This window comes from Toxorhynchites rutilus, chromosome 3 (assembly GCF_029784135.1).
Source record: "Toxorhynchites rutilus septentrionalis strain SRP chromosome 3, ASM2978413v1, whole genome shotgun sequence".
Lineage (NCBI taxonomy): Eukaryota > Metazoa > Arthropoda > Insecta > Diptera > Culicidae > Toxorhynchites > Toxorhynchites rutilus.
This window is the reverse complement of record NC_073746.1, coordinates 31,442,301-31,514,389: the sequence shown is the minus strand read 5'-3', so window position 1 is coordinate 31,514,389 and position 72,089 is coordinate 31,442,301. Positions and strand designations below refer to the sequence as shown.

Here is a 72,089-nt window from a genome sequence, read left to right as displayed (position 1 = left end):
TGTTGAGGATATCAGTCGCTTGATGAAACTGAATGAAATGAAAGGGCTTAGCCCTAACAAAACTGCTGAACTTTACTTCGACTCTGCAAAGCGCATGCAATAAATAAAGCCTAGAAAAGGGTAGTTTTACATTTTCCGATATAAATATACAATATTTGAGCAAAATCGGAGCAATTATTTAAATTCCTGTAAAACTAACTTTAATTGGAATAGTTTTAGGATATGAATTCACATATCATTTGGTAAGGCTTCCTTTCTAAATTCGAAATCTCATGTGTATTTCAGACTTAATTTTCTCTCCATAGTCTATTTTATTCTCAACAATTTAGTCGAAGACCACATTACGTGCTGACAATTAGTTTTAATTTATGATACTTTAAAAGTATGAACGTATTCTATATTCTACCTTACAGTGATGGATGCAAAAAAAATCCACCTTCATTTGAAATCAAAGTGTTCCAATTTTGAAGGTTTTTCCAAACTTAAGTAAATAGTAGACAATTTACCATTTCCGTATTGTTGATTTATTTTCTAGAAAAAACAAAAAATAACTTTTGTTCCTATATCGGTACTTCTATAATAATAAAAACAGATAATTAGTAGTCAATATGAACTCCTTTGGCCTTTGCTTGTTCGTAACGTCAGTTTAGTCTAAAATTGCATATAAATTCTCAATGAGATTCAAGTCGTGACTTTGGAGTGGTTACACCATTGGTTTGATCCGAGCCGATCGAAAAAATGCTGCTATTTTCTTCGCAGTATGCTTCGGGTTCTCATGTTGCTGGAAGTCCTGTTTTTAGCATGGTTTCTTCCAGGCTCTCGCACAAAATGTCGATTTGATCATTGGCAGTCAAAATACCGTTGATCTACGCTAAGTTTCCCTCTCGAGCCCACGAGAAACAGCTCCACGCCATGATGCTTCCACCACCGTGCTTCATAGTCGGATGTAAATGCTGGTCCTTGAGGCCCTCATCGCTCTTCCGTCACACTCGAAGTCGAAGAAGTTTCTTATTAACCCTTTCTCTAAGGCAGTGTGCTCCGTCAGAGTGCTACCGCTGAACGGAGCATTGCGACGAAAAGTATACACATCGCACTGGTGTGATCGATGTGCAGTATCACTCTCATGTCGTCTAAAGACGACACTCGTAGCGAAAAGGTTAAACAGATCGAACTCAGACTCGTCCAAATCACGCGCTTTTTGAAGTCCAGTGGCTTGTTGACATGGTCCCTCGCAAACTGAAATCGTTTTTCTTTTTTGACGTAGGACTACGTCTTTCATGAAGGGTGCCAAATCAGGAAACATGTCACGTTTTTATGAAATAAAGTCAACGTTAATAACTATTTTTGCTGCGAACGGATTTTTACGATTTGCATACCAACCGAATCAGATTTTCTCTAAGATTTGTTTGATATGCTATACATTACAATCCCATAGTCTGGAAATGGTTTAATTTGATGAAAATTGGAAGCATTCCCATTTTCTCATTCATTTGCTCTGTCCATTTGTGTGCTTCTCTAACCGTGCTGTCTATAACGAGCAACTTATGCAGCCGCGAGAATAGAAACAACGAAGGGGATAAACGAAAAGAGAATATTTGCTACGTAAACTCCACTTTTGCACAGTAAGTACGATGTCTCTAGCGTTTAAATATTGCATATCATCTGAGGAAAATTTTCACTTCCCGCTTGGTGATCAACAAAGCAACATCGTTACCGGCGAGCATCGACCGAGAATGAATTGTCTTTCTTCCGCGATTCACGGAAGATGGCTATATGTGCGATACCACTACATGAAGCTCAACACTTGATACTTGCAAATATTGCTATTTTTGTTTGTTTCATGGGTTTCCAAAGATATATTGAGGTGGTTAAGGAATGTGTGCAATGTGCAATGAATACTCAGTGCAATGCGTGCATGAAGAAAGAATTTGCGACATATGACCACTTGGTGTATTGTTTTCGCAAAGGCAAGAGAGAATCGCTACTTCTAGAACTGCTTTTACAAAGCCAAGGGTTAATGATTTACACTTTTCAGGCACACCGTAACTAATCTAAGAAAGAGTGATTTACGAAATTCCTTTGCATTTATGAATAACTAGCTGACCCAGCAAACTTCGTCCCGCCCAAAATTTATTTTTCGTTATCACATCCACGTTTTCTTACTAAGCGCTGTTCATGGGTCCAATAGCAGAATTGTTCATTGATTGAAAAAAACTTACCTTTTACTATAAAATTCCTAGTACTTCTACCAAAACTCGTCATTATAATATCAGGTTATTTTCAGACACAATTCTCGTTCAAGATTTTTCAACCACTTGCAAATAACATGTTTCTCCGTTACATGGAATAAATGTTTGATACAAAAAATATGATAGAACAAAGACAGCCCTAAATCGGACAATTCCTCTCTCAAGTTTTGCTCTTATCAACATATTCGGCGATCCATTTTTATTTATATAGATAGAAGACGATACAGGAGTGCGTTTTATCACATCAAATTCCGTTTCCATTTTCGAAAGAAGATCAATTTCGTTTGCCCAAACATTAAAGTAATTGTAGAACATATGCGAATAGAATTTTCCCATTTTCCTTCAGAGTTTTCAGAAAATTTTCAATTGTCATGTTTGGTTGGAATATGTTTGGTTTTAAGGGACCCTTTTCCATTCCAGTGGAGGGAAGGGTGTCATACCATCGTAGAAAAATTTCTCGTACATGAAATTCGATTCTCGAGTAATGCACCCACATAATTACCTTACCCCATCCTTCTCAGCAACGTTTCGTTGAGACTCCTTACGCGGGAAGTCACTGACAATAAAATTTCAAACCTGTGTTGAGATTTGGTTGCCACCCAATTTCCTGAAGTTTCCTCAGCGTAAAAAACACATCACTACACACGAAAAGTTGACTAATCAGCTACGAAAATGATGTATCTGTCAGATGTAAACAACCAGCAAAACCGAGAGGTGCATTGATGAAGAAAATACGGTAAAACAAATTTACGCACTGATTTTTTTCATGTCTTACCCTAAAATTACCCATTTAGGAACACAAGTAATTTTTTTTGTTTTTCTAAAATATAAATCAACGATAATGAATTGGCAAAATGGTCTACTAATTACCTACCTTTAAGTAGTATTGATTGGAAAAGTTTGAAAAAACTCTTAATATTGGAAAACTTTGATTTCAAATGGGGGTGGATTTTTTGTGCGCATCACTGTATGAAAAATAATGTCAAAAATTGTTATAGAATGGACTTTTAAGTAGTCACAACCATACATAACATCTATGAGGAATAGAATTACATAAGCACAAACTAAAGTAAACAAACACCGAATACACTGGATTCTTGCGCCATTTTTTTCCGTGATTATTTGCGCGATGCTTTCGAAATTACGCGATTTTCTTAAAATTACTCGATCTGCCTCGTTAGGAAGAGAAATTCTGTAAGTGGGGTAATCTTTGTCGTGCGATTCTCTCGCAATTACGCGATTTCCTCGAATTATTCGGTTGTTTCTTGCATGCGCATCAATCGCGTAAAAAAGAATTCTTCATTTTTCATAAATCATTGCTCAGTTTTCTGTCATATTTTTTTTTAACATCAATCGTACACAACCCTATTCTCTGTGCCGTTTCCGACAAACTTGCGTTCAACATTTTCATAAAACGACTTGTATGCAAGAACATTCATTTTATGTTCTACATTTCAGTACCTGCGCACTGTATAGTACTAAAAGTATTTTTAGATCTGAAGCTGTTTCATTCTGAAATCACACTCCATACCGACTTATCGACTCGCTTTTATCGATAATAGATTATACAAGCACTGACACTGAACACCAACCATAGATTATAGAAATGATGCTTTATGAAGTGCACCCGCCTTATAACCTATTCTCTAGATTCCCAATTTAACTACATTTTTCCCTTTCCAGGCGAGATCGATTTTCTCCACAAATTTCCATCAAGGATGTTGCGGCGATGTTCGAATCGCGCTCCCAAAATCAATCGTAATCGAGCTATGATCGGAACACACACAGAAAGAGAGAGAGGAAAAGCAACGCACGTTCCCGATAAACGAAGTTGAATGCTTAAAAGGACCTGCAGCAAAAAAATCAAAACATAAATACATAAAGAAATGGGCAACTCCTCGTTCTTCCCCACAACTTTTTGCTGCTTGCGAATAAATATCGTATCCCTTGTGCTAAGTGTTGTAATAGAAGTAGCTTCTCTATATGAACTCGACCAATAACACTTGTTGAAAACTCGACAAGAACCGCGGAGTAACAAATTATTGATATTACCCTATGACCTTTCACACACACACACACATGTAAACGTAATAAACTATGTTCAAGAATCTCGTAAAACTCCTTAGATCGAAACATAATACAAAATACGACAAAAATTAACTACTCTTTAGGAAAGACACAACATAACCAAGCAAATGCAGAAAGGATATTTATTTATAGTGATGATAGTAGGATTGTCTAACACGAGTCTCGTATCTTTCCCTGAGTCATAAAGCCAAGCGCATGAAGTCCTTCGAAAAAAAAATTATGAATATGACCAACAGCAGCAATCTCAACTTTGCGTTCAAAGAGGAGCCTGAATGAGTCCTACGCTAATATATATGCATTTATATCTAATAGCGACTACTCAAGCAGAAAAAGAGAGTTATCGATCGATTTACTTTTTAAAACTGTGCGAAAATTAGTATAACAGTTGATAGTAATACATGTACATGTAAGCCGCATTTTCTTTAGTATGTTGTAATATTGGACGCGGAGCAACTAAGGAGAGTGCCGATAGTGAAGGAGAGTCTGTTACTTTTGTTTTTTAGATTGTGTTGTTCAGTTAAACTACTTTTTAATGTGTAGCTTAGCTTAGATTGTACCGAACGAAAGAACCAGGGATTGATCTATTTCTCTTGGTTTTTCTTTTTTGCTAAAACGATTTTCAGAATTAAGACGAATGTAATGAAAAAAAATTTACATTGTAAGCATCACCACACGAATGTGCATCACATTAGATAAAATTGTGTATAAGGGCTCTTGTCAAAAATATTCTTATGTATATTGCTTTAGAAAATACCGTTTTGCCGATTTGGTGTTCATTTTCTAATTTACGTGGATTATTCGTATATAGACATGATGAAATGCAGGAACAGGAAAAAGATTTGACACGAAATTAATATTTTGTTCGTTTTTAAAACGAAATTCATTATTATTATTATTATAGAATTTGGAATTTCTCATTAACGAAGGAAATTAAGCGATCATAATTTACAGTGCTTTTGATTTGGGGACTGCATTTTAGTCTCTTGTTAAGGTTGTTTTTTTTTAATGGTTCGAAGTCATTATAGCTTCTTGCTCCGATAATAATAATCATTATTATTATTATTTCTTGTTTATTCTATTATTTGTTCATTATTATTCGATTTGATTAGTTAAAAAATAATTCTAATATTTGTTGAACTGTTTTCCACGTTGATATCCACGAAAAATTTCCAATAAAAAAAACAGATTCAAATATTTTACAAACGAAGCGGTTACGTATGTGTAGGAGGTTGATTCGACACCAGAAAGTGACAATAATTTTCCATAGCATCGGCATCATTTAAAATGCATTACCCCGAAATCATAGACTAATGTTACATTTTGTAAGCCAGAATATACACCCCAAGAAGGATCTTCCGTATTTATACATATATTGAAAAGAACACATGTGTTCAGTGCTAGGATACAGAAAATGATTCCGATAAAAGAAAACTAACTCAAATCTTGAAACCAATTTCCATTCACTTTCTAAAATCTTCAATTTCTTCCAGCCGTTCGTTGCTTCGCTTCGGTTTGTTGTTCGCACGTAACGATTTCAGATAGGATATTAATAACTTTGTATATACATATTGACCACACAGCACCCACATTCACAACCTCTTTCGAAAAATGATAGAAAGGAACACGTAAGCTATATATGTCGCGCGGCGTGAGAGCAGTTTTTGTGTCTGTAAATAATATTTCTACGAGATATAATAATAGGGAATCCCAAATCCGATATTGAGCACATAAAATATATCAATCCCGAAATGATTTGTATTTAGAACAATTAACACAAGTTGACAAAAGGCAAACAAATCTAAAGTTTATATGATGTCGGTAAGAAAGTACATAAACACAAGGTAACACACTCAACTCATTGATACTTGAAACTACTTGAAACATTGATGATATTACTTGCTGAGCATGGATTTAGAGAAATACAAACATTGCTGACCTATTGAAAGAATCTTATGGAGCAAAGCTAAGAAAATAAATCTTTCTTGGAAAAATTTATTCGAGCGGATGAGTATCTACTTTACCGACAACAGTCCGAACTTCCTAGTGCTATTTTTAGCTATTGAATTTGTTGATATAAATATATTGCATAGGGTGTGAATGCACATATGCGCTGTTCGTTTTAGTACAATGTGCTAAAGATATAGGCTAATTATGGCCATGATTTTAACGAAATCGATAATACAGTTTCGTTTCAGATAATACTATAGCATTGAACTTGTTCATTCTTCAATTCTAACTTCAATATCAGTTTTGAGTATTCGAGGATTTATATTTTTCCAACCACCTTTGTTTAATATTAAAATTATATGGGAAAAGCCATATCGAACACATATTAAATACTACCTTGTGTCATTTGTACACTTAAGGATAAGTCAATAATTATTACGACACTTTAGATTCATCGGTATATCGGGTATAGTTATTGAGATAAAACCAATTTCTATTCCAATAGAAATACTGGTATTTAAAAGCTGTTTCTTTCCAATTTTTGTATTATTCTTTGGTATTTTATCGAGATCTAAATGAGATTTCGTGCTGCATGAGTGATTTACAAATTTGATAATAGATAATTAATACTTAACCTACTTAACCTAATGCAATCAATAACGCGATATTTTCAATTTTGCGACTTTGTCTCCTCTGACACTGACTATATTGACCCGATGATCATCTGAACTTTAGAATTATTTGGAGGATCTATAACATTTGATGATTATATAAACTCAACGCCAGCATAGCACACGGGCTCTTTGAACCTTTATGGGTAGAATTTCTTGCTATGTACATTGCCAGTTGTGGTTGAAATGGTAGTTCAATTGGTTTGATCTTCAGAATGTTTCGTGGGACCCAGAATATATGATATTCATATAAACTCAGAGTAGCACGCACTGAATCCGGAAGCGTAAACAAGAGGAAAACACTAAGCTGAGTGTGTAAGAAACGAATGATCGAGCGAACGATAAATTTCAAAAAAATAAATAGATCAAGAGATAGGAAGGGTGAGTGGGGGTCAGAGAAGCCAGACATGTCTTCATTTTGAAGACATTTGACTTACTGGGCCTGATTCTCTTGCGCGAATGGAATGTGATAGCAATGAACTCCTCAAAGTCACGTGACCCAAGTCACCGTATCGCCGAAGGCGATTGCCCTGACGTGAGAGGTTCATTTTGGAGTAAAATACCCAATGAATGACAAATGGTGCAGTGTTCATTGAAATATATGTCCAAGCTTGTGTTTTTGCAAAGGCTCTATGCATTCAATGTGTTTCATAAATATATATTTTTTCTTCTTCTTCTTTTTGGCTTTAAGAGGGTTTAAACTTTTCAGTTCATTCGCCTCTAGATTTATATATATATATTTTTTCGATTTTGAAAATTTTCATTCCTTGTTACAAACATGTACAGGAAATAATTTCGTTCATCTTTATAAATGTTTTCCTTTTATTATAATTGATGAAAAATAATATCACTGGGATAAGAAGATAAAAAAATATATATTTTCAAATCTGTTATTGCCGTTTTTGCATAGTCCCTTCGCATTAATATGAGTGTATGTTATTTCAATTGTATTGATTTCGTATCCGTGTTTTGTTTCCGCATTCGTGTGTTGACTTAGTGTCCGGTGCTGATTCCGTAATAATTACGCTAAAATGTTGGTGGAAGGTTGACTATTCTTCATAACATTGCAGTGAACATTAATTTTATAGTCGCCTTACATAAAAGCAAGATATATTTATTATCGCATTTAAATAAATTTAAAAGCTGAATTTTATCCATAGACAATGAGCCGATAAAATGATAAACCTGTCAAGGATCTTGTAATTCTACTGTACGAAACTGCACTGTTATTGTCTGGATTCTCACTGGATGAGTCAGGTGTGCACGCATCTCGCATCTATCTTATGGTCAAGCTGGGTCTTAGAATCGATAAGGACGAAGCTATGAGCACAGATGATACTCCAGCCGCAACTACTGGTGAAGATGCTCCTCCACTAGACGATGACACCGAGGATGCCTCACACATGGAAGAAGTTGATTAAACATATACGATTTTTAACTACTTAAGTAGCTTTTTGTAATTTTTGAAAGTCTGATTTGTGTTTTTGGAGTAAGGAAACGGTATGCTGAATTGAGTTTCTCGTATCAGTTAGGGTCAACTATTGTAAATTTACATTTTAATTTTGTATCGCGTTATAGCGGCTGCAGAAGATGTATATTCTTGTCATTCGTAATAGCATACCAAGTACTTGAACCGACTACTTGTTAATAATAAATATAAATTATTTAAAAAAGCACAGTTTAACTGGATTGCATTCGAAATTGCCTGTTTTTGTCCGAAAATTTTCACAATGTAGATGATGACTACATCTTTGAATCTGGAGCAGCAATTGCCCGTTTGGAACTACGAATGATTAGAGATCGTTCAAATCCTTTGGAAACGCCTAATCCTATTTTTGGCTACCAGTGCTGGTACTAGTCGATAACAAATGAGGATACGACTTCAAAAGTCACAAAATGGCATGTTTTTCCACTGCAATCGCCCACGAGAATTGAGTGAGTGTTCATGTCACTTCGCATTCGCGCATCAGAATCAGCCCCAATAAATTTGTTTTCAAGAGGCTGAATTAAATAACTATCTGAATGAAGTTCGAGAAAATATATTTTATGGAGGTTTGTTATTAATTTAATTTTTTTAAAGTAAATATCAATAGCGCCTAAAAATACACAATAGACGAATACCATGCCAACTCACCTGCCGTTGGCAGCACTATCTCATATAGCAGTGAAACGTTGTGGGTGTAAACAGATGAGTCTTTTCAGCAACTTTGCATACTTGAAATATTCAACAAAGAATTAGACTTCTTTTTGAAAAGGACCAAAGAAATGTTCTTGTTTTTTTTTACAAAAAATCATGACTCAAAAACTATAAAACGCTGAATTCTTTTTTTATACGACAGATGCGTGCGTGTAAATAAATCGCGTAAAAAAAGATCAGCCCATCATCGGCGCGCGCCTTCTCAACCACACTCGCACACGCTCTCGCAGAATTTCTTTTCTTCTCTTTCTCTTCCCAACGAAGCGACGGTAGGCAGTGCCATATCACGTAATTTCAAGAAAATCACGTTAAAAAATCGTGTAATTTCGAGTAAATCGCGTAATTTCAAGAGAATCACGTAAAAAAAATCGCGTAAAAAAGATTTCAGTGTAGCTACAAAATTCTGATCAAAGGATGAAATGTAAGAAAATATTAAAATTTTTATAAAAAATACCAAAATCAAAAACAAAACATTTTGCTGGGAAAAAATTATTTTTAAAATTATAATTATTTTTTCCTGAAAATGTATTTTTTTAATTCTCAAAAAATATATGAATAGCCCTTACAATTTCCAACAAGTCGTCGATACATCAGAAGATGGGCACTTTTACAGGGAAAAAGTTTTTCTAAAAACAACTTTTTCATGCTTTCTTTGAAAAAACTGCGACTAATCCCAATTTTGTTTAAAGTGAAGGTAGCGATATAGTGTATTCGACAATTGTTTAGATCTTATTGGCATATGAACTTACATCGAAAACGTCAACTTTCTATCATTTATAGTTTCTGGAAAATAAGGAATTTTTTGTTTTACTCGTAATTCGTAACATACATAATTTCCTACATTTCATCCTTTGACAAACAACTTTTTGAGCTTGAGCTTGAGCTTGGGTAGACTGTACAATTCGTAGTTGCTCTCCGTGATTGACCTGAACCAACCAAATTGCACAAAGAACACACAGAATGACGCTTGGGACTAGCAAATCATTCTCGTTGTGCAATTCTCGGTGATTCGAGCTTTGAATGGTCAATAACGACGCCGGCCACGTCCTTACAGTCACCAGGGGAAGGGAAGGAATGTTAGTATGATATTCGCCGCCCGAAGGCCAGAAGGGTCGCCTCTATAGCGTGGTTCCCTAGCGTTTATCATGGAAAGGATAGTTGTTAGTAGGGAGAGGTAAAAATCAGGATTCACTGTGGTAAGTGATGTGATAGTGTAAACGCGAACTATCGACAAGGTAATCTTTAGGTAATCTGAGGAGGAAAACCTATAAAACTAATTGTATGTATTCTATTTCTATCGCAAGTTCTTTAGATCTAAATCCAATTGTTAAGGCGAAGAGTTATATTTAGGAAACCTGATAAGGTCGCCGAGAGAACTATTGTACGCTTTATAGAATTCCAATCGCGGCGGGGGAGTTTTTTTTCAGGAAACCTGATAAGGTAACCAAGAAAACTCCTGAAAAACCAATAAGATGAGAAACTTACATCGCCATTCATCGCACACACACCTTATCAAACTTCAAATGCGACGTTGAAAACCTATATTTGGGAAACCTAAGAAGGTCACCGAGAGAACTCCTCTGAAACTAATCGGACCGGCAATACACCTCGTTGATCATTGAGCAGACCCTTTATCGACCTTCAATCACGGCAGGCAGGCAGGAATGGAAGAATTAAAGAATGAAAAAAAATAAAGAACGCAATAGTTGATGAACATTAAAGAATTCAACAATTAAAGAACTGCAGACTTAAAGAACTGGAGCATTAACGGAACCAAGAATAAAGGAACCAAAGTATCAAAGAATTAAAGATCTAAAGAGCCTCCGTTCTGTTGAGCAAGCACGAAAACTACTCAAAACTTCCTGTACCCTGGCCACGCGCCGGCGAGCTACAGTATCCACCAAACGGAGCACGAGACTCTTCCCCTTCTTTTCTTATTTAAACACCCCTTGGTTCACCACTCCACTTCCATCCCCGGAACATACACACAAACACACACAACTGTCTTGATCAATCATAGGACACGGACAAACCGTAGGCGTGATTGTTGTCATATGCCAAGGAGACTAAGAAAAATTAATTTGGTCTCATGACGACCACTAAAGCAATCAAAACTGACACCCTTGCACTGCACACCCATACAACCAGAGGGCATTCACCGGGTATCTGCATGTACAGCATGACAGAACGTACGATCAATAAAATATACACACCCACACACCAGAGCAGGCCCACCACGTAATAAATAAACAAATCTACATGTCAAGTCGACTCATTAACAAAATCATAACAGCGTGACATAATGCAACCCACAATACAAATGAAACAAATCCATATGACAACAATCACGCGATCAACAAATGAAAACAGAGAACATAACATACACCCACATCATCCTCAACGTTTGAACGGAAATGACGAGTCCCGCTCGTCAAAAACTTTCCTGCACAAACGAACAATGACCGGTCGGACTCGCCGGAAACTATTGAGGTTTGATGCTTTTAATGAGAGTAACATCTGTAAGTCATATCGAGTCTATTGCTTTGATATCCTTTGACAAACAAATTTTTGGAAAAAAAAAAGTCACGGGAGGGTTATGTCCGAGACACGACCGCATAGTTGACGTAGGATTCCGTGAGGCTATCTGTTACATGCTGATTTTGGATATGTTTGAAGAATTACATTGCTAAATTCTTCGAGAGCGATCTGGTGGCACTGATAAGGGCCGTTTTGTCTGGTTGTTAGATATTGTTCGTTCACTTTACCAATGTCCATAACCGAGTGATAATGATAGAAAGATGGTGATTAGTCATTTGATGGTGCGTATCACGATAGAATATGCCTAAGTAGAATGAGATATGATAAAGGCAGGCCTCTGTGGGCCTGGACGAGCTGGCTCCTGTGTTATGTTGTTGTTGAATGGCGTTAACGATCCCTGTGGAACTTTTGCCGTCTCAACGTATGCATTAATTTATTAATACTTAGTTTAGATTTCTTAAGCCAAATAACACGCCTTGAATTTATTCCGAGGGGCAAGTTCTAGAATACGCGTGACCACAGTGCAAGTAGAAGGAAATTTCTCTGACAAAAAATTCCCCGACCAGAACGTGAATCGAACCCGCACACCCGGCATGATGATGTGAGACGCTAACCACTCGGTCACGGGTGCACGGCTCCTGTGTTATGTATGGATGAAGTAAAGAAAAAAAACTCATCAATGTAAAATAAGATAATTAGCATCATCGAACACAATTATCAAGTTTTGTCACCAGAAAAAAAAAATTTTAGAGAAAATATATTTGAAAACGTAATTATATTTATTATTTTTACTTTCTGAGCATTTACTCAACCCATTTCCATTTTCGCTTTAAACTCAACGCAACATGCCTCAATGCGAATATCAATTGAACATGCAGTTATGCACCGTAAAATGCGTGGATTGGAAAGCTCTTAAAGTCATTCGAAGACAGTTTTGATGTAGGATTTTACATTTAAAAGTTAGAGCAAAAAAACCTTTTTTTTCATGGTAACCCTAACTCAACCTAGAGAAAAAGCGTTATATCGGTTATTTGAAGAGATAGAAAGAAATATTGTTCCACGAAGTTACTTAAAATAATCAGAGCTACAATATTGCCGAACTATGTTTACCTCTATCTATAAAGATAAGAAAGTTAGATTTTTTGTTTCATCGTAAATTTTGGTCACCCTATTTTTGATAACATAAAAATGAGCGCTCTATTATATGTAACAACTTTGCCGAAGACAGTTTTTGTCTAGAGAATCACTGTCAAGCTCTAGATGCTAATTTCCACTTAAATGCACCTCCTGGACCATAGTGCATTGATATGAAATTTCACGACATAAAAGTTCCATATTTGAATTTTATTTATATTCTATCAAACATAAGTTCTATTCATTTCATTGAAATATCATTCTTCAATTAATCCATCGAAAGATTCTTATTGGAACGAAAATAAAAAAAAAACGGGTGGGTAATGTCGGGGACATAACCGGAGTGAAGTAGGACTATACAAAGGGGACAGCTTTTGTTAAATATATATTTTAAATATATTGTTTTATTTTCTTCTCCTACTTGAATACCTACCTATCTACCTGAAAAATGGATTAGTTTACTGGTTACTCTTTATGAATATGTTGATGGTTCTGAAAAGAACCTTTGGTGTTGTGTTTTAGTTATCACTCGATATTCCCATCTTGTTCGGTTAAACCTTCCTGTTTAGCTATTGCGTTTGCCACTCGCCACAGCTTTCACAGTTGGAAAATTTCTTCCCATCCAGCTTGTGACATGTTGTTCAGTAAATTACATTTAATGCGACGTGCCGGAGAAACACTTTGCCACTCACTGGAACTAATTGTTGCCTTGATGAGCGCCGAACCGAAGCTGCTCTGTTCTTGATACGGGTTTTCTGATTGTCGTGAGCAGCTTTGCAAGCCAACTCGAGCACTCCGACGACCGAAACTCTATAATCACTGTTAGGTATACTGGTGCTCCGGCACCAATCCGTTCGGCCTAGTTACCCTTGCGGAGCAATCAGTGAATGCGACCAACAGGGAACTGGAGACCTGCACGGTTCGAGTGAGACTTTGCATTTCCCTTAACTTGTCCTCCTTTGTTACGTCCACGACGCCGATGCCGTACAACCACACGGGTTTACGGTTTGAAAGAAAATAAGATATAAGATAAAAAATAAGATATAAATAAGACACTCACAGGATAGAGACAAATCGGCAGACTCAGCCAGAGGGGCGAGTCCAACGAGACGAACGAATGAGCGTTAAAAGGGAGCGATGGCAAAAAAATACATTCATTACGATTTGTTCGCTCGTTGGATTCACATGCAGGCTAAAAAGGGTCCTTTTCAGGATCACAAAATTATCTTCAATCTAAAGAGTTTATTGTTTTGTTATCACTCGATATCCCCATCTTGTTCGGCTAAACCTTTCTGTTTAGCGATTGCATTTGCCACTCGCCACAGCTTTCACAGTTGGAAAATTTCTTCCCATCCAGCTTGTGACATATTTTACAGTAAATTACATTCAATGGCACGTCGCATTATCACCACTCAGTATCGGATTGGAGGTAATTTTAACCTGTAATTGAACATTTGCGATGACAGTGGTACAGTGTCGACTTTCAATGTGGTGTCATAATTTGGACCCCGAACTCTATGGTTACAAAAATGTCCAACTAAATGTCGAGATAAGTGTAAATTACTGTACTTTCAATCTAGAAGCAATTTAAGAATTGGTGAAAATCAATAAGCTCAGAACAACTGCCAAATTCACATACTCATCATATCCTGGCAAACAAATTATGAAAAAATCAATTTGTGTTTTATTATTATTTTGGATATTGTTTTAGAAAGTATTGAACTGTATTTCCTAAACTCTTTGTTGGAAGGTTTAATGGCCCTGAAAAGCGCCTTGTTTTATGGAATGGTTCCAATTTAGAATACTTAGTACTCGTGGTTTTGAAAAAAACCATTTCGAACGCCCTCGATGCCGCCTTGTTCTGGATTTGCCACCAAAGCAGTGTGTATAAAGAACAAACTTTTTTCTTCTGCTACCTGATGCCGTTTTGCGATTGCGTTTGCCACTCGCTGCAACTGCCTGTTGTCTTGATGTCCACCGAACCGAATGTGTTCTGTTCCGAATGCGGGTTTTCTTATCGTCGCGAGCAGCTTTGCCAGCTAACTCGATCACTTCGGCGGCCGAAACTATATAACGCCGGCTAGGTGGACTGGTGCACTGGTACTAACGCGCTCGGCCTAGCTACCCTTGCGGGGAACTCCAGATCAACACGGTTCGAGCGGGATTTTGCCTTTCCCTTCATTTTTCCTCCTTTACCATGTCCAGACATGGCTGCTTGGGTTGGTTTGTTGATGTGTTGTGATGCGAACCGATGTGGTGTACGGTTTGAATGAGAATAATCGTTACGGCAGTGGAGCGGGGATTTTTAAGCTGACTGGCTGGCTCGAGAATTACGTATGTGTGAGACTGCGACCAATGTTTCGTTCATTTTTTTCTTTTTCCTTTCCAATCGTGCTTCATTCTATTTCGCTGCTGCTCTGGTTGCCCGTTTTGGTCGGTACGATTTGAGGAGCACAAAATGGACCAATCAAAAATGGGCACATAGTGCATTTTGACAATGCCTGATATTTCACAATTATTCAATTATTTATATCAAGAAAAATGAAATGTTATTCGTTATGATAGATGCGTAGATATATTTCCTATCAATTGATGCAAAAACCTTTGCGATCTATTGAGAAATGCTCGAGTTATAAGCGTTCCAAATCTTGCATTTTTTCCTACTTGTTCAGTGCCTAGATTTCCATTTCACCCCCTATATCTTCCGGTTAGACGTAGTCCTACGTCAAAAAGAACACTCATTCATCACTCCCTACTTATTCGCCAACACGTATGCAATCAGCAATGCTCACGCTAGTTACAATGAGCACTATCCATTTGTGCGTCGTTAGTTAAACTATCGACCACGAGGGTATTTACATGCTGATTTCCCCCAGACACCTTGAATTTGAAATCTATGTTAGGGAACACATGTCGGTGACAACAAAAGCTCCCCCTACTTTCGTCTATTCGCAATGCCGATTTCCCCCAGGCAGCTTGGTTTTGATGTCTCTGTTAGAGAATACACTTCGGTGGGAACAAAAGTTCCCTCTACTTTGATGTGCCGATTTCTCCGTATCTTCAATTTCGACCAATCAGAACGAGGTATTTCCGTTTGGAGATTTTTTTATTGTTTGCAAGTTAGTTTCATACGATACGTTATTCTTTCAATTGTGATGATAATAACATAACAATGGAGTGCTCAGATCGATTGAAGCAAATATCTCGTAAATAAATAAGGAAATAACTGACCAATAATTGTAAGTACATGAGCCACCGCATGTGTCGTCAATTTCGACCAATCAGATGTGGGTATTTCCGTTAGGATAGGGGATGAGGTTTTTCCAATTATTCGATAGTTAGTGTCATGACATATATTATTTTATTCAATGTAAAATATTGTTATAGAGTGCCGAAATTGATTGACGCAAAAATCTCATCAATCCATCATGGAATAACTGAGCAATAAGCGTTTGAAATTGGACAATTTTCACAATGTGCACGATTTTCAATTTCCAATTTGTACCCCAATATGTTCCCGAAAGACGTAATCCTACGTCAAAAAAAGTTTCATTTCTAAAAAGTTGAATAACTGAATAAAAATATTTTGAAAGTTAAAATTCATTTTTCTTGAAAACATGTGTTTTTCAAATTCTAAAAAAATAACTATAACAATTTCCAAAAAGTCACCCATATATCGGAAGATGGACACCTTTACAGGAAAAAAGTTTTTCTGACAACAACTTTTTCTTGTTTTTCTTTGAAAAATCACTATTAATGTATAAATCATTATATTTTTATGTATAAACTAGCTGACCCGGCAAACTTTGTCCCGCCCAAAATTTGTTTTTGTTATCAATGCCTTCAAACATTCACGTTTTCTTACTATGAGCAAGTGCATGGGTCCAATCGCAGAATCGCACTAGCAAATAACATGTTTCTCCGTTGCATGGAATAAATGTTTTATACAGAAAATATGATAGACCAAAGACAGCCCTAAATCGGACAATTCCTTTCTCGAGTTCTGCTCTTATCAACACATTCGGCGATACTTTTTTATTGGTATAGGTTAAACTGACCAGACGTCCCGCGTTACGCGGGACAGTCCCGCATTTCAACCAAATGTCCCGCGTTAGATTCCGTCCCGCGAAACGTCCCGCATTTGGCAAAAGAAACGAAAATGTCCCGCGATATCAATATATTTCAATATCACAATTTGATCATGTTGATTTTCTTAAATGGATGAATTAAAAAAAAACTTCTTCTTCGCTTCTAATGCATCCAAAATTAATACGTTGAGCTGGTTTCATCGCACCGACATTAGGCTTTTTGTTTAGAGAGTGTCAACTGGAAGCGACAGCAACAAAATTGGAAAATGATTTTTATAAAAGTACCCTATTGATCCGCTGGAACCAACGTGAATCAGACGAAAAGTTCATCTTTGGTCCTCTAGCTCGGTCAGGGCTTAACGTTTTTAATAAGCCGGAGGTAGTAGTGTATACTCGACAGGAAGAGACAAAGTTGTTCGATGAAGTATCATAAATGAAGCACTGGGCGGTCTTACGGAAGTTGGCCGGAACCTGAACCATGGCCGATGAAAAGATTTATATCGGGGTGTTATTTTACCTTTTCGTGGTTTTGGGGTCGTCTGTCTCTCTATTTTGACCATTCGCCCAAAAGTTTTCTATCAGGCGCAGCTGGGGAATGATGAGAAGGTTGGTGGTCTTCGCGACAATGTTTATCTCCAGCCGAATTGGAATGTTCGAGCATTCCATTCGGTAATTTGAAGAAAATTGTAGAATTTAAGTCGTGCTTGCCAGGCGTAAATTCTCTGATTGAGCGAGTGATTTTCGAGCGTAAACAAAATCTGAACCATCGAAAAATCACAACTGAGTGCCGATACTCAGAATGAAATAATACTGATCAGTTTAGACTCGCTAAACTATGGTTTATGTTCACATAACGTATATACATAACGTTTTGTTTTTTGTGTCCAGCGTTAGACCTCTGACCATCTGGTCACTTTAGTATAGGTAGAAGAAGATATAGGAGTGCGTTTCATCACATTAAAATTCATTCCCAGTTTCGAACAAAGATCAATTTCGCTAACGCAAACATCAAATGGACTAACAGCACTTGTCATTATGTAATTGAAGAACATATGGGAATTCAATTTTCCGAATTTTCCCTTTTTCCTTCAGAGTTTTCCGAAAATTTTCAATTGTCATGTTTTTTTGAACACACTGATAGATATTTTTCATTATCTTCTCCTACACTTTAAGTATATTCGCTGAACTAAATGTTAGTTTTTCTCATATTTATTCTTTCTATTTTGGTCTACTGCTTCGTTTTTTCTTCTTTTGTTTTTCTGGTATGGACACTGACAGATTTTAGGTAATTTGATTTCTTCATAACTACATTGTGTCAGCCAGACCACTGTCGACCGAATCGTGTCTGCACTCACCTGCGGGAGCTGTTGGGGGAGGACCGATAAGCAACAGTCGGTCATCTGCTTCACGGCAGGAATCTCGAGTTCTAGAGTTATGCAGAAATTTGTGTTTCATTTGTATGGCAGAGGGGGTGGAGGGGGTGTTGAACCACCTTAGAAATGTTTCTTGCCCCCTAAAATCTCCACATGCCAAATTTGGTTCAGTTTGCTTGAATAGTTCTTGAATTATGCAATAATGTATGCTTCATTTGTATAGCAGTAATCCCCATCGAACACCCTATGATGTGAAAAATAGTTACATCCAAGACAGGTCTATGATACTAGGTGAGGCCGTTTCGTCACTAAGTTGGTAGGGGAGCGGTATATGAAAACCGTACGGAAGAAAGCAGAAGGGGAACTATTTGCCTGAAGCGTGAAAGAGACAGACTGATCACAAGCGTTTACAAACAAAACACAGTAGACTTCCAAGATGGCTGAAGAGTGGTTTTATCAAGTTGGCCCACCTTAAGCCGAGTAAGCATACGAGTCGGTCTAGTCAGTTACTGCAGTGCAGCTACTCACACCATGTGAACACATCATGTCAGTTAGTGTCATGTGTGATCCGGCGTGCGAGCTACTTCAAAGTTTATTGAATTTACTCGCACCCGCATCCCTCAAGACGTCAAAAACATAATTTAGCGTTCGAATCAGGGATGCCAAATGTAAAGAAATGTCTCTATTTTCAAGATATTTGAAAATAAGCGAAGATATTTATAGGCTTCAAAATTATTGGAAAAACAAATAAAACCCTCATAGTTCCTAAACGAAATTGTTGTTAGTTTGTTTTGCACACTGGCGGGGCACGCTTTCTTTTTGAGATAGTTTTCTTGAGAATCTCTAATATAGTATCATTATCAGGCACAATTTTCATTCAAAATTCACTCACAACTTTAAAAAAAAAAGTATTGTTCCAAGAAACAGAATACATATTCGATTGAAAAAGGTACATTTTCATTCATTATTTTGATTTTTGGCACGTATTTATTCCACCTGTAAATCTACTATCATTTTCATTTCACAAATTGTTACACGAAGCTGCTGGCAAGGCGAAATAAATAAAATTTAAAAAAATCTTTTACACTGCCATTCATAGCATCACATATCCGGAATTATCTTAACTATAGATGCTTTGGAGATTCTCAAAGATATCGCCAACAATCGGAACGATATTCCAGAAGAAAGCCACATCAATGTCGTTGTTCAATTTCACTCTTGCAAGTATAGCATCTCTCATGAGTGTATCTTGGCGTTGTATTTTGGAGCAACGAATTCCAACAGTGTTTATCCTTATTTAGGTGTTTTTTTTCCAACACTGCTCTGTACTCTAGGGAACCATCATTGTAGAGTTCCTTCAATATTATATTTGTTACTCCTTTTTTTGCATCCAAATTCCTGGCCAAAATCCTTTTGCTTTTCTGCTTTTTTCGGGATGTACCTTCAGTTCGAAGAAATTCAGCACGAAATATTTTTATACACGGTCAGCGTGTATTTCGTGATAAAATTGTGTAATGATAGATGCAACTGAAAACCTGAGACGAAAACTACCAATAGAGAAATCGATTTCTGATCAAACATCTGTCAAATTCGGACCTGATTACCGTTTCTGACAATTTGATGGACATTTGAAAAAAACATCTGGCATCCCTAGCAAGCTAATGCTGTAGTATCTAGTTTCTCGTCAGCAGCTCGCACTGTGTGAACCGACAAGACGAGTCAATCAATTGTCAAGCGAGTTCACCGGCCCAGTAGCTGCTCACTGTCGAGTCAGCTACTAGCAACGTATAAATGGGCCTTTAGGATATACTTCTAGGCGCCTTGGTTACATCAGCGCATGCAATGTCGCTCATAACTCCACTAACTTCATTAGGGGAAGTGGGGGCATAGTGGTCACCCTAAGGAATATACCCATTTCCAGCGCCCACATACCGCTTCAATTAGCGTTTCTCGAAGAATATTATAGTTCAACTCATTGTTCTTCAAGATAGCAAACGGATTTTACTATAAAAATTCAAAATAGCACACTTTTCATCATTAGAAAAAAAGGTGAAAAATCGAACATTATTTTGGTTGGAGGTAAAGTAGTCACCTAGTGGGGGCAAAGTGGTCACTCGCACATATTAAGCTAAATGGGATAGATTTATGCGTTTTTTTTTCGTCCAAATTTGTTCAAATCATATTTGATATAGTAGGTACATGTATCAAATCAGCGTGGCCTATTTACCTAGAGTCTAAATTAAAATTTTCTCAGGCATACAAAAACGTAGTAAGAATCACATAACATTCCGCATAATGAGGCTTGGTTTAGTTGGAGTGGCATATTTATCCAGAGTCAAAGTCACAAAAGGATCTTCTTCAAGAGCAGAATGTGATGAGGTATATCAGCTTTTGTAAACAGAACATTGTAAGTTGTTACTCACCTATGACCACTTTGCCCCCAAACATCAAAATAATTTCTATGCTAATTAATCGCTGAGATTGAACAAAATATCTGTTCACCTCTCCTAGAATATGTGAACAGTCGTCCAAACTGATGATTTGTCCAACATATCAGATTGAATAAACTAAATTTCATGAGAAATTCCTTAGATACCATGCGCACAAAACTTTGGCCGAATTGCTATCGAGAGAGAAATTTCTGTTTTTGTTTGTATTTTGATGCGACAGCTCTACTGAAGTACAGGGTGGCTCAAAAGTCATTAAATTCTTCAAACATAAGGTGGTTATCAATACGGCATCTGTTTTCAATAGTTATACTATCAAACAAGCAGGTGACCACTTTGCCCTCCATGACCAATTTGCCCCCACTACCTCTACCTTTATTCCCAGGACCAATGAGATACACATAGAGGTGGAGCAGTAGGCGAAGTATATCTGTATTGGCAAGCAAAATTTCGTGTCGTAATTATTTGCATTCAATATGGAATGTATATGGAAGAAACAAAACAATGTTGAAAGTTCTCACGGTTGCATTATAATTTGAGCCAAATTCTCATGAAATCATTCAACTGTTTGTTGACGTAGAGCTACGTCTTTCAGGAAGCGTGCCAAATCAGAAAACAGGTCACGTTTTTATGAAATAAAGTTAACGTTAATAACCATTTTCACTGTTAACGAATTCTCATGATTTTCATACCAATCGAATTGGAAATTCTCTAAGATTTGTTCGATATGCTATACATTACAATTCGCTAATCCCTAAACGGTTTAAATTCATTAAAACTGGAAGAACTTCCTTTTTTCCCATATATTTGTTCTGCCGATTTAGCCTACCCGTATTCCGAATGCTTATAACTCAAACATTTCCAGACAGATCGGAAAGATGTTTGCATCAATTGATAGGACATATTTCTACGCGTCTATCCCAATTAATAAAATGTTAGTTTTCATGATATGAACAATTGAATAACTGTAAAATGTCAAGCCTTATCTAAACGCCCTAACTGCCAAGTTTTGATTGGCCCGATTTACGTTTTCCCAACACAGACTTCAAGATCGATGTACCTGTGCAAATCCGCTCTGCAAATATACATGCAAGTCGGGAGTATTTTTGTTCCCACCGAGCTGTGGTTCCCTAACACGGACTTCAAAATCAATGTGCCTGGGGGAATCCGCTTTGCAAATACATGCAAGTCGGGGGTATTTTTGGTGTTGAGTACTTGTGTACTCGTTTGTCGTTGTGGAGACCGGAATATGTTTCCCTAAAACGTACTTTTAAACTTAGAAGACTGGGAAAATCGTCATTTCAGATACTAGAGGTGAATGAACTTCCGCGGTTCGAGAACTATGTAAACATGAGATATGCAATAATTTCTGAGGTAAATGTAAAATACAATGATCGTTTGACAATTCATCCGTTCACATATTTTGGTAGACCTAAGCATCATATCAAACGTAAAAGGACGTTCATCAAATTCATTTGTAACGAAGAACATAATCTATTACAAAAATTTGGATGCATTCTAAAATAATATTCGAAGTAGTAAACAATTGAATGGCATAATATAATTGCGTAGTTCTACGTCAAAATATGCGGTCGTGTCCTAGATACAACCCCTTACTTTTTTTTTAACAGATGACAATTGTATCGTGGCTTATTACGATTATTTATGTGGTAAAAAAATCCACAGAGCAATCGTATGCTTAATTCTTGAAATCAGTAACATTTTCGGTGAAATTTCTATTAATTGGCGATTATTCCCTCACAACATACACACCGACACTGAGAGCCTTCGAAAAATACACTTCATAACGTTCAAATAATGAAACTGCTTTTGTTTCTATGAGCGTGGAGGAGTGAAAATGGCACATGGAAATATCACTTTTATCCGTCTTTTTCGATGTGATTTCACAAATATTCACTGCACACTATCACATTAGTCTCATATTCAGCGGGAACTCTGAAAAAAATTTACGTTTTTAAATGATAAGTTACTTCCTGAAAATAGCATTTTCACATAGATGAGGTGGGCAATCAAAGATAAACACAACGACTGACGTCACTATTTGAAAAATAGTTATGGCAGCGCATGCTATGTCGCTCGAAGCTCTACCATCTTCATTACCTTTTTTCCAGTACATGTACAAAGCAAAAAAAAAAGAAGATGGTCGCATCAAAATCGATTTTCGACTGATTTGGCGTGGAATCGCTCATCTTCTATCTCCGTCCACGTTGGAAACTCGGTAACGGAAAACTCCTTCGAACGCTTCCAACTAGAAACGTAGCAAACGCCAAAAGTGTGGATGTCATATCTCGGAATTATTTTAAATTTCCAGTAGCGGCTTGAAATCATATTCAGGTATAACTAGAGTGACTCCAGCATATTAATCGTTTGCCCATCCTCGCATTGCTATTTTGACGGAAATTCAATAATCCGCATAATTGCTTCCCGAAGCCATCAGAACCAGCATCCGCTTCGTTGGTCGGCTCGTGTAGCTTCTTTAGTTGAAATTTGACACTATCCCAAAGATTTTTTTTTATTCATCTCAGTTTCCATTTTTTACGGATGCTTCGATCGTCTCACATACGTTTCCCGCACACAAGGGGTAACGCAATTGCTGCCGACACGCCTCCTCACGCTGCCATCGTTCAGCCTAATTTCCCAGCAGGGTTCGGTGTGGTTCCGTTGGTTGGGCCCCTCGCTGCGAACAAACCCATTCGTTGCATGTAAACAAACTAATTGCTGTAAATTAGTTACACGTGTGCGAGTCCCAGCCAGCGCCAGCCGGGTCGAGGAGTTGCTCCGAGAATCGGTCCTTGGTCACGTGGCGCAGCTTGAGTGTGGCGTGACGCGTGGCTGCCGCGTTCGGATTTGGGTTACGCAGCATCAATCAACGGGAAGTACAACTGTAATAATAATAACCTGTCCGGCGTCGCTGAAGTGCTTTCGTCTCCGTAGCGAGCACTGTTGAATTAAAGTCACTTTTTGCCAACAAACCTGGTGATTAGTACCGATAATTGATTTAATCTTGCTTTCCTTCCGCTTGCCAGCCGAGATTCTCTCATAGAGTTATTTGAATTATCCTGCCTGATGCAGGACAAGGGGAAAAGAGCGCACTACCGGATAACGTGATTATCCCCCTATTAAAATAGAACGTGGGCCGAGGAAATAAAATGGTTCCAAAGTGAAAGAGTAAATTGATTTACCTATTATTGATGGGCGAAAAAAAAGCGTAGACTTCAAACAAACACAGGGTGGTCCGCGTGCAATTTAGATTGTTTCAAATTGTGCAGTAGCCGAACAAAAGATTTAACCTTTCCATTTTAATAAACGGTGATAAGAATCACAGTTTGAGCATGTTGAACACATGCTCTTGATATAATAAGCAGTTTCTGTCCATTATTCCCGGTTACACCGGAACTGTATTGGAAACATTCGTCGGAGTGAAAATGCTTTTTAGATCGTGATGATAAGCGTGGATTGGTGCCTTTCAATTACAACCTCACATAACACAGAATTTAGCATCGTTGTAACATGCACAAGAAAAAACGGATTCCCCGGCAGATGCTTCCTCGGTTGGCCTTTTTTTAATTAAATCATCCAGTGGGAATCACCTTCGCGATAGCAACCGATGGATAAACCGGGCGCACATATAGAAAGACTTCGGACATTCTGCTGCTGGTGATGCCGGGGGTTTTGTCGTTTGAGGATCCGTAATAAAATCGGTATTATCCTTTTATTAGTTTAGCGCCCGCTGTGCGATGCCCTTTTGTTGTTCGTTGTTCGTTCGTTTCGCGCCCGTTTTGTTAGCAAAACGGCGTGCCAAAGATCAAACATAACCCATTGTCGGAGTATCAGCGGGTGTTTATCGTGTTCTCAGCAGAAAATTCGACAAAGGTTTCCTATGAAGATGCTCCTCTCTCGCGTTCGTTGCATATAATTTGATTCGATTGAACGTTTTGGTTCAATTTTCACGTTTTTTTTTTAATTTATCTGGAGTGAATGTTCTTGGGTAGAAAAATGAGTAATTTTAAGATTTTTCCCCAGATCCTAGGTGCAATACAGTAAAACCTGTTTTTGTGCGGTTTTGACTTAGAACTACATCTTTCATTAAGTTTTTATGAAATAAAGTTAACGATAATAACTCTTTTTGCCGCGAACGGATTCTGGCGATTTACATACCAAACGAATCGGAAATTCCCTAAGATTTGTTTGATACGCTCTACATCACAATCCCATAGTCTGTATATGGTTTAAATTGATGAAAATTGGAAGCATTCCCATTTCCTCATACATTTGTTCTGTCCATTTGTATGCTTCCCCGAACAGAGCTGTCAATACAAGCAACTAATCGACGAGCAACGAAGGGGAAATTCTAGAGGCGAATGAACTGAAAAGTTTAAACCCTCTTAAAGCCAAAAAGAAGAAGAAGAAGAAGGGGAAATCGTAAGATGTAAAGTCTCCGTGAACAAAGGAAAAGAAGAAGAACGAAGGGGAATATTTGCCTAGAGTATAAACAGTGGATCTTGCTGAGGTAAACTTCAATCTTCCTGAGGAAACCCACTGGACAACATCGTTGTTGGGCGAGATGAACGGCGAGGAATCGAATGGTTTTCTCAAGGCAATGGGGGTGGAGGAGTAATATGAGGAAAAAGTAGAGTTTTCCAATGGCCTTTTTGAAAGCCACAGAGGAGTGAACTGAAGAAGTTTAATTCAACAAGGACAGGAATGAAAGGAAAACTTTCGGTATCGTTCTAGATTCGAAGTAGTGACCATCGCTTGGTCTTGTTTTGCGCCATCACATGTCTTCGTTTCGGACTGAGCTATGGACGCGACCAAATTACTCACTCGCTGATGTCTCTGGCATGGCAATCATTGCATCAAACTAACGCCATTGTATTAATGTTTTGAGCTACACAATTGTGTGGTGAATCATCTACTAGGCTATCGCCGGCTCACCAAGAAAATAATTGTACTGGAATTCTACCTGTGATTTGGTTCGCATGACGGTAGGAAAACTCTCTTCACAAAGGACGACAGCTAAGCTAATCTAGACTGGCAATATTAACAGAAAGGGCTTCTGTTGAGAAGAGCACAAAACAGAGATAAATGTGTGTATGTTTAGATGCTTCAAGCCATCGATATACGGATATTTGTGTGCGTACCTGCGTGCTTTATAACCCGTACGTAAAAATAGTGCATCTTCGCTACGCTGAAACCCCATTTGTAATGATAAATATAAACAAGGAGGGGAGATAGCGGAAGGGAATTTACGCTAGGATATTAGTAATGAATCTCTGCTGAGGCACAGCCTTTTTCCAAACAGTTAACATTGTTTGTGTTCTGTCATCATAAAGGCTTCGTTGGTACTTTTGACATTGCATCAATGCATTGAACTGACGCTATGGTGAAGTAGGTGTTAAGGTTGTGCACCAAAAAATTATTTGGGGAATACCAAGTTATTCAATAAGTTATAATAAGTCATTAATTTATTTGGGTTCGCTTGCAGATAGAGTTTATTTCGCTTATTGAGTCACCAAGAAAGTAAATGTCATTCTGGAATTTTGTATGTGATTTGGTTTCGCTTGCCAGTAGCAAAACTTTCTCTACTAAGGATGACAGCTGCGCTTATCTCGAGCATGTATTGTTATGCGAGCACAAGAATGAATCATCAAACAATTATCGTCAAATGATTCTACAATAAAAAAAAAACATTTCAGGGCGACCAAACTGGTAGAATGGTTCTTTAAAAATTTTCGTAGCATTATAAAATAATATTCGCAGTTATAGAAAAGCAACTTGAATTAAAGTACAGCGTAGTTCTACGCCAACAATGCGATCGTGTCTTGAACACAACCTCCTATAATTTTTTTTGAGCGAATTTTTTTTAATGCGATTTTTTTTTGTGCGACTTTCTGTTCTTGTGCGATTTTTTTTGTGTAGTGTATGAAAAGAAGCATATTTGACGAAGTTATCGTCCATTTAGTTTTTTTTCGATGGTTTATATGCATTTCAGTGCGAAATAAGCATATTTGCGTCACAATTATCCACTTTTGAAATCATTCCCCTCCTCTCATCAAATGATCTAAGTTTTCCTAAGTTTTTGCATGACATGATTTCTAACAGCAACACGTTTCGACATGCAACTAAACGCACAAAACAGCTACGCGTAACCGAAAAGGCAAAGTGTCCCATCGCATAGCAGGGAATCAAAAGGAAATTGAACGGTGAATGGCGTGGATTTGAGTTATTTTCTTGGGGGAAACTTTTTTTATGCGGTCCCTATATACCGCACAAAAAAAGTTTTTTTCAAAATGTGTACCGAACACGATTTTTTATAGCTGCTGGTGAAGTTTTGCACGATTTTTTTCATGCGACTTTTCTGTGCGGTCCCTATCCCTATAACAAGAGATAGTGCGGATGTACACTCTTGGGTCAAACATAAATCATTTTGTACATTCGATGGATGCTTCCCAAAAAGTACAATATACAATGTTTACTATCATATCAAATCAATTTCTATTACAACTATTTTTTGTCGTAGGACTACATCTCTTATTTCTGTACTCAGCCATTCCATACCAAACTGATATATTGGTTCTCAAATTTTCGAGAAAATTGATAGTTTTGTTCTTTATCGCAAACTATTAGGTCCTTTTATCTTTTTTCCATTAGGGTGCCCATTTCCATTTTGGAGTAGTCCGAAAAATCTATTTTTCCTCTTTTTTCCAAACATAATTTTTTTTTCAAAAAACTATGACTTTTGAACTATCAAACCGATTCAGATGATCGACATATCAAATTGAAGTCAAGCTTCTTTGAAAAACTATGGATGGGTTATACCTATGATATAACCGCAAAGTTGACATAGGACTGCCGTTGGCTTAGTAATCATTTGTGTTTTTTCAATTAGCAATAATCGCACTTCGAATGCTCCTCTTGGGGTACGATATCGCCGCTGCGCAGAGTTTTTGATTAAACTAGTGAATGAATGGAAGAATTTACGAATTCAATTGCAAACAAATCCCAATTTAGGTCAATTCATGCATTATGGTAGTGGTTATCGCAACAAATAGTTATCAACCTTTTGCCTAATTTTCAAACGGTATGCGTAGAAGTTCAGTGAGCTGGCGACATGAAAGGGCAAAGCGTTGCATTTGTACCCGCTTTTGTAGACCGTGTTAGCAAAACGCATTCCGGAGTGTAAAAAAGCATGGGGGTATAAAAAGTACTGCCGAGATCTGAAATGCCGATTTTCCCAATTTATTGGTTTCGGAATCTGTGTTGGAAAAACACATTCCGGTTTGCAAAAACTCAAGCGAGTACAAAAGTATCCGCTGCTTGCATCTACTTTGCAATGCCAGTTTCCCCTGGCTCCATGGTTTTGAAGTCTGTGTTAGGGAAACATTCCGATTTGCAGAAACGAAAACCAGTACAAAAGTACCCGCTGTTTGTATCTATTTTACAATGCCGATTTCCCCTGGCTCCATGGTTTTGAAGTCTGTGTTAGGGAAACATCCATTCATTCCTGCGATGGTACCTTAATCGCTGTTCAATTATAACTGAGTAGATTTCCGAGCGGCGTTCGCTTATATACCGATTGGTGATTTCAATAGCCTGTTTTGAAAGCAATTTTAAGGCTATTGAAAAAAGTTTTTGGGTCAAAAAGTAACAAGTATATAACGCGTAGACATTTTATCTTTCGAATGAAGTGTTTATAATACCCTTTCGTTTTCGAAACTTTGATTTTACACCCCGGTATAGAAATGAAAGACGTAGTCCTACGTCAAAAATATTGCACTTGCAAAAGATTAGGATTTTGTTTCCGCCATTACTGATTGTATTTTCTTTCAGTTTAACGTAGGGACTTAAATTTCAATTTCGATGATTGCATTATGTATCTTCATACCAACAGATGAATAATGTTGGTGTTCGTTTGAATCACACGTAAGACGCCATTTGGGCGAAATTGGGAGGGTTGAGTTATTTTTCAATATAACCGACACCATTGTAACGGTACCACTGAATCACCTCTCGACTGTAGTGACAGCTTGCCAAATGTGACAAAACTTCACCGGACCTTTGTGAGCCTTAGTAAACGGAAGGAGACGTTTCTTCTCGAAGAGTCCATATACTTTTTCAAGTCCATTGTCTTCTTTGTGACGAGAACCTTAGTTTCATGCCTAAATTCCTTGCCAAATCAAGAACTTCCTGGAGATATATCAGCAACAAACTCAAATTTGCTGGGAACATCTCCTCTGACCGTGGCCCGTGGCCTGGGATCTGTCCAAAAACCATCTTCACGTACGTTTGGTCATCCATCAGCATGCATCCTTCGTACTTCGTCAAAACTTTATTGTAGGGGGATGTGGCGGCAAATTGGCCATGGGGGGCAAAGTGGTCACCTGTTTGTTTGGTAGTATTACTATTGCCTATTGACACCATATTGATAGGCACCTTATGTTTGAAGAATTTAATGAATTTTGAGACAGCCTGTACTTCAGTAGGGCTGTCACATGTCGAAATGTAAATAAAAACAGAAATTGCTCTCTGGATAGCCATTCGGCCGTAGTTCTGTGCGCATGGTATCTAAGGAATTTCTCGTGAAATTTAGTTTATTCAATCTGATATGTTGGACAAATCATCAGTTTGGACGACTGTTCACATATTCTAGGAGAGGTGAACATATATTTTGTTCAATCTTTGGAGACAAAGTTTCCGCGAAGACAGCATTGAGTGGTTCAACAGGAGGAATTAGCACGACTGAGTAGTAAATTTAATTATGAGATAAATTGTTAGTTTGCATTCAGAACAGGATACGTTAAATACTCGCGCGTTGCAGTAATTTAAAATGATTTTTCCTTACACTGTAGCCTTTATATAAATAAATAAATAAATAAATAAATAAAGTGGTCATAGGTGCATAACGACTAACAATGTTCTGTTTACTAATGCTAATATACCTCATCACATTCTGCTCTTGAAGAGGTTCCTTTTGTGGCTTTGACCCTGGAAAAATATGCCGCTCCAACTGAATCAAGCCTCATTATGCGTAACGTTATGTGTTTCTTTCAACGTTTTTTTTTATGCATGAAAAAAATTGAATTGAGACTCTAGGTGAATAGATCAAGCTTACTTCATACATGTACCTACTATATCGAATATAATTTGAACAAATTTGGACGAAAAAAACGCTTTAATCTATCCCATTTAGCTTGATATGTACGAGAGACCACGTTACCTCCAAGCAAAAAAAAGCTCTATTTTTCACCTTTTTTACTAATGATGAAAAATATACTATTTTGAATTTTTATTGTAAAAGCCGTATGCTATCTGGAACAACAATGAGTTGAACTATAATATTCTTAGAAAAACGGGAATTGTAGCGGTCTGTGGGAGCTGGAAATGGACATATTCCTTAGGGTGACCACTATGCCCCCACTTCCCCTACAATATTCGAGTGCGTCTTTTGACCACCACCAGATTTTGTTTCAGCATCTTGTTTGTTCGTTTTTTTTTTGTATAGGAAACAGGAACAAATTACAGGTTGCAAACAAAAAAGAAGTTTTCATGAAAAATATTTGAATTTAAATTATGAAAGAAAAAATATAATTACAGCTTTGATCCGTCCGAAAAATTAGCTTATTTTTGATAGAGTTAGTTCAAGAAATTCGAATCGGCAGGTAAGCACAAAAATGTACAGAACAAATGTATGAGAAAATAAAAATGCTTTTCGTCAGTTTAAATCATTCATGAACAAGATAATATATCTATATATATAAAAATGGATTTCTGTCTGTCTGTCTGTCTGATTCTTATGGACTCGAAAACTACTGAGCCGATCGACATGAAAATTGGTATGTAGGAGTTTTACGGGCCGGGGAAGGTTTTCGTGATAGTTTGAGACCCCTCCCCCCTTTCTGAGGGGGGCTGCCATACAAATGAAACACAAATTTCTGCATTGTTCGAGAATTAATCAAGAAAATGAAACCAAATTAGGCATATGGAGTTTTTAGGGTGCAATAAACGTTTCTATGGTGGTTAGACACTCCTCCCTCCTCTCTAAGGGGGAGGGCTGCCATACAAATGAAACAAATTTCTGCATAACTCGAGAATTAAGCAAGAAAATGGAGCCATATTTGGCATTTGAAGGTTTTAGGGGGCACGAAACATTTCTATGATGGATACACTCCTCCCCCTCTCTAAGGGAGGCTGCCATACCAATGAAATTCAAACTTCTGCATAACTCGAGAACTAATCAAGCACATGTAATGTTTCTAAAGGGTGTGTCACATCAAATTGCATCACGGAAAAAACGCTGTAGAAATTTAATTTTTAGGAATTATATCTTCAGCTTTCGCTTAAGATAAGAGTGTATAGATCACGTTGGCCATGCTTCACTGTCAATTTTTCGTAAATTTGGAAAAATGTCGTCGAACGAAAAAGAGCGTCGTGAATTAATCCTGCGCACTCATTTCGAGAATCCGGAGTTGTCACATCGGGACAACGGTAAGATGCTGGGAATCGTCCAATCCACGGTCAGCAGAGTACTAAAACGATACTTCGAGAACCTAACCATCCACCGGAAGGTGAAGAACGGCAAAAATGGATGCTCCGTCAGTGAAAAAGATCACAAGCGCGTAGTTAAGCAGTTTAGGCGTGATCCGAGAAGTTCGGTCCGGGATGTCACCAATAAGCTGAATTTGTCAAGCTTCATTCGTCCAGCGAACCAAGCAGCGGGAGGGCCTGCGTACATACAAGGTTCAGAAGGCTCCTAACCGCGACGAAAGGTAAAACATGGTGGGGAAGACGCGAGCCCGGAAGCTGTACACCGAAATGCTGACGAAGCCGCATTGCCTGGTAATGGACGACGAAACCTACGTCAAAACGGACTTTCGTCAGTTCCCGGCCTGTTGTTCTTCTCCGCAGAGGACAAATTCAGCGTTCCGGAGGAGATTCGCAAGCAGAAACTATCCAAGTTTGCCAAAAAGTACATGGTGTGGCAAGCGATCTGCTCTTGCGGAAAACGGAGCGCCCCCTTCGTGATGACCGGCACGGTAAACGGGTAGGTTTACCTTAAGGAGTGCCTACAGAAGCGCTTAGTACCACTATTGAAGCAGCACGAGGGCCCGACCATCTTCTGGCCGGATCTCGCTTCGTGCCACTATTCAAAGGACGTGTTGGAGTGGTACGAAGCCAACGGGGTCACCTTCGTGTCAAAGGAAATGAACCCGCCCAACGCGCCAGAGCTTCACCCAATAGAGAAATATTGGGCGATTATGAAGCAGGCCCTCCGGAAGAACCCAAAAGTTGTCAAATCGGAGGCGGACTTCAAGAGAAAATGGATTTCTGTTCAAAAAAAACTACAACCTGACGTTTTACAGAAACTTATGGACGGGGTAAAGAGGAAGGTGCGAGCATACGGGCTTGGGCTCGAAGTATGAATAAAAAGAAAATGCCAAAAGTTGTTTAATAGTTTTTATTTTACTGTCTAAAATTTTCAAAAGGATCGGTCTACTGGGCGAATTTCTACAGCGTTTTTTTCCGTGATGCAATTTGATGTGACACACCCTTTATGATGGTATGACAGCCCTCCGTCCTCTGGAATGGAGAGGGGGTTCCATAAAAATGTTACACATATTTCAACCAAAAATATTCTAATCAAACATGACAATTGAAAATTTTCGGAAAAGTCTGAAGGAAAAAAGAAAAATTCGGAAAATTGAATTCCCATATGTTCTATAATTACATAGTGACAATCGTTGTTAGTCCATTTGATGTTTTTTTCGCTAAATGATTGTCGAATCGTAATTATTGCTAAAAATAGGAGCAGAGCGGCAATTCATACCCCGCGTTCGATGCAACGATACACGTGCGAAATCGACTCTCAATGTTGTCGAAATTGTCACGCTGTCTTGAGTGAATTTAAATATCGAATCTTTCAGAGTGGATAATGTATACCTCTCTTTCTTTCTTTCTCTCTTTCTCTCTCTATCTCTTTCTTTCTTTCTTTCTTTCTCTATCTCTTTTTCTTTCTTTCTCGTTCTTTCTCTTTCTCTGACTGTATCTTTCTTTCTCTTTCTCTATTATGGGAAATGCGAAACCAAAAGAAGTGAAATCGGAAAAAATGATCTATTTAATTCGTTACACTCCTTGCTCGTTTTATATATCCACTAGATATTAGGCAGAAATTATCGAGATATGGGGTAAGCTGGGGATATTTCCTACCAATTTGTGTTTTGGAATCATTATCAATCCATTAATTTAAGAGATATGAACGTTCAAATTCTATACATGTTTTCAACGGTTACGAGAGAGTTGCAACTAGTGATCCCCGATTTTTGAAATTAATCGTTCATCAACTAATCGAATACTTTTCAGCAGTTTGCTATTCGATACGATTAATCGCCCCAAATAATCGAACAATCAATTAATCGTCACACTGAGAGAAATAATTAGTTAGACTAATATTTCTCATTTGCTAGAAAGCCATCTGGAATCAAAGAAGTGTTCATTCCGCCTGAAAATTAATTATCATCTTTTACGCTCCCCTAATCTCGTGAACGAAGCCTAAAGTGCGATCCACATACAACATCCACGTCACGTTCACGTTCCGTCAAGTCCCGTTGCGTCAATTATTATCCCATGCAATTCTTATGGAAACATTCACATACACCAGCAACGGGAAGTCGAAGTTGGCGTTGCCGGCGAATGTGAATGTTTTCATAAGAATTGCATTTCGCATTGACTACATTGAGCTTCGTTTACGAGTTTAGGGGAACGTCAGAGATAATGATTGAATTTCAGGATAAAACTGTACGTACGCAGCCGTACGTTTTTTTTTTCTCTGGGTTTGGATCGATTAATTGACGTTAACTATTCGTTTTTACTAACCATAGATGTAAGAAAATTGTTTATATATATAGTTTTAAAATTATATTTAAGAATTCGGCTCCTTTAAACTTAAGTAACTGAGCCTGTAAAAATAAACGAATTAAAAAAAAAACTATTCGTTTGCTTCGATTATTGGTTGCACAATATTCGTTCGATTAAAAATCGATTTTTTAGGAAGTATTCGATTAATCGATTAATCGAACGATTATCGGAGATCACTAGTTGCAACTAAACGCATACTATTGGCCCCTTTCTATTTTTTTTTTTTTTTCCTAAGATAATATATACGACATGATAAACAAACGAATCGAATAAAAAAAACGCAATTGATGCCTTTTAGGGCCACCAAAAATTACTATTAAAGAGTCGTATTTATTTCGTATTTTGTTACAGAACAATCAGTATCAATTAAAAAATATATATTTTTAGAAAAAGTTCAATTTAGGCAATCCCCTTTATTCCGCGCGGCGAATGAGGTGAGATGGCTCAAGTCACTGCATTCCTGCAGGCGAATGGTGTGACTATAGTTTGTCACTAGGTGAGATTTGAAGTCGTGTCCTCATATGTACTCGACTCGGGTATCAAAAAGAAGTTGAAAAGTAATGTAGCTTCCACAATGAAGCGAGGAACTTCGCTATCTCACGTCACTCGCCGCGTAGAATAAGGGGGAATATGAAATTTTGGGTTTGTTAGCAACATCGATACCTCCAAACTTTCCGTGCCATATTCGCATTTCACCGTAAAATATTGCCATCGATGAGATACTTAAATTCAATAATAACATAACAATAGGCCTCCTAATTCGCCCTGATGGCGAATAGACTACACAAAAAATCACAAAGTAACAAAGAATATGTTTTAGAATAACCATATCCTCCCCCCCCTCGCCGGAAAGGAACGACAGAAAAGCGGAAAACCACTTCAAAAACATGAAAGGTTGTATCACGTTAATACGAGGGGAAAATCGAAGCATATGCCCACTGACATATGATTCGATTTAGACGCCAATAGGGGGGCAAAATCGAACTTGAATGGCCAGACAGGCAAGTATAAAACTGTATACAACAAAATTTCGTCAAAAGTGTCCAAGTGTAAATTATCTGAATAAGTTGAATTAAAACTATTCTTAGATCCGATACAATGACACCAGAATCAAAGCTAGGTTGGCTTCGAAGCATTTAACTTTTCTCATGAATATAAACATACCAATTAATACCAGTTTACGTGTCGCGACACAGCTTCATAGTAATCTCGAATCTCTGATTTTCCGATCAATGAACACATTAATGCCCCCTCTCTCTTTCCATCGGATGAAACTACAGACATAATCACGCCTTTATTGATCGCATCTAAATTTAATAACAATATTTATACGTGCTTTTTCCTCTCTACCACCGTTTAACAATGGGCACCGGCAGACGGTGGCACTAATAAATCAAATCAATTTCACAATTCAACGGCATTTGATGTACTGACGCTCACACATTCACTCACTTACCCTACCAATTTTTTTTCTCGTCTGTTGTAGCCAATATGCGCTTTATCAGCTGCACAAATCTGCTCAGCCACCGCCTCTTCCATCCTGCCAAATTGAATGATAATAACACAACCGAGAGTGCAGGATGGAGGTGGATGAGGTCGAAGACCATCAACCGTCACGTACTTAATTTAGTTACGATTTCTGCCGCTGATTCACCCCCCGAAGGCCCAAGAGCACTTTCCCACCATCGCTTGCGCTCGGCGTAACTCGGCGAGGACACGACACTTGACAACCACCGACAGCCGACAGCCGACAATGGCGCAGCATAATAGCGACAATCAAAGCAACCCTCGTGCCACCGGTTGGGCTATCGTCATGTGAAAACTCGGAAACTCGGTATGTGTCTCTATATCGCTTGTAATTATTCGCTGTCGTTTAATAAAGATAACAATAATAATCAACTTCACCCCTTTCAACTTTTGGTGCTTGTGAGGATGACAGATATCAAACACCCGCTCGGAAGCGGGTGCATTCACATAATTGCACCGGAAGATACTCGCTAATGCGCAAGAAATGATGGTGAGTAACACTGCATTTATTTTAATTTCCAACGCGGAATCTGGGGTTCATGCCTTTGAAGTAACTTTTATATCGATTTTATATTATACATATTACTATTATATACAAAGATGAATATAAATTTCCCACTGTCCCAACGGAGCAATTAATCTAAGACGGCCCATATTTCCATCCCAAAGCAGGAAACAATTACAGAAGAATAGCCTTCCGCACTTGATGAGGACACTTTCCTCCAGTCCCTATTCATAACAACTTGTGTGTGTGCTTGTGCGCGCCTCAGTTGCTTTGTTTCTTTTATGCGCGGAAACTCCAGGACTTCGGTCCTTGGCTTTTCATTTCACGTTGCCCTCATTTTTTGCCATCGCACAGTAGCAAAAGCCGTTGAAGGAGGCCTTTTGCCGAGAGCTGACTCCAGGATGCAGCGATTATCGGCGGAAATCAAGGAGGAAGTGTTGGAAAAACAATCTCTCCGCTTTGTTGCTCGCCCCCTCACTATCATGTGCTGTCATGTGACCTGTCTGTTAATGGGAGCCACACACTTGAAGGTATCGCGTATCGTTGGTTGTTTGTTCCACGGTGATGTGACGTGAGTGGTTCACGTTTAAGGTAGCGCAGAGGGCTCAGATAGTGCTGGGAAGTGTCTCATTAGAAGATGCCTGTGAGATTACGCGAAGTTGCAAAAGTTTCACACAACCCATTTTTCCATGTTCCTTGAGAGTGAAATGTTAAAAAAGTGCTTACACAAATTTGTTCTAATGCTTATGATTTCGATCAATGATCTCTGTCTAATGACCTTTAGTTACCTTCCGGTAATGATCCGCATTCTAGAACTCCTTCATTCACATAAAGCTCAACTGAAGCTCGATTCACCTTCGAATCTGGACCCTGTGGTTGTGGGTTTTTTTAGAGGTTTAGAACAACACTTTTTGATATGTGCGTCATTTCGATAGCTGTCACGTGGTTTTTGCTTCGATGGATTTGTTTTGACGTAGGATTACGTCTTTCGGGAACATATTGGGGTACAAATTGAAAATAGAAAATCGAGTACATATTGAAAATTGTCCAATTTCAAACGCTTATTGCTCAGTCATTTCATGATGGATTGATGATATTTTTGCGTCAATCGATTTCGGCACTCCATAACAACTTTTTATATTGAAGAAAATAATATATGTCATGAAACTAACTATCGAACAATTGAAAAATCTCAACCCCTATCCTAACGGAAATACCCACTTCTGATTGGTCGAAATTGACGACACATGCGGCGGGTCCCTAACAGAGACATCAAAACCAAGCTGCCTGGGAGAAATCGGCATTGAAAATACATATAAAGAAGGAGAACTTTTGTTCCTGCCGAAATGTGAGACATCAAAACCAAGGTGCCTGGGGAAATCAGCATTGCAAATATATGCAAGTCGGGGGTATTTTTGTATTGCAAGTAAGGTGAATGATACGATAAATTCTAGCAAATAAAATTTAAATTTGGAACTTTAATGTTAGTTGCTTCGTGGAATTTCATATCAATGACCGATCGTGTATTGTGAAAAATTTAGCACAAGTGTAAGTGTAAAATTGTATATGATAGCAGTTGTGTTAAAAATGACTTGATATATGAAACGATTTATTTCAATCTTTATAAATAAAAACAAAGGTGTGTTACCGCTCAAGAACGTGTCATTTGGTTTAAACTGTCTGTTTTGTTGTGTACATTTCACCCAAGGAAAATTTATACGGCGAGAAAAATTGGAAAAGCGAAGAAATATTAGAAAAAAATGATTTTCCATATGATCTACATATAGTATTGGGTTTTGTTAGTCCAATTAAAATTCGTATTGGGTTGAATAAACACTCAGAAAGTAAAAGTTATAAAAGTTAAACTCACCAATGTAATATAAAATAATTACCAATATCGAACAAAGTTATTAATTTTTCTCATCAGTAAAAACATGTTACTTTAATATAGAGAAAACAGATTTGAAACGGAAAGGGTAAAATTACCTTCACAGAGAGCGGTTTTCATCATATTTAGTTCCACTTCGGTATCTTTTATCTGATACGTTCCATCCAACGACTGTTTACCATCCTTCTGTCATCATCACTCGGTAAACACTGGTGAAGTGAACAAACGATACCCAACAACCAAACAAAACGGCCAGGGCCACCAAATCATTATCAAAGAGTTTAACGATGTAATTCTTCAAAAATATCCAAAATTAACAGATAGCCAAACGGAATCCTACGTCAACTATGCGGTCGTGTCTCGGGCACAACCTGTGACTTTTTTCATCATGAATCAAACTGCGAAAATTGAAAATCCATGATATTCCAGATTATCTTCTATCGGGGATCGTTCCTACAATCTTCAATGCAAAGTATGGGCGTATCAATTGTGATAATATGTACTTTACTGATGGGTCCACCATAAACGAGTCCACAGGATTTGGAGTGTTCAACGAACTTTTTAGCACCTCCCACAGTCTTCAGAATCCTTGCTCAGTGTATATTGCTGAATTGGCAGCAATACACTGGGCGCTGGACAGCGTCGCCTCACGACCTGTTGAACACTATTACATTGTAACGGATAGTCATAGCTATGTCGAAGCTATCCGTTCAGTGAAGCCGGAAAAGCACTCGCTGTACTTCCTTGAGAGGATTCGAGAAATTTTGAGTGATCAAAATCTTTATCCAGACGCTGTTATGTCATCTGGTCCCTTCACATTGCTCAATTCCGGATAATGAGAGGGCTGACTCATTAGCAAAGGTTGGTGCAATTGAAGGCGACATTTATCAGCGTCAAATCGCCTTCAATGAATGTTATTCTTTGGTCCGTAAAAAAACCATCGCTAACTGGCAACGTAAATGGAACGAAGATGAATTGGGCCGGTGGCTTCACTCGATTATCCCTAAGGTTAGCCTCAAACCATGGTTCAAAAGTCTGGACTTGAGTCGGGACTTTATTCGCACCTTCTACCGACTCATGTCCAATCACTGTTCGTTAGACGCGTTACTCTTTCGTTTCAACCTGGCCGGTGGCAGTTTCTGCATTTGTGGCCGAGGTTACCACGACATCGGATAGACTTAAGAATTGAGTGTGTGTGATTATCAACATTGTAATAATTACCTTATATCCCATCCTTTCCCTGAAAAATTATGTCACCCTTTTAAACTCGAGTCCACCGCGAGTAATCGGTTTCCCACATTACTAACCATAGATTTAAGAAAATTGTTTGTATATATATATATATAGTTATAAAAATATATTTATAAATGCGGCTCCTTTAAACTTTTTTACGAAAATGTTTTTCAGCAGAGTCAAACATTTTCGAAGATGAAAATTGAAAATCGACTCCTCTCAGTCCCTTTATTTCGAATAGGACTACATCGGCATCCGCCGTCAACGCCGAGGATGGCTGATGAACCGTTCTAGCAAATGGTTATTCTAATTGACGTGATGAATGACAAATCTGCCTCTTCATTCAACCTGACTTTAATCCACCACTACTACTCCATCCTGACATGAATCTCGTTGCCCGCGTTCACAATCTGATTTTAACATCCATATGAAGTGAAACGGAAACTTGATTTTTGATGCAAAAAGTAGTTACACCAATAATGGACAGCTCCATTGTTTACTCAACATGAACTCAAACATCGATACATGCATGCGTGATACATGAGAGAGAGAAACGAGTTCAGTCAGTATGCAATGAGGTCCATTGGACTGTGAAGAATGAAATGAGATATTCGAGTCGTAGAGGGAGATAGCAACTAAACGCCCGAATGACTGTTGAGTCATGTTGACGGAGAAACAGCTGGAAGAAGCGAAAACTCATTTCTAATGAAATCAAAGGTGGCATTCTTCATACTCCCCTGACTTTCCTCAGTTAAACATGACTTTGCCGAGCCCTGGATTACAAAACTGTGCACGTTCATGCAAAAATAGACAAGCACTCCCCATCAAACAACATGGAAACCAAAGCGACACCACATCTAAAGCGTCCAAATCTCTTGGCTTTATTTTCCGTGTTTCAAAGCAGTTTAAAGGTGTGCATTGCATCACTGCACTCTACTGCGCATTGGTACGATCAATTCTTGAGTATGCGTGTGTAGGATGCTCACCATACTACCAAAATAGTATTCAGCGAATTGAATCAATTCAACGGAAATTTGTCCGATTCGCCTTACGAAATGTGCCCTAGAATGATCCTCAATCTTCCCAGTTATGAGGACCTTTGTAGACGAATAGGGTGGACTTATTACGTTGTTTATTTATTTATTTAATATATCAACAGGTTGATATAGAACCCTAATGATAGAAGCTACTTATATTTAACTTAATCTAATTGACATTGGGATTGCCTGAGACGAGTTTTTATAGTATTTCTGGATAGATGGAAATCTATGTGTTCGAACTGACTGTTAAATGTTCGAGCCATTCTAGGTACGGACTCATGATAGGCGTAATTAGTGCGCGCAGCTGGTAGTCGGAGAAAGGCGTGACTTCGCAAATTCCTCCTTCTAACGTTGAAGTTAACATAACTGAGCAATTCAGAGCAGTCCATGTTGGCTTGGAAGAGATCGTATACGAACATAGCTCTAGCTGTATCACGTCGTTCACATAGTCGATCACGGTACGTTCTCAATTAATCAATTTTAACAATTGCTTTTGCAATTTGCTTTCTAATAATGACTTGTTCCTCCCGTCATCACGCACAAATTACGGATTCAATGAACCCGTTTCTAGTATATGTCGTGTGTTTAACCGATGTAGTTCCTGTTTCGATTGTCATCCTTCTCGTTCGTCCCTTTATGATCTGTTTTCTGTAGTTCCAACGTATATTTAGTTTACAAAAAAGTTAGTTTTAAGAAGTGTTTGTAGATCAGTAAGTTACGTTCATTAGGGCACTTATGGAAAGCCCGTTGACGTTTTGTGAATTGTGAATAAATGTAAATGTAAATGCAAAGTTGCGAACAAAACTGTTCGCAACTTTCACTCACATCATACTATTGACCCTCCTAAATAATTTTTCTACTACGTATCAAGCAGAATCGCAGTGTTTGGCATCAGCATTAAGGAAGAATATTGACGGTTCGCTATCTGAGGCGAGCTTGTATAACAGAAACTAATTTTTTTATATCCAATAAGTTGCAAGTGATCCGAGCCCTAAATGCAATATTTCTTCTCTCTCTCTTCAGTTTTCGTGTTGACTGCTCGCTGGAGCGAGACTGTGTAATACGTAAAACGAGCTCAGAATTTGCTTTTTGAACGAGCGATTTATGCGCGCTTGATTCGCAGAGATATATAGAATTGTACTTCGCCGCATATATTAGGCTGTCAAAAAAGTCCTGCGGTATTTCCGCGAGGTGTCGTTTTAAGCGCGTTGTTCTAGTTGTATTCATTGTATCGAGTCATACTATAGCTTGCTGGAAAGGTATTTTTGCGCGCTATAATATAGTCCTTGACAGTGTTTTGTTTGGTTAAGTCGTTCGTGAGTTATAGTGTCGCAAATATAGAGCAAAATAAAGAGAAAATCCGACATATTTTACAGTACTACTATGACAAAGGCAAAAATGCATCTCAAGCTGCCAATAAAATTTGTGCAGTTTATGGACCCGATACAGTTTCCATTTCCACCGCACAACAATGGTTTCAACGTTTTCGTTCTGGTGTAGAGGTCGTCGAAGATGCGCCACGCTCCGGAAGGCCTGTCGTCGAAAATTGCGACAAAATCGCTGAATTAGCCGAGAAAGACCGGCATAGTACCGACGCATGTGAATCGCTGCTGAATCGCAACAAAATCGACCCGTTTCTGAAGCGGATGGTGACTGGCGATGAAAAGTGGGTCACTTACGACAACGTGAAGCGCAAACGGTCGTGGTCGAAGCCCGCTGAAGCGGCTCAGACGGTGGCCAAGCCCTCATTAACGGCCAGGAAGGTTCTGCTGTTTGTTAGGTTGGATTGTCAAGGAATAATCTATTATGAGCTGCTTCCCTATGGCCAAACGCTCAATTCGGACCTGTACTGCCAACAACTGGACCGCTTGAAGGTAGCACTCATGAAGAAGAGGCCATCTTCGATAAACAGAGGCCGCATTGTCTTCCAACAGGACAACGCCAGGCCACACACTTCGTTGGTGACGCGCCAGAAGCTCCGGGAGCTCGGATGGGAGGTTCTTTTGCATCCGCCGTATAGTCCGGACCTTGCACCAAGTGACTACCACCTGTTTTTGTCCATGGCGAACGAGCTAGGTAGTCAGAAGCTGGCCACAAAAGAGGCCTGTGAAATTTGGCTATCCGAGTTTTTGCCAATAAGGAAGCGAGCTTCTATAACAGGGGTATTATGAAGTTGGCATCTCGTTGGGAACAAGTCATCGAACAAAACGGCGCATATTTGACTTAAAACAGATGATTGTAACTAATTTTATGAACAAATGAAAATTCAAAAAAAATACCGCAGGACTTTTTTGACAGCCTAATATTAGTTTCTCGTCATTGGCTGCAGACGGTCTTCGGAATGCAACGCGGTGCTGATGTGCAGCTTTGTTTTTTTGTACCCAGTTGCACTCTCACTCCTAGCGCACACCTGCGCCCGGTCGAACCAACGCGCACCTAAACAAAATCGAAATGTTTTGTTGTCAACACCGTTCCCTTTGAAGTTCGAACATCCTTTGCACCGTATCCTTACGCCGGTGTATATACCCAGTTTTAAACCGCGCCCGAGTCTGGTTTGTCTGCTTTGCTTTGTCTGTTGAGCAGTTGGTATGGGGTCGCACTGTTGTTTTTATGCTTAAATTAGAACGAGCCAAAGCAGGCACTAGAATTTGATGTGTGTGTGTGTGTGTGTGTGTGTATATATAGAATGAGGCGGGCATCACTGCGCCGTGCTGATTTTGGGCTAACTTTTTTCTGAGTTCGGTGCACTTCGTACCAAGAGAGAATACGTGTTTGTTATGAACGCCCGCTGATGAGAAATTGATCTCGAGCGCAGCACAGCGTATGTTTTCTAAAGACTGGCGGCAGGTATGTAAATAGGATAGGTAGATAAGTGTAGGTAAGATAAGAATGTACAAATCAGATAAGTGGAAAAACGGGAAGGCTACCAATTTTTGTCAATTTAAAGCATTTATGGATACTATGCCGTCTAACTCACGACCGAGTAGAATAGAACCCACTAGTGGATACATTACGAGCTTCTACAGCTCCAGCTTGCTGAAAGTAAATTGAGTAAGATGTCCTGAAACGATTTGGATAGTTTGACAATCGTCAAAAAATAAGAAAAAAACCAAAGGCAGCTGAAAATCAGCACCTGAAACCGGTGGCTTCAAACGGAACCCGAAGATGTCATCAAAAGACGCGGCGAAAATGGGAAATGTTTCGCAATCCTACGTCCGTTTGCTGGCGGAAGACGATTGTGTCGTTAGGAAAGATGAAACTTACTGCAAACCCATTTCCGCACAAATTCCTCGTTTGGGAGACGAATAAATTTAATAAGCCGAGCGGACTTGCTATGATCCAAGGGGTGTACCAGGGGGAGTGCCTGGAGAAGATTCTAATTCCGTTCATAGAAGAGTATCATTCTGATGGGAAGTACGTCTTCTGGCCAGACAGGGCGTCTTCCCATTACACCAAGAAGGCGTTGTCCTATTTCAAATGATTATTGCTCAGTCATTTCATGATGGATTGATGAAATTGTTGCGTCAATCGATTTCGGCACTCCATAACAATTGTTTATATTGAATAAAATAAAACATATCATGAAACTAACTATCGAACAATTGATAAATCTCAACCCCTATCTTAACGGAAATACCCACATCTGAATGGTCGAAATTGGCGACACATGCAGCGGTTTCCTAACAGAGACATCAAAACCAAGCTGCCTGGGGGAATTCGGCATTGCAAATACATGAAAGTAGGGGGAGTTTTTGTTCCCACCGAAATATGTTCCCTAACAGAGACATCAAAACCAAGCTGCCCGGGGGAAATCGGCATTGCAAGTATATGCAAGTCGGGAGCATTTTCATAGTGTAAGTTAAGGTGAGTGCTACGATTAATTCTAGCAAACAAAATTTCAATTTGGAACTTTAATGTTGATTGCTTCGTGAAATTTCATATCAATGACCGATCGTGTATTGTGAAAAACTTAGCACAAGTGTAAGTGTCTAATTCTATATGGTAGCAGTTGTGTTAAAAATGACTTGAAATACGAAACGATTTATTTCAATTTTCATAAATAAAAACCAAGATGTGTTCCTGCTCTAGAACTGGTCGTTCGGTTTGCACCCAAGGGAAGTTTATACGGCGAGAAAAATTGGAAAAGTGAAGAAATATTAGAAAAGTGATTTCTCATATGCTTTACATATAGTATTAGGTGTTGTTAGTCCTTTTAAAATTCGCATTGTGGTGAATAAAAGCTTGAATAAACACTCAGAAAATAAAAATTAAAAAAGAGAATTGCCTTTTCCATTTCAAATATGCTTTCTTTATATTAAAGTAACGTGTTTTCACTGATGAGAAAAATTTCATCCATACATAACACAGGAGGCATCTCGTCTAGGGTCACAGAGGGCGGTTCTAATCATATCTCATTCCACTTCGGCATTTCCTATCTGATACGCACCATCCAACGAATGTTTACCACCCTTCTGTCATCATCACTGTCGTCATCACTCGGTAAACACCGGTGGAATGAATAAACAATACTCAACACCCAAACAAAACGGCCCTTTTCAGGCCCACCAAATTATTGTCAAAGAGTTTAACAATGTAATTCTTCAAACATATCCAAAATTAACAGATAGCCTAACGGAATTCTAGGTCAACTATGCGGTCGTGTCTCGGACACAACCCTCCTGTGACTTTTTTATGAAAAATTTTTTTGACGTAGAACTACGTCTTTCAGGAAGGGTGCCAAATCAGAAAACAGGTCACGTTTTTATGAAATAAAGTTAACGTTAATAACTATTTTCACTGTGAACGAATTCTCATGATTTTTATACTAATAGAATCGGAAATTCTCTAAGATTCGTTTGATATGCTATACATTACAATTCGCTAATCTCTAAACGGTTTAAATTCATGAAAACTGGATGAAAACTTCCTTTTTTCCCATACGTTTGTTCTGCCGATTTGTGTGCTAACCCTACTCGTATTTCGAATGCTTCTAATTCGAACATTTCTTAACAGATCGGAAAAATGTTTGCATCAATTGATAGGAAATATTCCTACGCGTCTATCACAATTAATAGAATATTATTTTTCTTGAGATGGACAACCCTAACTGCCGCCCTAACGCCCTAACTGCCGAGTTTTGATTGGCCCGATTTGCGGTTTTCCCAACACAGACTTCAAAATCGATGTACTTGTAGAAATCCGCTCTGCAAATATACATGCAAGTCGGGGGTATTTTTGTTCCCACCGAGCTGGGTTCCCCTAACACGGACTTCAAAATCAATGTGCCTGTGCGAATCCGCTTAATCAAAACATGCAAGTCGGGGGTATTTTTTGGTGTTGAGTACTTTTGTACTCGCTTGTCGTTGTGGAGACCGGAATATGTTTCCCTAAAACGTACTTTTAAACTGAAACGCCTGGGAAAATCGTCATTTCGGATATTAGAGATGAATGAACTTTCGCGGTTCGAGAACTACGTAAAAAAGAGATGTGCAATAATTTCAGAGGGAAATGTAAAATACAATGATCGTTTGACAATTCTTCCGTTCACATATTTTGCTAGTCCTATGCATCATATCAAACGTAAAAGAACGTTCATCAAATTTAATTGTAACGAAGAACATAATCAATAACAAAAATTTCGATGCATTCTAAAATAATATTCGAAGTGGTAAACAAGTGGATTGCATTATATAATTGCGTAGTTCTACTTCGAAAATATGCGGTCGCTTCCTAGATAGAACCCCTTACATTTTTTTTATTTTTTTACTATATCACTGAAGAATTTCAATTTTTTTATTGAACACCCGTTATATTTGTCCCCACTACCGATATCTGTTTAATAACGCATAAAATCAAAAATTCATATAATTTTCACGGTATGAAAAACGACGTACGTCCTATTTAATATTTATCTATTGTTTTGATTCTACTCTACACTATGCTTGCTTCTTACATATTTTGAAGATGCATTCTGTGGCGAAAAATATTGCTCAACACAGTAGCAAAATAGAAACTCAAGTTGGCCAGGGCGAATACAATATTTAGAGAACTTTCACAGACCGCCAACGACATGTATCAACAAATCTTGACTAAGATAGACATTCAAGCAGGTACTCATGTTTATAGATTTTTGTGATTTCGATAATTTGTTTTCGAAGCAGTACAGGGTAACTTCGATATAACGTACATTTTACTTTCAAGATTGTACGTTGTATTGAATTGTACGTTAAATCGAAGCATAATAAAGAACTCTGAAACGTAGCTTATATTACTTTACTGTGCTACTGTTTGAGTAAGGTTGATGAATAAAATCAATAAGAAGACGAAGCCAACTTTTCTTATGATGTTTCCCTTCGTTCTGTTGATTGAAGTTTGATTCATTTAGAATCCGGAATCACGGAACAGTTGTATTTCGGGATTGGTTAAAGGTTCATTCTTTCGAATGAAGTGATTGACATACCACTTTGTTCAACTAGCAAAGAGGTATTAATGCTCGAAACTGTGTATTACAGTTTGTTTATACACAATGAATAGAATACAGTGGAGCTAAGATTTCAATACTTTCCCTATCCACATTGTCCGTAGAACAAATGCTGCATTTGCATTTCGAGCGACCGATTTACGCTAGTCTGATTAGCAGTAATATTTAAATATTGTACATCGCTTATACATATTCGGTCACTGGAACACGTGAGGAAAATCTATATTCTTTCAATTTTCCTTAATTTAAGTTATTTGATAGTTACAGAACCGTAATGAATAACGTACCGAAATTTTTCAGGGAATTTTCTTATCGATTGTTTGCATAAACCATCGAAATCCGTTTAGAGCTAAAATAATGATGCTTTTTTATGATTGATCATTACTGTAAGACGTAGTCTAATGACAATAAATAGGTAATGATTTAATATTAGTATTTTCATATCATTTTATATTTTCATTTTTCTTCATTAACGACAACAGGATGGACCATAATGACCGTATTAAATATATTAAATAGATATTTAATATACTAATACTACTTAGAATGACAACTAACTAATGTGTAAATGTGTAACGTGTAAAAATAGGTAATGTTTCAAACTCCATTAGTCTCGTCTCATGTTTCCTAGATGATTTCTTAAGTTTTCGTGATTGTTACATACATAAAATGGTAACGGACCAGTCGGGCCAACTAGAAGGGTTCGGTGGGCTGCACGCGGCCCGCGGTCCGCAGACTGAGTATGAGTGGTCTAAGTTATCTGCTTCCATTACAGCAAACTCCCATCTGAAAACTGAAAAGCAGTTTTATTTTGTGAAATCCTTTTAATTTCCCTTCCAAACCCTGATCTTACACCAACACTAAAAAAGAAACACTCTTCGGTTCGAACTTCCTGAGAGCCGAAGTGAAAAAAAAAGCCATATCTTCATCAAACATAATTGAACCTAATGAGCAGCATCATGTTTCGGAGGGAGGAACGACGGTCCCAATAAAAATAGTCTAAGCTAAGAGTTGAGGAAACAAGAAAAACATGACTTGACGACACTGATTGCTTCGTAAACGGTCACGTGCTAAATTCTTGTTTTTTTTTTATACAGAGAGGGGAAAGAGAGCGACGTTAATCCTCTTTGGGATATTTTCCACCGTTTTCCCAATCACGTTCGTGTTCTTATGTATTATGTGCTATGAATTGTGGACTTTATTGTGTTGGTGTTTGGAAACTTGGTAGTGAATGGAGGAAAATATTGTATATGGTATACATAAGCGGAGACATATACGTTCGACGCCGTTGGCTCCGCCTCAACCGACCAACAGAACCAAGGGTTGGGTGGATAAATTTTCCCCGGTGGAGAGATATTTGCGGTGTGGTTGTGATATGGTGGCATGTCATCATCAGAGCGTTTGATCGGGTATATCGAGTACGCAGCGCTAGTTGATGTTAATGAATTGACCAATTTATCCGTATTTGTGGTTGTTAATTACGGCATTGCCGGGTAATCAGTGTCGATTGGCTCTAGTTTTCGGTTTATTTGAGACTGTTTAAACCGATGTATATGTACAGGTGCTTTGTGTGTTTCGATTTACGATAAATATTATCTCTATCCCCTAAATTAGATCACACAGAACCGGGTTATTTTTGTACAAACTAGACTAAATTACAACTTACAACTGTATAGCGCGCATCTACTCACTGCGGTACTCACGAGAACTAATTTGACCGTGTTGTGGTATGAAAGCGATAATTCTTCTAACCCTGTGTGAGGTATGTGACTAGAGTACTGCTTTGGAATGGTTGGTTTTCTCTAAAGTAAATTATTCAATTGACACCAGCGTCTACGTCATGTAGCCCTTCTCGTCCCCCACTATATCCACGTCGCTGCAATCATCGTCAGAATCGTTCACATACTCATCGTCGTCATCACTCAGAATGTCTCCGTTCCGTTCCATCATCGGCCGGCGAACCAAACTGAACGACGAATTGGCCGAACTGTGTAATCCTTTCAGTATCCTACCCATCGGAGGACCCACCATCATGGGCTTTCCGGTTTGTTTGCTCGTATTGCTGCCCGAATTGTACATCGTGAATGGTTCTTTTTCACCGGAATTCAGCCGATTCCCCCCAGTGGCTCCGGATGGAGTGCTCTGGGGGTTTCCTCCGGTGCCAGCGCTTCCCGAACTGCCATTGCCGCCGGATTCGGTGCGGGAAAAATCAACGGGTTCTATTGTAGGTGATAGAGATAACAATAAGGCGTTAGTTCTATTGAGTTTCTATCAAATACGTAATCTAATCTTCAATCAAGAGACCCAAATGAATTAAATCTGGAAATCGCTATGACCACACCGGTTTAGTCATCGAAATGCATTAATTACATGATTTAGATATAAGGTAAATGATTTTGGTTTGTCCAGTCGAAAATATGATCATGGTTTGACCACTTTTTTGAATGCTCTAATTCAGCGGCTCTGTGTCAAATCAGATACTGAAATGTTTCAAACATATAAATAAAATTGTCTTTTTCATGAATTACATTAGTTTTATAGTATACTTTTACGGATTCACATGTTTTCAGGGGTTATAAAATTCAACTCCTATTGGTGTCAACGCGCCCCTCATTTGAGCTAACTTTCGATCAATCACCAGATGATTGTTTCGCACGTAGTCAAACCTTTTCTGGGTTATAACACATACAAATATTGTAAACATCATGCTTGCACACAATTTGTATCAGATTTGCATAGCTAACCCATGAAATCAACGCATTTCGATGACCTCAATTCTGATCATGAGTTTTCCAATTCACTAATGTTGTTTTGTCCACATGATTTCTATGGCAACCGCTTGGCGCGCTGCAGTCTGTTATGGTGTCCTTCGCGCATTGCAGTAATCAGGGTACGTTTATGACAAGGTAACCTGGACTCGAAGTGTGTAGGACACGATTCACTTATACACTCTCAACTATGACATCTTAGCTTTGACGAAAAGCAGCGACCGCACAGCAATTCATAACAAGTGTTTTTTTTTTGTTGCAAATATTGCGTGGTTCGCTATTTTTTTTTAAATACGTCAATAATACGAGAGATAGAGAAGTTAGTGAACCATTAACGATAAAGACCTCTCGGAATTAGTACCCTGAATGTGTTGTTTCTGTGTGGTTTTTGAAACTGGTCTTTATACGGCGGCTCGACTGTGAAGGAATATATTTATATAATATTTCCATTTTCGGACAACCCTATGGCTCGATGAGTGGCACCCGGCTCGAGTCCAACTCGAATTATGAAAACATATACCACAAATTATCATTTCATCGATTCAAGATGGATATGACCATGCGGAAGAAATGGCGTCGACTCTTCGGACAGGACCTAAACAGCAAACATTGCTCGCTTCACCTCAGTCCAGATTGTTTCGTGCATATCGATGGCTTGGAAGAACAGTATCGTCGAAAACTGATACCAACAGGTAAATTTAAACATATTCAGATTATACAATTAATACACAAAACAGTTTATTTTTAGCTGTTCTGTCAGAGAGGCCAGCGATTCTCATGCCTCGGGAAATCAAAACCGGACGGCTCACTGAAAGGTCTCGATTGACATCAAGCAAGTGTTGAATCCAGTAAAAACATCCGTAACATCCGCGGAATCGGCCTCGCCTTCTAATGGGACTAAACAAGACTATCCCGAGAGGGATATTCCGTCAAAGGAAATCGGGAGCAGCATCATGAACATCTCTAATGAAAAACCTAGCGATTCGGCCGGTTCTGATGACTTAATTCAAGCACTGCGGCAGGAGATATAGAAGAGCTACAGAGAGCTTCAGGAAGCTAAAATCCGAATTACCGAACCACAATTTACCCTATGTTTTGATTAGGTTTCGAATCTAAATAAATTATCTTCACGATGCAATGAATAAATACATACATTAAGCTAAAATACAATAGATATAAACTTATTCAGGCACATTTATTATACCGCTCCATGATACTTTCAAAGCTAACACATCACAGGCTCACTTCTATTGATGCACTAGTCAGTCCAGACTACCTTTCCATATGAGCAGTAATAATGATTCTCTGCGTTGAGTGTGTTAATGTGAACACTTTTAAAATGCCCATGAAAAGACAATATTCTGAAGAAAGTCTAAATAACGAATGGATCAATATGATGACAGTAAACTCAAACAATGATAAATGCAACATCTACTTGAAAAATCGAATTTTTTCATTCAAAAATAGTGATTTATAAAACCGTACAAACCATGATCATTTCTTTGGACAAACCATGATCAGAGCTGGACAAACCATGATCAAGACTTCTCTTTGAGGAAAATCGTTAAAAAACATTAAAATTTTAATCATTTCAACGCCTTTTGGTAGTATTAGCAACTAGAGACTTGGGGCTTTTCAACAAACCCAAACTCATATTGATTATACGTGATTTTCATAAAGGAAAGTCGATTTGAATTTACTAGTTGCATGAAAACACCCTAAATTGGACAAACCAAGATCATTTACCCTACAAATCCGATACAAACGGTGTGCAAGCATGATGTTTACAATATTTGTAAGTGTTATAATCCAGATATGAACAAACTCGACAAACCAACATCATTTATTTACCTTACCTTATTTCTGTAAATATTACCAACAGTATGAAAAATTAATGTCAGATGCAATACGCATCCCTACCAACGATTTTTTCACGCGGTATTGATAACTTTGACGATTGTCATTACTGGAAACCGCGAAAGAAATGTAAACATAACATTATTAGCCTGATTGCCGAGCTGTTAATTGAGTTGAAGTGCCGTGCTTTACGATTAACCCAGATTCAGAACAGGTAAGGGGTTGTCCACATACCACGTGGACAGAAAAAGCACGATTTCAGACACCTCCCTCCCCCTCCGTGGACAAACGTGAACATTTCTTATATCCCTCCCCTTTTGTCCAAGTGGACATTTATAATTTGTTTTTTGGAAAAGAAAATAATTGAATTGCGTTTTAATTCCATCTCATTTCTATTTCCTGTTTTGTGTTTTTTTTTTTTTGAAAAACAATAAAATTGAAGGGTTGTTTGCGAACCATGGCTGAATAGATGACGTAGGAATACTTTAAGATCCCAAGATCGCAAAGCTCTCTAAACTCATCTTTTAACGATAATCTAAAAATGCTACAGTAGATGTATTCAATAGCTTTGCCCACATGTTTATCGAGCCGTTCTACATTGTAGCTTTCAAACAAACTGCATCACGTACATTCTCTGCGAGGAATTCAATTTCCCAACAGCATTGCTGGCTCGAGTAAGCATACGAGTTGTTCTAGTCAGTTACTGCAGTGCAGCTACTCACACCGTGTGAACACATCATGCCAGTTAGTGTCATGTGCGATCCGGCGTGAGAGCTACTTCAAAGTTTTTTGATTTTACCCGCACTTGCATCCCTCAAGACGTTAAAAATAGCATTTAGCGTTCGATTCAGGGTTGCCAACTATAAAGAAATGTCTCTATTTCAAGATATTTGGAAATATGCGAAGATATTTACAGACTTGAAAATTATTGGAAAACAAATAAAACCCTCATAGTTTCTGAATAAAATCGTTGTTATATTGTTTTGCACGCTGGCGTGGCACGCTTTCTTTTTGAGATAGTTTTCATGAAAATCTCTAATATAGAATCATTATCAGACACAATGTTCATACAAAATTCACTCACAACTTGCAAAAAAAGTATATTATTTTAATTTTGAACGCGTATTTATTCCTCCTGTAAATCTACTATCATTTTCATTTCACAAATTGGTACACGAAGCTGCTGTCAAGCGAAATAAATAAAATTTAAAAAAAATCTTTAAGACTGGCATTCATAGCATCACATATTCCGGAATTATCTTAGCTATGGATGCTTTCGAGATTCTAAAAACTATCGACAACAATCTGAACGATATTCCAGAAGAAAGGCACATCAATGTCGTTTTTTAATTTCACTCTTGCAGGTATAGCATCTCTCATGAGTGTATCTTGGCGTTGTATTTTTGGAGCAATTAAATCCAACAGTGTTTCCACTTATTCAGGTGTTTTTTTTTCAACACTGCTCTGTACTCTAGGGGATCATCATCGTAGAGTTCCTTCAATATTGTATTTGTTGCTCCTTTTCTTTACATCTAATTCCTGGCCCAAATCCTTTTGCCTTTCTGCTTTTTTTCGGGTAGTACCTTCAGTTCGATGAAATTCAACACAAAGTATGCTTATAAATGGTCAGCGTGAATTTCGCGATAAAATTGTGTAACGATAAATGCAACTGAAAACCTGAGATTGTCAAATTCGGACCTGATTGCTGTTTCTGACTATTTGATGGACATTTGAAAAATCATCTGGCATCCCTGGTAAGCCCATGCTGTAGTATCTGTTTTCTCGTCAGCAGCTCACACTGTGTGAACAGCAATTGCAAATGTTGGCCCCTCCTAATTATAGTTTATTACAGTATTGCTTCCAATTCTAAGTTCTTATTTGGCGGAATAAGAAATGAAAACCTCATTTGAGAGAGAGAGAGAGAGAGAGAGAGAGTGAATTCGTTTGAACGCACTTTAGTTTGTATAAATGAAAATAATGATTTAGTTAACATTTTTAGGAAAAACGATAGTCAATATTTAGTTTGCTTTCCGTTCTTGGGAATAGTTCCGAAAATTCTTTTCGGCATGGAATTAACGAGATTTTACAAGATGTTCAAGCGTTTCAGCAGCGATTGACCTCCAGGATTCTCTCACAGCAGCTTCTAGTTCCCGAACTGTTCCGTACTGCTTTCCACCGCTGTACAAACGTCGTGCAAGAATTCCCCAAAGGTTCCAAATTGAATTTAGGTCCGGAATACGAAACCCCCGCTATACTACTCTTACTGACATCGATGGCTGCATTCTCTCGCTGAAATGAGAAGTCTTTAGGTATAAAATCCACGGTAAATGGTACCAGAACGTCTTCCAGTAATTCCACGTACTTTTCTGAGTTCATCCTGGTTGAAATTGTGGCAAGAGGAGTTTTTTCATGACCTGACCACCCCAAATCAAAGTGTTCCGCCTCAAAAGTTTCGGCTCAGCTTGACCTCGGTTCCTTCCTGAAATCACGCCAGTAGTATGCACAACACCTAGGATCATCTAAATTGAACTTCTTTCCATCCGAAAATACAACGTTTTTCTTCTCGCCGTGCCATATGATTTTTGGCGAGCCTGAATATATGCTGGAGTATGATTCGGTCACTTGACTATTTTAATGTACAGGCAAACCTTTTTTATGCGATTTTCTGTTCATGTGCGATTCCTGGTATTTTGGTATTCCCCTTAGTTTTCTTCTTAACGCCATATTTTTTACCTTTCTTCAGGACATTTCGAATCGATGTTTTGTATCAGTTTACTCTCCTTCCTATTTCCAGTTACTAATACCTGTTTCTTCAGTTCACGAACAATTCTTTGTTCTGATTCACTCAAATATCTTTTTGTCGGCATTTTCCACCTCATATCAACAAATTGTCAGTACCAACAAATGTTTTGCGTACTAACACAACAACAAAATCGGAAAGATAGATTGGCAAGGTTTCTGGTGTCAAAGGTGCGCCAGTCGCTTATATTCAACGAAATTCTCTCTTTAAAATGAAATTTAGCCTCCTATCAAAGATATACGCAGTCTTCAAATTAAATGATTGTAGGTCTAAACTGTACACCCGTCGACCAATCAGTTATAGTTGCGAAGACAGATTTATGATCGCTTGTTTGATGACTTCGAACAAAAATTAACTTGCGTTCAGACGAATTTTTCTCACTGTACGCTCGACTGTCAATATTTTTGTTTGCAATCAGAGTCTAGTGTTCGCGTCGTCGCTTTCTGCATGAGCAAAAACAAAGCAGCACATTCAGCGAATGAATCTGATTACAATTCATGTTATGTGTTCTATTTGCTTTACTCTAAAAAACAAGTCAGTGTCTAGTAGACCAACGCAAATGACCACCTATGTGGAGGCACACTTTTTCAAAATTAACTGTCAACATGTTGCGTTGATGCAGTTGACGCGGCATTCTGAGTCAAATTGGCAAAAAAATATCATTTTCTAAAAGCTTTGAGTGGCACAAAAATTTGCGACCGAGAGGCAACATCAGACGATTGTGTAATTGTGTGGCGTATTTTCTCAATTCTCTACGGCAGGCCAAATCAGAAAGTCTAACGTCTAATTCAAGGAGCACCCATTTTCTTACGACATAAATTCTTAACAGTAAAATTTAATTATTTCCTTGCTACCCTCCCCCAACTGGAAAGAAAATTTCTTAAAAGGACAAACTTTGCACTAAAAGCCTTTACCCACAACAATGGGGGTCACAAATTAAGGACGACTTAAAGACGTCTTCGTTTTAATTAAATTTTCTCTTTTGCTTGCTTTTGAGTTTCTTACCGGTGGTGCTGACCTCTCGTCTCCGCAGTTGCTTTTTGTGTTTCATGCGCCGATTTTGGAACCACGTTTTCACCTGGGTCTCGCTGAGACCCAACGCAGATGCCAATTCCACTCGTTCCGGTGTTGACAAATACCTGATTGAGATGGAAAATGAAGAAGCACAAAAAATAAAACAATATGTGTTACCACCTAATTGATAATATGCAAACTTGTCATAATTACAAACACATTACAACTCACCTCTGGGCCTCGAAGCGCTTTTCCAGGCCGGTCAGCTGCGGGTCACTGAAAACGGTTCGTGCCTTCCGTCGGCGACAGTGCCTTAGCGCGCTCATACCCATGCCCAGACCAAGCGCAATGTCCGGGCAGGCCCCGCCGGGAAACAGTGGAGAACCAGCGAAAAGTCCTGCTGGGGAGAGACGGCCGATAGACCGAAAAGACCGAAAATCAATTTCGCTGCTAATTGAATTTACACAAAACGCAACCTCTCCCATACTGTCACAGACATGGCCAAGTCGAGGCTACGGTTCGACAGATGTCACACGACGTGTCCCACTACTATCGAAATGAGAGGGTAAACTTTTTCCCAATTAAATTAGATGCTATTGGAAAACAATTAAAACCTACCCTGGGAGAGAAAGTACGGATCTACCGTTTTGTAGCCGCTGGCCGACGGAGCAAGATAGGCACCGAGCGCCATCTGGAGATAGCCCGAATCGCCGTACGGACCACCCGGATAGATAACGCTCGGGTTCGGACTGCTGAACTGCGGGGCTGGTGGACCGGTGGGGGCTCCACCAGAGTGACCGTTCTGATTGAGCGATAATTTGCTGTACCTGTGGGTGGAGAAAAATGTATTGCCTCATGACAACAAGGTTGATGATGGGAGCTTTCATATTATTATCATTGAATTTCAGGCTGAATGATCGTAATTCTAATTTAGCCATGAATCTGTAAACATAATTTATTTTTAAAAAATGGGTAGATTAAGGTGGAACCATACCCCAGAATGGAATTCCCATACATCGAATGTATGAAAAGAACAAGATTTGTATTAGAGTTGGTAAAAGATTTAGAATCTTAACAATTGATGTTATTGAGTCATCTATGTATTGGTATCAGAAATGGTATTTGAACTGAAGCAGTGCGATTTTAGCGATAATTGATTTTGTAACACACTAAATGCTTCTAAAAGTATATGATGTACATGACATACAGTATTAGATAAACTCAACATTTAGAGCTCAACAGTCAGTCAAGTTTGAGTAGACAAAGTTGTTACATACGATGAAGCGCTCATTTTCATTTTGTCAAGATTTAGCATTTGTTTCCTGAGATTTATTTCGGTCACCATGAGAAAAACTGTGTTCTTGTTTTAACTTTTATATTTCGAGTTCTACATGAAAACTATCATCGGACGACTTTTAGAGCTTATTAAGACAATTATTTTGTAATACAGAAAATGTCTAGGGGAAGTGGGACATAGTGGTCACCTTAAGGAATATGTCCATTTCCAGCGTTCAAATACATTTAAGCGGTATTCCCGTTCCTCGAAGAATATTGTATCTCAACTTATTGTTGTTCAAGATAGCAAGTGGCTTTCACTACGAAAATTTAAAATAGTACATTTTTTGTCATTAGAGAAAAAAGATGAAACATTGAACATTTTTTTGACCTGGAGGTAGAATGGTCACCTGGTGAGGGCAAAGTGGTCACTCGCATATATCATGCTAAATGAGACAGATTTATGCGTTGTTTTTCGTCCAAATTTGTTTAAATCATTATTGAAATAGTATGTACATTAGGGTGCCAATGAAAATAGTCATCTCTAATTTCAAACAGTTACCTCATAAAAAATGTTCACCACCTCGAAAAACCTCGAAATCGGGGTTTTCGAAAAAAAAAACTTGATGCCAATGTCTTAAAATTGCATGAAACGTCGAGATCTAGTGTCATCTCGAAATTTTTTTTGTTTGTCAAATATCGACACTCTGGGTTTTTTTCGGAATACGAAACGAAACGTATGATTTTGGGTACCAATAAAAATAGTTATCTCGATTTCACATTCGGGACTTGCTACGAAATGTTGAATTGCACGATAATATACCTTTTGCAAAATATTTACTCATTCGAACTTCATTTATTAGTGTCATCAAGGGTGTGTCACATCAAATTGCATCACGGAAAAAACGCTGTAGAAATTTAATTTTTAGGAATTATACCTTCAGCTTTCGCTTATAATCAGATAAGAGTGTATAGATCACGTTGGCCATGCTTCACTGTCAATTTTTCGTAAATTTGGAAAAATGTCGTCGAAGCGCGTAGTTAAGCAGTTTAGACGTGATACGAGAAGTTCGGTCCGGGATGTCGCCAATAAGCTGAATTTGTCAAGTTCATTCGTCCAGCGGACCAAGCAGAGGGAGGGCCTGCGTACATACAAGGTTCAGAAGGCTCCTAACCGCGACGAAAGGCAAAACATGGTGGGGAAGATGCGAACCCGGAAGCTGTACACCGAAATGCTGACGAAGCCGCATTGCCTGGTAATGGACGACGAAACCTACGTAAAAGCGGACTTTCGTCAGCTGCCGGGCCTGTTGTTTTTCTCCGCAGAGGACAAATTCAGCGTTCCGGAGGAGATTCGCAAGCTGAAACTATCCAAGTTTGCCAAAAAGTACATGGTGTGGCAAGCGATCTGCTCTTGCGGAAAGCGGAGCGCCCCCTTCGTGATGACCGGCACGGTAAACGGGCAGGTTTACCTTAAGGAGTGCCTACAGAAGCGCTTACTACCACTATTGAAGCAGCACGAGGGCCCGACCATCTTCTGGCCGGATCTCGCTTCGTGCCACTATTCAAAGGACGTGTTGGAGTGGTACGAAGCCAACGGGGTCACCTTCGTGCCAAAGGAAATGAACCCGCCCAACGCGCCGGAGCTTCGCCCAATAGAGAAATAATGGGCGATTATGAAGCAGGCCCTCCGAAAGAACCCAAAAGTTGTCAAATCGGAGGCGGACTTCAAGAGAAAATGGATTTCTGTTCAAAAAAAACTACAACCTGACGTTCTACAGAACCTTATGGACGGGGTAAAGAGGAAGGTGCGAGCATACGGTCTTGGGCTCGAAGTATGAATAAAAAGAAAATGCCAAAAGTTGTTTAATAGTTTTTATTTTACTGTCTAAAATTTTCAAAAGGATCCGTCTACTGGGCGAATTTCTACAGCGTTTTTTCGTGATGCAATTTGATGTGACACACCCTTTAGACGTAAAAATTAGAGTTTTTTTAAAAACGAAAGATCACCGAAAATCGGGGTTTTCAAAAAAAAAATTGTTGATGCCAAATGTCTTAAAATTGCATTACTCGTCGAGATTTACTGTTATCTCGAAAAAAAAATTTTTTTTGCGCTAGGTCGTTTTCTCGACTAAAAAGACAAAAAAAAATTTTCGAGATAACTGTTAATCTCGATGTGCCATGCAATTTTAAGACGTTTGGCATCGAAATTTTTTTGGAAACCCTGATTTCTGGTGATTTTGCGGTTTTACAAAAACTCAAATGTTAACGTCTGCAACACTAATAAATGAAGTTCGAATGAGCTAATATTTTGCACTGGGTATATTATCGTGCAAATCAACATTTCGTAACAAGTTCCGAATGAAAAATCAAGAAGTCCCAGAGTGTCAAGATGACACTAGATTCCGACGTTTCGTGCAATTTTAAGACATCTGGCATCAATTTTTTTTTTCGAAAACCCCGATTTCCTTTACTCCCCCGTTGGGTGATTTTTCGATTTTCGAAAAACTCAAACTTTGACCGCTTTGCACCACTCTCCCTTAAGTCCGATTGAGCTGATATTTGGCATAGGATGCTTTTTCGAGGTGGTAAACATTTTGTATAAGGTAACTTTTTGAAATTTTAGGGTCGATTTTTTCCCATACATTCATTGGCACCCTAATGTACATGCATGAAATAAGCTTGGCCAATTCACCTAGAATCGTAATTAAAATTTTCTCATATATACAAAAACGTAGTAAGACACATAACGTTTGGCATACTGAGGCTTGGTTTAGTTGGTGTGACATATTTTTCCAGCGTCAAAACCACAGAAGAGTTCTCTTTGGAAGCAGAGTGTGATAAGTGCTCCCACGGTCGAGTAGTTAGCGTCCCTCATTATCATGCCGGGGGTTCGGGTTCGATTCCCGTTCTGGCCGGGGGATTTTTCGTCAAAGAAATTTCTTCCGGCTTGCACTGTGGTCACGCGTATTCTAGAGCTTCCCATTCCAGAATACATTCAAGGCGTTTTATCCGGCATAGAAATCTCAACTAAGAACTACTAATAAAGATGACGCAAGTGATACCTACATTGAGAAGGCCAAAGTTCCAGTGGGAACGTTAGTGTCATCCAAGAAGAAGAAGAAGTGATAAGGTATATCAGCTTTAATAAACAGAACATTGTAAGCCATTATTCATCAGTTACCACTTTGCCCCCAAACATCAAAGTAATTTCTATATGAATTAATCGCTGAGATTAAGGGCCTGATTCTCGAATACACTTCACGGTGGAAACGAAATAAACGGCACGCCATTGAACTACGTTTTACGAGTTAGTGAAGTGTCGAAGATAATGATGAGTTTTCAGGCAGAATGAGCACTTTTCAAATAAAAAATCATTAATGAAAATTAACTTCTTCGTGTCAAATTGGTATTCAATGTGAGTGGAAAACTTTGTTTTCTTTATGTGATATAATAATCTCATACAAAAATTTAATCTGAAGATAATTTGATATTATAATGATAAATTTAGTGGGAAATTAATCTCGCATCCAGATGTCGATACCGTACCGTTGTCATCGCGAATGCGTTTCATACCGTTTCCACCGTGAAGTGTATTCGTAGTGTATTCGAGAATCAGGCCCTAAATAAAATATGTGTTTACCTCTCCTAAAATAAATGAACAGCTATCGAAAGAGCAATTTTTGTTTTTATTTATATTTTGACATGTAACAGCTCTACTGAAGCACAGGGTGACTCAAAAGTCCTGAAATTCTTCAAATAAAACGGTGGCTTCAAAATGGCATAAATATTCAATAGTTATATTACCAAATAAACAGGTAACCACTTCGCCCCCACTACCCCTTTTCATCAAACATGGATCAAGTGATTTTTTGCAAACCATATATTTATTGCACTTTCTAGAAACAATCGTTACCGAATTACGAGCCTCAAAATGAGAAACTGTATGGAGGCTCCAGTGTTTACCCCTTCAACTGTTTGGTGTGTAAATTCGAATTTCAAAAACGAGAGCGTCACGTTCCGGGTTTTAATTCAGAAGCTTTTGAACTTTAACACCCTTTTGTCGACTGAAGAAAGTAGTATGATAATCACTTCATTCGATAGATACAAAAATTTTTTTTGACCCAAAACCTTGTTGAAATAGCTCGAAAAGTGCTTTGAAAGCAAACTAAGGCAAACTATTAAAATCACAATTAAATTATAAATATGGATACCTGCGCGAAAATCTATCGCATTTCTAATTGGTTAGCGGTTAATGTACGATACAAAGCATTACAATTTCTATTTTGCTAACGTGTTGAGGGTCCTGCGCAATTTTTCATTTCAGAATGCATTCTCACAATATGCAGAAAGCAAGCATAGTGCAAGAGAGAAATATTCACTATGTGCGTATAAAAGTTATGTCGTCTCCATTCAATTCTGATCCTGCTACAAACAGCTTCGCAGCCGGTTTAGCTCGACGCAAAGTATAAGAGCGGAATTGTTTCGGAGAGCGAAGAGTGTGTTGCGAATGGAAGAAATCACACCGCAGTGCAATTTTGATTTTTAATTTTTGACGTAGAACTACGTCTTTCATTAAGGGTACCAAATCAGAGAACAGGTCACGTTTTCATGAAATAAAGTTAACGTTAAAAACTATTTTTGCCGCGTACGGATTTTGGCGATTTACGTATCAAACGAATCGGAAATTCCCTAAGATTTGTTTGATATGCTATACGTTACAATTCCATATTCTGTATGTGCTTGAAATTGATGAAAATTGGAAGCATTCCCATTTCCTCATACATTTGTTCTGTCCATTTGTGTGCTTTCCCGAACAGAGCTGTCAATAACGAGCAACTTATTGATGAGCAACGAAGGGGAAATCGTAAGATGTAAAGTCTCCGTGAACAAAGGAAAAGAAGAAGAACGAAGAGGAATATTTGCCTAGAGTAAAAATAGTGGATCTCAATGAGGCAAATTTTCATTCTTCGTGAGGAAATCGACTGAACAACATCGTTGCTGAGCGAGCTGGGCGGGGAGGGATCGAATGCCTTTCTGAAGGCAATGGGGATGGAGGAGTAATATGATTGATAAAGTAAAGTTTCCAAGGCCTGTTTTGAAGGTTAGAGACAAATGAACAAATGAAGAAGTTTAAAGTCTCAAGTAAGGAAGGAAGGCATACTTTCAGTATCGTACTGTATGCAGTACGATACTGCAAGCAATGAATATCGCTTGTTCTTCCTTGTTCTGGGGCATAACATGTCTTCGTTTCGGATTGAGCTGTGAACGCGAACAAATTACTCACTTGCTGATGCCTCTGGCATTGCAATCATTGCATCAAACTGACGTCATTGCATTAAAGTTTTGAGCTACACAATTATGTGGATAATCATCAAACTAGGCTATCACCAAGAAAATAAATGTTCTGGAATTTGGTCAGTGATTTGTCGCATGACGGTAGGTAAATTCTCTCCACAAAGGATGACAGCTAAGCTAATATTAACAGAAAGGGCTTCTGTTGAGAAAAGCGCAAAACGGAGATAAGTGTGTGTATATTTAATTGCTTCAAGCCATCGATATATGGATATTTCTGTGCGTACATGCGTGCGTTTGGTGTTGCAAATTATGCAGTCGCAATGATGATAAATATAAACATGGAGGAGAGATAGCGAGAGAGAAATATTTACGCTAGGGATTAGTTATGAATCTCTGCTGAGGCCTTCAGCCTTTTTCCAAGCAGTTAACATTGTTTGTTTTCTGTCATCAATGCATTGAACTGTCGCTATGGTAAAGCAAGTGTTAATGTTGGGCACTAAAAAATTATTTGGGGAATACCAAGTTATTCAGTAAGTTATATTAAGTTATTAATTTATTTGAGCTCGCGTGCCAGTCACAAAACTGCTTTCAACTAGGATTGCATTTGCGCTAATCTTGATCATTGATCGCTACTCTTTTCGAGGTTGTTAAGATTAACCGATTGAGTGCGGAGCAAAAAATGCGGATGAGTTTGGGTATATTTAAAAAAATACTAAAAAGCATAGATAACTGATTAGGTCACAAAAGTTGTATTAATAGGAAAAAAATACATAAAAAGTGAGGTTTATAAAATTTACTAACATAAACTCCCTTTTCCATACATAAATTATTTTTTTTAAATAATCAAAAATAATGTTTAAACAATTTCATTCAAAATTATGGTTTGCTGCACAAAGCGCGAGAAGTCTTCTATAAAAAATGTTTCTGAAAGACGAAATCCTACGTTAAGAGTTGCTAAGTCAAAAATAATAACATAGAACAAAAAGAGCGCTATCGCGCTCCCCCGTTTTCAAACGGTTAACAGATAGATTTCGTTTATTCAGTCACCAAGAAAGTAAATGTCGTTCTGGAATTTTGTATGTAATTTGGTTTCGCTTGCCAGTAGCAAAACTTTCTCAACTAAGGATGACAGCTGCGCTTATCTCAAGCATGTATTGTTCTGCGAGCACAAGAATGAATCATCAAACAATTATCGTCAAATGATTCTACAATAAAAAAAAACATTTCAGGGCGACCAAACCGGTAGAATGGTTATTTCAAAATTTTCGTAGCATCATGAAATAATATCCGCAGTTATAAACAAACGACTTGAATTAAACCACAGCGTAGTTCTACGTCAATAATGCGATCGTATCTTGAACACAACCTCCTATAATTTTTTTTTCGATTTATCAAACCCGGTGAAGACTCGATGATAAAATAGGACGTGGAACGTCGGTAACCATACCGTTAGGTGAAGAGTGTTTGGGTATGATTGAATTACACATTGTTGATTTCATGCGCTGTCAAAGTTAGATATATTTGGAAAACTAAACTAAATTGTTACCATTGAAAAAGACCATTTGCAAAGACTCCCTTCCACTGCCGTCTGGCCATTTGCTGAATGACTGATGAATCATGAATGACCAATTAGTGCCTTTTTCGATCAATCATTTGCTTTTTCGCAATTCAGGCATTTTTTTTGTCCCTTTTATTTATTTTAGGCTCATTGGCATTTTAGCTGTAACAGAGCCGAATTTTAATCGTGTACATGTCACATATTTATCATATCTATAATTAGCACATTACACAGTTGCCATTTTTCGGCGTTAGAGTATTCCCTTCTATACCATTCCATATGGTACACATTAACACAGTAGCAGCCATTTAGGCGTAAGAGTTTTCTATCTGTTCTTCCATTATCCAGTTAGACCGGACAGCGGAGACAGTTGATTGATCATTGTTGAGTTATTTATAGAACAGCAGCCCGATGTGTCTTGCAGAGCAGAGCAGTTGTATGGATGAATCGATCATATTTCGACCGTGGATCGATCTCCATCGCTGATGATTGTTGCGTGGACGTAGTTATTCTGTAACAACACAAAGATGGTCAATGAGGGCCCTGAGTTTCGAACTCACGTATTCAGGCATTGTTGCTAGTAGTGATCCCCGATTTTTGAAATTAATCGTTCATCCACTAATCGAATACTTTTCAGCAGTTTGTTATTCAATACGATTAATCACCCCAAATAATCTATTAATCGATCAATCGTCATACTGAGAGAAATAATTAGTTAGACTAATATTTCTCATTTGTCAGAAAGCCATCTGGAATCTAAAAAGTATTCATTCCGCCTATTATCTATTACGCTCCCCTAATCTCGTGAAGGAAGCTCAATTCGCGTTGACGGCATTGAGCTTCGTTTACGAGTTTAGGGGAGCGCCAACGACAATGATTGATTTTCAGGATAAAACTGCAGTGGCCGTACTTTTTTTGCTCTGGGCTTGGATCGATTAATCGACGTAAATTATTCGTTCGCTTCGATTATTGGTTGTTCAGTATTCGTTCGATTAATAATCGATTTCTGTAGGTATTCGATTAATCGATTAATCGAACGATTTTCGGGGATCACTAGTTGCTAGGTTCGAAGTGTAAGAAATCGCCTACGAAAATTGTTGAGCATCATTTCATCGTTTCTGTGAGATTCTTGATTTTAAAAGCCGATTCATAAGTTCTAGCTGTATGTGTGATTTATTCAGTTGAAGATATCATATGATGCGAACGGGAAGAAAGGATGCATTTCCTTCTCAATTCGATATTTTTTGATTTAGCTTTACTTTGGGTGAAATGTTCAACCGGATGACATTTCCATGAGAAAAATAGAAAAGAAATAAAAATCCACCCCATTTGAAATCAAAGTGTTCCAATATTAGAAATTCACTTCAAATTTTCAAACTTTTCGATAATCCTGTATCGTTTTTTTTTGTTGGTGTTGCTGATCATCGGTCGCTTTTTGAAGAAGTAGCTCTTCAGGTCCCGTTCCACCAAGCGACGTCGAATGGTGCGATTGGAAAAGTCCAGATCCAACCTTTCTTCAATCGCCCGAATGATCGTTCGTTGATGTTTACTTCCCGGTTGGTTATCGTGTCCGTTCTTGCATCTGTGTTACGTTTCGGTCCTCTTCTCGGTCGATCGGCCACGCTGCCAAGCATCTGATGCTTCCGAATGACCAGCTGGCCGCATCCCGACTTATTCCATATCTCTCAGCAATGTTTAGTTGGAACACCTTACGCTGGTAGTCATGCACAATCAAATTACGAACCTGTATTGAGATTTGCTTACCACCCACTTTTCGGGAGCTTTCTCAGCGTCAAAAACCCGTCACTACGTTCGAAAAATTGATTAAACGAAAATTATTATGTTTGTGTCAGATGTGAACAACCAGCTGCCAAAACCGAGAAGTGCATCGATGAAGCAAACACGGTAAAACAAATTTACGCAAGTGGATGTCATACACTAAAAGTACCCATTTAGGAACAAAAAGTCAATTTTTTGTTCTTTCTAAAAAATAAATCGACGATACGTAAATGGCAAAATAGTCAACTAATTACCTACTTATACATAGTGTTGACTGGAATACCGAAAAGTTAGAAAAAAACTTTCATATTGGAACACTTTGATTTCAAATGGGCGTGGATTTTTTCTGCGTCCATCAGTGTACGACACGAAAAAATGTCTTCAAATGACAAAAAAATTAACAAAATTTTAAAACAAAAATATTGCGCAATTTTAAAATAATGTTTGATGAATCGCACATACGAAAGTCTTTCCTACATGGGCTGAAAAGTCCCGAAAGTTTTCAACAGATGGCGCCACTAAATGATCAAGATTCATTTCGACAGGTTTATCTGTCACTAGCATATGTGTCAAGTTTCATGACATTTCGTTTATTTGTTCACAAACTACAGTGTCTAAAGTGTCACTACCTGAGCATTCATATAGAAAATAGAAAATGGAAAAATGTTTTTCGATGGGAAAAACTCCTGAACAACCAATACGGTGGATGACGAAATGTTATTCCACCTCTTCTCCTTCGAGAAGAACAGTTTATCGGTGGTTTAGTGAATTGGGCCGTACAAGCACCGCTGATGCTCCTCGCTCTGGAAGACCAAAAGAGGCTACGAATTCAGGAATCGTGAAAAAAGTGCATCGACTCATTTTGAACGATCGTAGAGTGAAGTTACGCGAGCTAGCTAAGACCGTAGACGTTTCAAAACAACGAGTGGGATACATTTTGCACGGCGTTTTGGACATGAAAAAGCTATCCACGCGATTTGTGCCGCGTTTGCTCACCGTCGACCAAAAACAGCGCCGCGTTGATGATTCAACAGCCGGTTTTGAGTTGTTGAAGCGTAATCGAGTGGACTGCTTTCGACGTTTTGTGACAATGGATGAAACGTGGATCCGCACTCCCTAGTCCAATAGGCAGTCTGCAGAGTGGTACTGAGGCATTTTTCGAAGACTTAGACGTTTCGTAGTACAGAAAGGGAATTTAAATGTTGGAAACTCGCTATACCAAGTGTATACTACGTTGAGGAATAAATACAGCTTTACCCACAAAACCCTTGTTTTCATTGAAAATCCCGGGACATTTCTGGCTGTGAGGAAGAAGACAAAAGAGTGCATTTGATACAAACAAGCTGAGAGAAGCAGTTTACCTGTTTTTTCGGTTTGTGTGCATGAAGTGAATATGATGATGGATTTGGGTTTTGTAATGCGGCCAACCCACAGACCAGGTGTTGACCCGATGCATTGTTCTTCGTCAGTCGCAACAAGATTTTCGTCAAAAAGAAGCGACTTGTTCACAAAAAAAAATTTGCTAAAAACTTTCGCTTGGCGCCATTTTGGTTAACATCATTGTTTTTGTTTGTCCGAGGCTTATACCATAGTGACATCTTTATTTATTAAGAATTTACTGAAGTTTGACGTAGGACTACGGCTTTCATTTCTGTATTGGAGTGTAATTTCAACGTTTTGAAAACGAGAGCGTAACATTGGAGGTGCAAGATTTTAAGAGTTTATATCACTTTGCCGACTAAACGACACGGTAATATAATCACTTCATTCGGAAGATAGAATATTTAAGAGTTATATGCTTATTACTTATTGTCCCGAAAACATGTTTTAATATTTTAAAAATTGTTTGTTATATACAACTCGGTGCGAACTCGGAAATCCACTTAGTTATGATTGTGCAGTGGTTGGAGCATATTCTCGCTGCTACAAGGTTGTTGTGGCGAAGTGTAAATAACAGGGAAGCTTCTGAAGATTATTCCTCTTGTTGTTGACATTATCAATGAAATTTGTTGATTTCGTTTATTTTTTAGAAAACCTTCAGCTAGATTTTTCTCCAACGCTAAAATCAATTTTTCATGAATTCAATATGGTATTTAATGTTTTATTTGTTTTTATCTTTGAGTTTGAGTGCGGAGCAAATTTTGTGAGCATATGCCACAAATGCGAATGACTTTGGGTATAAACGAAAAATGGATGAGCAATAATCGATATAATCAAGATTCTTTCATTGTGGATTTCCCTCCTTTGGCTCTGGGCCAATTTGTTCTCTCGCGGTGCTTTATAGGCCGTGAATGCGCTCCTCTGCATTTAAACGATTGATAGTATGGATAAATTTCATGCCAACTCGTCTTAGAAGTTGGCAGCACCGTCTCAGATAATAGTGAAACGTTGTGGGTGTAAAGACATGGGTCATTTAAGCCACTTTACATACTTGAAATATTCGAAAAACAATTAGACTACTTTTTGGAAAAAGCCAATTTTTTTTTCTAATTTTTTACAAAAATTTATAACTTAAAAACGATGATACCTACAATTTTTTTTCAAAGGATGAAATGTAGGAAATTGTTTAAATATTCACAAAAAAATCCCAACAAAATTTTGGAAAAAAATTTCGCTGACAAAAAAGTTATTTTAAAAATTAAAATTATTTTTTCTCAAAAACGTTTTTTTTTAATTCCCAAAAAAAAAATATATATATATAAATAGCCCTTAAAATTTCCAACAAGTCGTCCATACATCGGAAGATGGGCACTTTTACAGGGAAAAAGTTTTTCGAACAACAACTTTTTCATGTTTTCTTTGAGAAAAATACAACTAACCCTAATTTTGTTTAAAGTCAAGATAGCGATATAGTGTATTCAACAACATTTTAGATCTTATAAAAATATGAACTTTTGTCGAAGACATTAACTTTCTATCTTTTATAGTTTTTGGAATATTAGACGGCGCCAGTGGTTGTGTGGTTAGCGTAACAGCCTCACAATCCGATCGGCCTGGGTTCAATCCCAGCTGGCGTCGTTGGGATTTTCTGAGGCGAAAAATCTCTGGTTACGTCTTCCTTCGGAGGGGAAGTAAAAGAAGTTGGCCCGGCTCATGAGTTGTTGAGTCTGATAGGTAGGAACAGGTGGAGTCGCCTCCCTGTTGTCGGTGATTGGCACTAAAGTGGCGGAAATAGGCCGACGAAAAATAAGCGAAGATAATAGTTTTTGGAATATATGTCATTTTTGTATGAAGGCTCCTGAAAAAAATAATGTTTTGCTCGTAACATTTTTGTGTGTAAATTCACACGTTTGACATGTTCTTGACATGTTTCTAAATAGAGAAAAGTTAGCAGAGCATGTAAAATGCGATATTTTATACATAAAAATGCTACGAATTAAACATTAATAGTATTTTTTCAAAGAAAAAAAAAGAAAAAAGTTGTTGTTCGAAAAACTTTTTCCATGTAAAGGTGTCTATCGTCTGATGTATGGAAAACTTGTTGGATTTTAAGGGCTATTTATCTCTATTTCTTTCAGAAATTTGAAAGCACATGTTTTCGAAAAAAATGAATTTTAATTTTCAATATATTTTGACTTTAAACAAAATTAGGATTAGTTGTATTTTTTTCAAAGAAAAAATAAAAAAGTTGTTTTTAGAAAAACTTTTTCCCTGTAAAAGTGCCTATCTTTCGATGTATGGACGACTTGTTAGAAATATTAAGGGTTATTCATATATATATTTTCGGGAATTTCAAAAAAAATACGTTTTTGAGAAAAAATAATTTTAATTTTTAAAATAACTTTTTTTCAGCGAAATTTTTTTCCAAACAAGTTTTGGTATTTTTTTTGTAAAAATTTAAACAATTTCCAACATTTCATCCTTTGACATGAATTTTTTAGGTATCATCGTTTTTAAGTTATAAGTTTTTGTAAAAATTGAAGAAAAAAAATTTAGCTTTTTCCTAAAAGTAATCTAATGGTTTTTTGAATATTTCAAGTATGCAAAGTTGCTTAAATGACCCATGTCTTTACACCCACAACGTTTCACCACTACTATCTGAGATGGTGCTGCCAACGGCCAGTCGAAATGGCATGAAATTCGTCTATAATCTTATTCCCGGTTACCATTTAATATAATCATTTAATATAATTTTTTTCCATATTTTGACACTGGAATTGTTCTCAAATATGTTTTAAAGTTTCCTTTAGAAACGTCAATCTTTTTAGTCATTTCCTTCAAGTTGTTGATATTAGAATTTCTCTTAACTTTCTCCAAATATTTGTTCTTGAATGTTATGTAATAATGGGCCAAGAAAAATGCTGAATTTACATGTTCTTTCGTTCACTGTGTCCTATATGTTTTCATCTATAGGGCGTGTCGTTTAGGAACCCCAATGCATGTCGCTAGTAAATTCTCATAACAACAAACGATATTTTTGTCAATTATTTGGATTTTCATACCGTCTACGACTATTTGGATTTTCATTCCGTCTACGACAAATCAATGAGTTGACAACAAACTCTCCATTTTGTCAGGAAATTGTCAAACGATGGAGGTCATAATGCTATAACAATCCGTTTTTTTTATGTGTTCATTAAATAAACTGCTAATACATCAAATGACGTATCACGGCATGAAAGAGTTGAATTATAACAAGATGTATTCAAACTCTTAGCAAAGTATAATTTTTATATGCAATATATCGATTAGTTTGACGGAGAAATTTATCTAATTTTATTAAAATGTTCCTGATTTTGGGTGGTTAGCGGATACTAGAGCTATTCCCATGAGTAGGACCGTTGAGTCAACGCCAGCACAGCCTTCAATCTGGCATCACCACTTTTTTTCCACACAAGTCGACCTTTTTTCGATAGATGATTAGCACTTCTTGGAAATCAGAACATGTAGTGGCGCTAACAACGATTTGAATTACATGAACACTTTATTCACAAACACAGTACTCTTCTGAACGATTCAGCTATTCGCACTTGCATTAACCGAACTACTCAACAAACTCGATTCACTAACCTCTCCGTATGTAAAACCTTTCGGTAATCATCCTCGAGACCACTGGTACCGTGAACACCATGAGCGTGACCACTACTGGTATTACTACTTTTATTTGTCATGGTATTATCACTTAACCTATTGCTGCTACCACCAATCGCACTTCCGCTATTACTGCTAAGCTGCGGCACTTTTCTCGTACCACCACAAGAATCCACCGAAGTTATACTGCTGTTGCTTCCGCCACTATCGGACACCACAGCCGTAGCCGGAGGAGTCCTCTGGCTTTTCGATGCACTCGCAGATTTCACATTGAAATTTGTGTTGCTACTGTTGTTGTTGTTATTATTATTGTTGTGATTATTGCTGGATCCATTTTGAAACAGTATATCCTCGATGGAGAAAGGAATCTTTGAGGCAATCGTTCCGCCAGATGTTGCAGTACCTCCAGCGATTGCCGTCGGTGATATGTTCGATTCCTTGTAGGTAAGCGGATGCAGGGACATCTTACAGCTACTTCCGAACAATTTCTTCCAGTCACTGTATCATAGATGCTCACTTTCATCGAATTGAGCACCGCACCGCAACGTTCGGACGGGAGGAGTCGCACGGATGCTTCCAGGCTGGCCGAGGGACACTAACGAACTGAGCGACGTTTCAAAAACCGATAACAACACTAATCGGTGCTTTCCGAAGGACGTTTAAAAGATTTGTGAGGCCCCGAGATTTTAATGTGGGAAGCGCATCCCATCGCAATGTCCTAACGATGCGTGTATAAGACGACCACCCCCTCCCAATCACGTGACTGTCTTGCCCAAAAACACGCGCACAGGCGTACACACGGACCAACACATAGCTGAGCGAAGGATACTTCATTCCCCACACATTCAAACATCGCGAGCTTGTTATCACATTGCACACCAACAGAAGTACATAACGATCCGGCATGGAATAGGGTACGATGTTTGCTTTATGCTATACCAACCCTCCGGACCGTGGGTGGACATCAGGGGGAGGATAAGCAGAACACACCCTCTCACGCAACGGCGTCATCGTCGTCCTAGCAATTTTCTTTGCGCTGCCTTTCGTCGACTTGCTAGGTTACGTACATAACAGTTGGAAGTTGATGGAAGTTAAATCTCCCACTACTATAGCGGCTGGTGATATCATATCCTCTCTAATGAATCCTACACCATAAACGTCTGTGATTACTCTCTAGATTGTGGCAAAATTTGTCTTTCGCCGTTGTTGTATAGCATGTATTGCATAGGTGATGATTTTTTCTGGATACGTATTATATTTCAATGAATATGTCTGCCTTGTAATTGCAGCTTGAAGTTGTTTCCATATCTATTTTCGTCGCTCCAAATATCAGCACATTATTTGATTGGGAGGAATTGATTAACCGAGAGCCCCGGAAAGATGTCGCAGACATTTACTCTTGTTACATTCAACTGTTCTCTAATTTGTTATTGTAATTCAGCAATATTTTTACATTACTGTGATTATAAACAGGGTGTTTTGATATAATTTCAATTTGTTTTTTTAAACTTTAAATTGAAATAAAACACAGATAAATTGTGTTAATTGTCATGAATTTGGATTTGGCTTTGTAAAATATTTATTTGCCATTTTTATTTGAATATGACTAGCGGCCCAATTCTATGTTTGATTAAGTTTACCACAAAGTCATTGGAGTAGCTTTGCTGTTGCACTCAAACAGACTCTCGCAACTTATTTTCTTTTCTTTTATTCAATGTTTCTTTTTTATCCAAATATATGTCTCGAACATCTACTCTTTCTCTGCGATCAATTGTTGCTCTTCCAATTTTGACTTTGAATTTCAACTCTCTACTCTTCATTTCCTACTATCTACTCTATACTTTGTTCTCTCTTCTCTCTACTCTCTGCTCTTTATTTTAAACTTTCCACTTTCTCTCCACTCTCACTACTCTCTACTCTCTACTCTTTCTACTCTCTACTTTCTCTAATCTCTTTACTCTCTACTCTCTCTATTATCTACTCTCTACTCTCTACTCTCTCTACTCTATCTACTCAATCTACTCTATCTACTGTCTACTCTATCTACTTTCTACTCTCTCTACTCTCTCTATTCTCCTTACTCTCTACTCTCTCTACTCTCTCTACTCTCCCTACTCTCTACTATCTCTACTCTCTACTCTGTACCGTCTCTACTCTCTACTCTCTCTACTCTCTCTACTCTCCCTACTCTCTACTATCTCTACTCTCTACTCTGTACCGTCTCTACTCTCTACTCTCTCTACTCTTCATTCTCTCTACTCTCTACTCTCTCCACTCTCTACTTTCTACTATCTCTACTCTCTACTCTCTCTACTCTCTACTCTCTACTCTCTCTATTCTCTACTATCTCTACTCTGTACTCTCTCTACT

General features: G+C 38.2%; 2 protein-coding genes across 4 annotated transcripts in view; one reads left to right on the top strand and one right to left on the bottom strand.

Moving 5' to 3' along the window:
* LOC129780562 (GTPase-activating protein CdGAPr) overlaps positions 1-6,337 on the top strand; it is a 197,467-nt gene extending 191,130 nt beyond the window's left edge. For both annotated transcript variants that reach the window (XM_055788946.1, XM_055788945.1), the window contains exon 9: positions 3,933-6,337. In XM_055788946.1, the coding sequence (XP_055644921.1) occupies positions 3,933-4,011 (79 nt within the window). In that variant the 3' untranslated portion in view covers positions 4,012-6,337. The remainder of the gene's footprint in view (positions 1-3,932) is intronic.
* Positions 6,338-47,030: 40,693 nt separating this feature from the next.
* On the bottom strand, positions 47,031-70,367 carry LOC129779269 (brain-specific homeobox protein). 2 transcript variants are annotated; one of them, XM_055786663.1, is made up of 5 exons: positions 69,699-70,367; positions 55,397-55,605; positions 55,010-55,178; positions 54,770-54,903; positions 47,031-48,558 (listed from the first exon to the last, which is right to left on the bottom strand). In XM_055786663.1, the coding sequence occupies exons 1-5, from the start codon at positions 70,181-70,183 to the stop codon at positions 48,173-48,175; spliced, it is 1,383 nt and encodes a 460-aa protein (XP_055642638.1). In that variant the 5' UTR covers positions 70,184-70,367; the 3' UTR covers positions 47,031-48,172. The 2 variants fall into 2 exon arrangements, with proteins under 2 accessions (XP_055642638.1, XP_055642639.1); XM_055786664.1 differs by having other exon boundaries at positions 55,010-55,175.
* Between the last annotated feature and the right edge of the window lie 1,722 nt (positions 70,368-72,089).

What these genes read in the sequence shown, in the direction of transcription:
- LOC129779269 (XM_055786663.1), bottom strand. Translation starts at nt 70,183, where the DNA reads ATGTCCCTGCATCCGCTTACCTACAAGGAATCGAACATATCACCGACG. An exon ending in AAGCGCTTCGAGGCCCAGAG is followed by an intron (nt 54,904 to 55,009) that starts GTGAGTTGTAAT and finishes CATCTCAATCAG; the next exon opens with GTATTTGTCAACACCGGAAC. An exon ending in ACGAGAGGTCAGCACCACCG is followed by an intron (nt 48,559 to 54,769) that starts GTAAGAAACTCA and finishes CACCTACAATAG; the next exon opens with AACCCGTTGATTTTTCCCGC.